Source organism: Hypomesus transpacificus, unplaced genomic scaffold (assembly GCF_021917145.1).
Source record: "Hypomesus transpacificus isolate Combined female unplaced genomic scaffold, fHypTra1 scaffold_409, whole genome shotgun sequence".
In the NCBI taxonomy this organism is placed as follows: Eukaryota; Metazoa; Chordata; class Actinopteri; order Osmeriformes; family Osmeridae; genus Hypomesus; species Hypomesus transpacificus.
This window is the reverse complement of record NW_025813927.1, coordinates 1-61139: the sequence shown is the minus strand read 5'-3', so window position 1 is coordinate 61139 and position 61139 is coordinate 1. Positions and strand designations below refer to the sequence as shown.

Genomic DNA, 61139 nt, shown 5'->3' with positions numbered 1-61139 from the left:
TAGTGATATCTGGCTAGCATGTTAGCATCTTCTCAATGTATACATTTTATATAGTATATACAGTCTATATAGCCTATAAACAGACTTAATTTAGCTAATTTAGTCATATTGACTTGTCAAAGTCTAGACTTGGCTACTTCATTCTTAAAGACTTGTTGGAATGGGACAACAAAATACTGATCTTTTTGGGCTTATTCTAATGACATTTACATTTTGTCATTTAGCAGACGCTCTTATCCAGAGCGACTTACAGTAAGTACAGGGACATTCTCCCCGAGGCAAGGAGGGTGAAGTGCCTTGCCCAAGACACAACGTCATGTGCACCGACCGGGAATCGAACTGGCAACCTTCAGATTACTAGCCCAACTCCCTTCACCGCTCAGCCACCTGACTCCCTAATGACCTCACGTGGAACTTGCTTATCGTATTTGTCTACGATATCAAAACCTCTTCATTAAATCAAAGCTCTTAATTAAAATTCTTCTGAAAATTGTGTGCGTGTGTTTGAGTTTCCTAACTTCTGGTCACATGCTCTAGCGGAAGCATCTAAAACGTATGTCAAACATTTTGGTCGCTTTGATTACAGCCTCAGACGGCAAACATGGTCCTTATCTCTGGACACACGACAATAAACAAACAGCTAGCTCGTTATCTGTTACACTTCAGTGTTTAACAGCTAGCTCCTTATCTGTTAGCCGTCAGTGCTAAACACCTACCAGTCAGTGCTAAACAGCTAGCTTCCTAACTGTTAGCCGTCAGTGCTAAACACCTACCAGTCAGTGCTATACAGCTAGCTTCCTAACTGTTAGCCGTCAGTGCTAAACACCTACCAGTCAGTGCTAAACAGCTATCTGAATCAGTATCAGAAAGGGATTTATTCGCCATGAAAGTTTGCACAGACAAGGAATTTGCTTTGGCATTAAGGTGCATACAATAAACAAATAGGAATCTTAAATTTAGATATATGGTCTAACTATACTAAGGATACATAAACTAGTAATACTAAGTGGAATACAATTAAAATAAAATATAAGTTGCCATAAGATAAAATAAAATATAAGTTGTCAATTTACAGTATAAAATACAATATAAAATACAAATATTATATCTGTTAGCCGTCAGTGCTACACACCTACCAGTCAGTGCTAAACAGCTAGCTCCTTATCTATTAGCCGTCAGTGCTAAACACCTACCAGTCAGTGCTAAACAGCTAGCTTCCTAACTGTTAGCCGTCATTGCTACACACCTACCAGTCAGTGCTAAACAGCTAGCTCCTTATCTATTAGCCGTCAGTGCTAAACACCTACCAGTCAGTGCTAAACAGCTAGCTTCCTAACTGTTAGCAGTCTGGCGGGGTGATGGTGTAAGAGGGGATTGTTGTCATTTACACGCAGCAAACGGTTTCTTTGTTCCCTTTCAGTGGAGACGATCGGTGATGGAACCAACGGATACGTTGCCATGCCAATGCGGGATTCTGACTGCAGCCTGGAGATGAATGTGCTTCGAGAGGAGGAGAGAGAGAGTTGGTACTGTGAGGATGAAGAGGAGGAGAGAAGTGGTACTGGGAGGATGAAGAGGAGGAGAGAGGTGGTTGAAGGTAGGTATGCAGGTTGTGGAGGTGGAGGTGGAGGAGGAGGTGGAGAGACATGGTGGGGTGGCTTGGGAGGAGAGAGAAAAGGGAGGAGATGAGAGAGACAAAAGGGTGGAGGAGGGAAGAGGAGAGACACTTTAGGTGGTGAAAGGTAGGAGAGAGAGGAAAAGAGGGAGGAAGAGGAGGAGGAAGAGGAGGAGAGAGATGGAGAACTTGAATCTCTGAGTTGCCAGAGAGCTCGTAATCTTGAGTCATGGACACCTCCGGCTCTCTCCTCCTGGGAGCTGATCTGCTGTCTCCAGGTTTCACACACTTATTCTTCTCCTTTACCATCTCAAACGACCTCCCCTCCTTGGACGAGCTCTCCTCTTCAGCTCCATCATCGCTCTGTTGTGACTCACGCTTTTAACCTTCAGGCTCACTTGTTTTGACGTGTTTGAGTGCGCTGGAGTGTGTTGAGCGTGGGTCACTATGGGGCCTGTGAGGGGGGGAGGCCTGTGAGGGAGGGAGGCCTGTGAGGGAGGGAGGCCTGTGAGGAGAGGGAGGCCTGTGAGGGAGGGAGGCCTGTGAGGGAGGGAGGCCTGTGAGGGAGGGAGGCCTGTGAGGGAGGCCTGTGAGGGAGGCCTGTGAGGGGAGGACTTTGTGATCTCTCTGTTGAGGGCTGCAGCTGTTTGAAGCCCTGATGACTGTCTTGTGTCAATCCCCTCCAGGGTTAGGGGGCTGACACATGCAGTAGGACACTGAGCAGGTGAAGTGCTCCTCAGGACGGGAAAGCCTCCTCCTATAGCTTCCTGCTTGGCTGGTTTGGGTGTGCTGTTCATACGCAGGCTGACAGCTGCTTAAGACTGCATGGAGCTTTACACATCCTACTGGGGTACCAAGTCCTCCTCTCTCTCTCTTTATCTCTCTCTTAACTCGCTCTCTCTCTCTTTATCTCTCTCTTAACTCGCTCTCTCTCTCTTTATCTCTCTCTTAACTCTCTCTTTATCTCTCTCTTTATCTCTGTCATCTCTCTCTCTCTTAATCTCTTTATCTTTATCTCTCTCATATCTCTCTTTATCTCTCTCTCATCTCTCTCTTTATCTCTCTCTCTCATCTCTCTCATCTCTCTCTTTATCTCTCTCTCTCTTAAACGTCTCATATTTACCAGATGTGGGTCTGAGAGAGAGAGAGGCAGACTTTAACTTGTAGGTTAAAGAAGAAAAGAGGTAAGAGAGGGAGAATGCGGGGTAGAGAGGGGGGAGAGGGAGGAGGGGGGAGAGAGAGGAGGGGGGAGGAGGGAGAGGGAGGAGGAGGGAAAAGGAGGAGGGGGGAGAGGGAGGAGGGGAGAGAGGGAGGTGGGGGGAGAGGGAGGAGGAGGGAGGAGAGGGAGGAGGGGGGAGAGGGAGGAGGAGGGACAGGGAGGAGGAGGGGAGAGAGAGGGGGAGAGGGGGGAGGAGGGAGAGACTAAACTTGTATTCATCCGTTGTGTCTCCAGAGGGCCACGCGCCTCTCGTCTCTAATCTGCACCCAGGCAGCTGCTAGACACACTGGAGGGAGCCAGCTGTCCCCTCTCTCTCTTACACACACGCAAGCACACACACACACGCACACACACGCACACACAGACCATGTAGAGAAACCTCAGTGTACAGATGCACATACACAAACATATATACACACATGCAGACATAAACACATACATAGAAATCACACACCATATCGAGAAACCTATGGAGATGCACAACCACACTCACACACGCAGAGAGAACACACACACCTTACGCTTCCCTAATCTAATTTAATAGAGACAATGGAATCGGGTCAGAGGCTTGTGTGTGTGTGTGTGGAGTGTGCCGAGGTCTGGGGTGGTCTGGGGGGGTCTGTAAAGGGGTTTCATGTCAGCCGTGTTTCTGCAACAGTTGGCAGCACGTGTCTCTGTCTCCTATTGTCTCCCCTGAGACCTGTTACACAACTTGTTACACACACACACGTTGATACATGCACTCATGCACACACACACACATGGATGCGAGCACATACACACATGTGCAAGTCTTCAAAGCAGATATATAGCAGCATAGAAGGACCTTCCAGACTACAATCTGATTGGTTAGTCTCTATCTCTGTCTGAGAGGAAATCTGACTCTCTCTCCCATTGGTTAAAACTCTGCCTCTCTCTTACTGGCTCACAGTACCCACGCTCTGATTGGCTGTGCCTCAACAAATATTTTTCTGATTGGCTCTTGCGGTCAGGTTAGTATCTGAGTGATGAAAGGTGCAGAGAGCAGAATTATGGTAAATCTGGTGTGAGCGTGTGTGTGTGTGTCTGTGTGTGTGTGTGTCGAAGGGGCGGGATGAAAGAAAGAGTGTGTGTGTTTGCTTGAGTGGTTAGGTGTGCGAGGTGTGTAAGGGAGGTCATCAGGGCCATATGGCTGCACACACACACAGACACAGACACACACACACACCTGACGGCTGCCTAGCACCTGCCACGCTTTCTATGGGTAATCAGATCAAAGACACACCCTGAGGGACGTGTGTGTGTGTGTGTGTGTGTGAGAGAGACCCTGGCAGATTCTGAACCACTGCCAGGGAAGAGAATTGACTCTTTTTGATGACACACACACACAGGCACAAGTGTCTGGTTGTCTAGCAGAAGTGGAATGGGGGCAACACACACATGTACACACACACACACACACACACACACACACACTACACACATGGACCCCAGAGGGTGCTGGGTTAGTAAGACTGTGACAAAGCCCTGGGGGGGGGGGGGGTCTGAGGAAAGTGGGCGATGAAGGAAAGACAAAGGGAGGGATGGAGGGATGGCCGCAGGAGGGGGGGGGGGGTCAGGGTTTAACATCTCCTTAATTCAATTAGGAGACAAAATCGACTTTGGTTTGTAAGGACACACTCTCCCACACACACCCCCACATGCACGTACACACATGCACACGTACACACATGCACACGCACCCACATGGGTCCTCGTAATGTAGTCCTCCCACAGTGAATCTTCAAGCCACAGGCACAAGTTCTGTTCAGAAAGACGTCAGAACTGCAACGCCATCTCCATTCAGCCCAGCCTCGCTCTGCCCACACTCTCATCACAGAGACTCTCATCACTCACTCACAAACTCACACAAGCCCTCTATTGTGGCTAATGCCTCTCATTGCTGTGTCTAACGAACACAAAACCCTTTCTAAGGCCCTACTTGCACATAAACACAAAGATCTTTGTAATTTCTAGTTACCCTATCTCTCTGTCTCTCTCACACACACACACACACACTGGCACACCCACCATACACACACACACACACACAAACCTTATATACACCATACAAATACACCATACACACACACCATACACACACACACTGACTGCTTCCCTGCTCCCAGTAAGTTGCGTCAGACAGACAGGAGTGAGTAGTTGCCGGGTAGATTTGAGGATTGCAGCAAGAACAGTAGGAGGCCTGTGATTGGCTGTTAAACTCATTGTTTGATAAACTGGTCGTCTGGCTGACGACTGAGGAACAAAGATTCCACTTCTCACACACGTGCGCACAGACACACACACACACTTCACACTGAGAAGATGTATTAGATTAGCCCTCTCTCTGGTCCTCCTCTCTGCCACTCTCTCTCTCTGAGGCACACTTCCAAGCTACGTTAGAGAGATTAGAGAGAGACAAGAGTGGAGGAGAGGGAGAGAGAGAAGATTGGAGTAGGAGAGAGAGGGAAGACAAAGGGATGAAAGAAACATATGGCTAAATGAACACACACAACCACACACACACAGTCATAGTATAATTCTTTTGCAGGTGCTTCCTGTGTGGCTAAGAAGTTGTTTGCATGAATACACACACACACTCACACGCACACTCACACACACACACACACTCACACACACGTTTACACCTGCTCGCTGCAGACCAACTGATCGATGAAAACAGGCCGTGTTTAAACAAACCACGTCTTGTTAGCGTCTCCTTAACTTCACACAAGATAAGTTGTGTTTTATTAAGTCATGTTTTATTAAGTCATGTTTTATTAAGTTGTGTTTTATTGACTGGATCCACGTCTGTCTGATTAACGTTTCATTTGTTTTGATGAAGGGTCTAGTGCTGTCAACGTAAACGCGGTCGTCATTAATCACTAAACGTCACGTTCCCGCATGTCTCTCGTTGTTTTCTGTGAAGGTAAATAATTCACAGCTTGTGTCCGGTGTGTGTTTGGTGGAGGCAAACAGAAGATAACAGAGCTCTTTAACAGCAAGCTTTACCGTAACACATGTGATCACAAGAGCGGGAAACATAACAAGCTACTGACAACAGTTACAGCTGTGTGGAGGAGAAAACAATTCTGTGGTGAATAACAACAATAACGTGTAAAAGCATGTGGTGCACACACACACACGCGTGTGTGTAGATTATAACGTGTGTGTAGATTACAACCCGTGTGTCTAGATTATAACCTGGATATTAATTGGCAGCAGTGTAGTGTTCTTTGATTTGATTGTGTTTCCCTTTGTGGATGAAAAGATTAAAACATCACCTTCTGTCAACATGCTGTTTGATTCTAAAACACACACACACACCACCAACAAGATACACAAACACACAAACATTCGTCATAATCCCCCTCTGCCCATTGGTTCACGCCACAGCCCTGTATCCAAAGCAACAGCGGAATGCCGGGTGAGGCTCCGCCCCTATCAGGAAGTGAGCGTGTTGGATGTAAACAAACGGGGCATGCACCATGCTGCAGGGACGACACCCCACCCTGGGATTAGGTGTTATGCTGGTGGGATTACGACGTGATTCATGATCTCAGGTTTATAGGCCACTGTTACTGCAAGGCCTAGGGAACATGATAACATGTTGATGAGATGTGATCATGTGACCACGCCATCGCAATGGGAACTTTAGTAACCTATGGTAACTCTGAGTCTTCTGGGAAGGTCTCAGTGGGACTTCTCAGAGAACCAGAGAAGGATAAACAGATTAGGAAAGAGAGAGGGGGGAGGGAGAGAGGGGGGAGATAGAGGAGAGAGAAAGGAGGGGGGTGAAAGCCAATAGCAGTCACGTCAAGAAGTGAAGGGGGACAGGGGGTGCAAACACACACACACATACATACATACATACACACACACACACGTACATGCAGATGCATGCACACACACATGCATGTACATGTATGCACACACATATACATACACACACACACACACATGCATGTACATGTATGCACACACTCAGAGAGAAGTCATTGACCTGTCTTCAATACCAACAATGTTTACTTTTACATGAATATTGTTTCTATATCCCTCTCCCTCCCTCTCTCCCTCTCTCCCTCTCTCCCTCTCTCTCTCTCTCTCTCTCTCTCCCTCCCTCTTTCCCTCTCTCTCCCTCCCTCCCTCTCTCACACACTTACCGAAAAAAGAAAAGCACTCAGAGTTGGCTACAGTCATGTCTCTAATCTGAACTCCACAACCCTTTAAGCCTCTGGACCAATCATAAGAGAGGAGAGGAGAGCGAGGAAACATAACAAGGTTGTTAAAGAACACAGGATTTGATAAACACCCTGGAAGCACTGATCAAAATACCCTTACACAAGGACACTCATCCAATTGTGCAAGAGCTCAGTCAGCCAATCAGATCACTGTTACCCGCAGCAACAACCCACACACCAGCGTGGAACACCACAATCCCACTCTCTGATTGGCTGGTTTCACCCCAGCCCCCAGCCTGGCCCCTCCCCCTCTCCCTGCTCTCCTACATGCGTTTTTCCACCCCTGCAGATTAAGTAACACCACCAAAACAAAAAGAGCTTATTTTTGTTTTCATTAATGGCAGAGCACCCACATAAACAGTGTGTTTGTTTTGTACCCAGGACAGAGAGAGAAAGAGAAAGAGAGGGAGAGAGAGAGAAGGAGAGAGAGAGGCCAATGTCTTCCTGTTGCTATGTTCTACTCTGTGTCAGTAGGGCAAGTGTGTTGCTATGGCAGAACCACATGTGCAAGTGAGACAGGGTCGTTGCATCAGCCCCCCCCCCCCCCCCCCCCCCCCAAAAAAAAGAAACCCTGAAAAACATGTTTCTCTTCTTCTGGGGTTCGTCTGCTGAATGCAGATTTCCCCTCCAAGGTCCTCCTATTGAATCCAGGCATGCTTGACATTCTGAAGTTGCAAATAACAATTGTGGAGGCACACGCACGCGCATGTCCACAGGGTTGTTTGTGTGTTGTTTGTGTTGTGTTTGTGTTGTCACAGTGTGTCCCCCACAGTGTGATCTGGGAACTGTTGATGTAGAACATGTGACAGAGTCCACACAGGATATCTTCCATCATGCTGCAGGGCTTCACACAGCATGCTTTGCATAATACAGATATGGTCCCTGAATTCCGGATCTTTAGGGAACTTTTAGGGGCATAGTTTAAGTTGGACTTTAACTTTTCAAACGCGGTTTTGCCATTCCTTCCTAATCAGGTGTGTGTTCGGAATGTGCGTAGGTTTGTGTGTGTGCGCGGAGCAGTGGCTGAGCGGTTAGGGAATCGGGCTATTAATCAGAAGGTTGCTTTGAATCAGTTTGATTCCTGACCATGCCCAATGACGTTGTGTCCTTGGGCAAGGCACTTCACCCTACTTGCCTCGCGGGGGAATGTCCCTGTTCTTACTGTAAGTCTCTCTGGATAAGAGCGTCTGCTAAATAACTAAATGTAAATGTAAACCAGGGGAGAGAGGGGTCTCAGGGAGTCTTCTGGTCATGTGACATGTGTTGATGTCCTGTTTCTGTTGTTGTGGAGTTTGTCTTTCTGCTGCAAAACATGGCTGAACTTCTTGTGTCTGAGTGTCTGCCTGCCTGTCTAGGTACACTGTGTAACCTGTCTCTCTCTCTCCCACGCTCTCTCTCTCCCTCTACTTCTCTCCCTCTCTCTAACTCTCCCTCCCTCCCTCTCTCTCCCTCTCTCTCTCTCTCTCCCACGCTCTCTCTCTCCCTCTACTTCTCTCCCTCTCTCTCTCATGTTGATATAGCTGTCCTAGTCTGGCCCTGTCTCCTATTCCAGTTTGTCAGAAGCGGGAAGGTAACAGCAAAACATTCCACCTTGAGCATCGAGTCTCTCCTTGTTTACCTCTGCATGTAGGTCAATGTTCTGCCTTTGTCTTTTTGTCTCCCTCTCTCTCCCTCTCTCCCTCTCTCTCCCTCTCTCTCTACCTATCTCTACCTCCCTCTCCCTCCCTCTCTCTCCCTCTCTCTCTACCTCTCTCTACCTCTCTTTACCTCTCCCTCTCTCTCTCTCCCTCTCTCTCTACCTTTTTCTCTCTCTCCCTCTCTCTCTCTCTCTCTCTCTCTCTCTCTATCTCTCTCTCTCTCCTTCTCCCTCTCCGTCACATACACTTGAGACCGTTAGGTAAGAGAGGTATATAAAACAACAGAAAAGCACTGTGATGACTGTCATGTCTCTAATCTGAACTCCACTACCCTTCCAGCCCGGAGCCAGGAGAGAACAGAGGAAAGAGAGGAAATTAGAACAAGTTTGTTCAGGCTAAAAAGAGAAGGTGGATGTGTGTGTGTCTGCCTGTCTGCCTGCCTGCCTGCCTGCCTGCCTGCCTGCCTGCCTGCCTGTCTGCCTTTCTGTCTGTCTGTCTGTCTGTCTGTCTGTCTGTCTGTCTGTCTGTCTGCCTTCCTGTGTATGGGAGGACATTCCTGGCGTGGTTTCGAGTAATGTGTTCCTGGTAGGATAGGCTCAACTATGCAGCACTGCTGGGCTCAGTATCCCCCTCCTCTCTTCCCAGCACGACTCGTAGGCATCCTGTTCTGGCCTGTTACTAAACTGGAGGATCTGACAGGAACAGCAGTGTCTGGGGAAGAAGAGGGGAGATGGTGTTCACTTCCAGGATTGGAACAATCTCCTTCTAGGGCTCTGTTGTCCTCCATTGTTATCCTGGTAGCCGGGGTTAGGGCCGGGGTTGGGATTGGGGTTGGGGCCGGGGTTGGGGTTGAGGCCAGCCTCTGAAAGCCCCTGCTATTTAAAGGACTCCCACATGTTGACACCTCAGAGTAGATTACGTAACCAGACAGGCCCCTCATCTCAACTAGAACAGCCTGCTGGCCAATCAGAACCCTAACCACACTTCCTGTGTCCAACAGCCTGCCGGCCAATCAGAACCTTAACCACACTTCCTGTGTCCAACAGCCTGCTGGCCAATCAGAACCGTAACCACACTTCCTGTGTCCAACAGCCTGCCTGCCAGATAACATTTAACATTTACTTTCAAATAATTTTCAAAACACTTTCATCCACTGCATAAAATGATTATCAAAAACGTTTGTTTGTGGCAGCTCCAAATTAGCATGTTTGTTTTTATCGACAGTTAAGGAGTGTTGAGGTCGTTTCTGCGTGGAGAACATGATTACACCTCGAACGTAATCTGGATGCATTATTCACACGTTACTTTGTAACGTTTAAATCTCAGACACGTGTCCTTGTCATGTTGGAATGTGGTTCTTTATTGGAGCGTCTGATGCAAGCTCTGAGCAACACCAAGCTGCTGCTCTGACACCAAGCTGCTGCTCTGAGCAACACCAAGCTGCTGCCCTGAGACACCAAGCTGCTGCTCTGAGCAACACCAAGCTGCTGCTCTGAGACACCAAGCTGCTGCCCTGAGACACCAAGCTGCTGCTCTGAGCAACACCAAGCTGCTGCTCTGAGACACCAAGCTGCTGCTCTGAGCAACACCAAGCTGCTGCTCTGAGACACCAAGCTGCTGCTCTGAGACACCAAGCTGCTGCTCTGAGACACCAAGCTGCTGCTCTGAGCAACACCAAGCTGCTGCTCTGAGACACCAAGCTGCTGCTCTGAGCAACACCAAGCTGCTGCTCTGAGACACCAAGCTGCTGCTCTGAGACACCAAGCTGCTGCTCTGAGACACCAAGCTGCTGCTCTGAGCAACACCAAGCTGCTGCTCTGAGACACCAAGCTGCTGCTCTGAGACACCAAGCTGCTGCTCTGAGACACCAAGCTGCTGCTCTGAGACACCAAGCTGCTGCCCTGAGACACCAAGCTGCTGCTCTGAGACACCAAGCTGCTGCTCTGAGACACCAAGCTGCTGCTCTGAGACACCAAGCTGCTGCTCTGAGACACCAAGCTGCTGCCCTGAGACACCAAGCTGCTGCTCTGAGACACCAAGCTGCTGCTCTGACAGATTCTCCACTAGGAGAGACTGCAGGCTGGAATCGTAATCAGAAATTGTAATCGGAATTAGAACTATTTGGATTCTGGTTCTGATAGGGATTGTGACTCAGCAAATCTGAGTCATTCTGTTTAGGATTTTGACTCAGCTAATCTAAGTCATTCTGTTTAGGATTGTGACTCAGCGAATCTGACTGGAAGCTCCTGTGTTGACGACACACTGTGTCCTCACTGGAGACAATATACCTGTAAAGGGAGGAGAGGAGAGCTGGCTGGGTCAGGTGTGCACACACACACACACATTTGGGTGAGAAGGGCTCAGTTGCTCACCTCCTAGATTACTGGGTGTCCATGGTTACTGCTCCAGTACTTTGTGTCCATGGTTACTGCTCCAGGCTATAATCAAGACTGTCCAGGTAACTGTGTCAGCATTGGGGAGGTTCACACACTCAGGTGTGTGTGTGTGTGTTTTGCATGTATTTGTGAGTGTTTATTCATGTATGTGTTTGCGTGTTTGTTTGTATGTATGTGTGTGCCTACATGTGTGTGTCTGTGTATACATGTATGCATGTATGGAATTGTGTGTGTGTTTGCATATATGTGTGTGCAGCCAGCTTGTCCTATTCCACAGCTACTTAGAGCAGGGTAATCCTAGCTAGCTAGCCAACACCCTGTCCTGACCCTACACACACACGCACACACTCACACACCACACACACACCACACACACACCGCACACACAAACATGCACACAGGCCTATTCACACACACACACACGTGCAGCTGGTCGTCAACCAGGCACACACTGAACTTCCCGGTAGCAACATTCCAAAGTGCATCATGATCTAGAATACAATGCACATTGGGTTGGCTTGTTTCAGTGTGCTAGGCGTAGCTGAGGATTCCCCTGCCATGGAACGGGTCCAGGATGTGAGTGGGAACACGCTGCAGCTCCTTCCTACCTCCATGTGCAGAGCAGGACAGGACAGGCCTGGAAGAGGAAACCGTCAGGTCTTGCTTTTCTCACACACGGTTGGACAGACAGACAGACAGACAGACAGACAGACAGGAGGTAGACAAGCAGACAGACAGTGACTCAGTAGTGCACTAGCCAGCCAGCCAGTCAACAAGCCTGCAAGCCAAACAGAAATCTAGACACATAGACAGACAGACAGTCAGTCAGACAAGCAGACGATGACTCAACAGTAATCAACCAGCGAGCCAGCCAGTCCAGAAACCACACAGACCCAGACAGCCAGTGAACCCCTCAACCCCAGCCTCAACCCCAGCCTCAACCCCAGACCCCTAGTCTCAACCTCAGCCCCCCAGCCCCAGTCCTATTCTCAACCCCGGCTATGAGTTCACAGTTTGTCTTCAGCCAGATGCTGTTCTCTGTCTATAGTTCCTGAGACTTCCAGCCAGCCAGGCCACAGGAAGTCAGAGCCAGTGCTCCACCACAGAGCTGGAAAAACACCTACACCCAGTTCACACACACAGACCTGGGGCTTCTGGGGGGAGGGCAGGAGAGGGCGGGGGGAGCAGGAGAGGGGGGGGGGGAGCAGGAGAGGGGGGGGATAGCAGGAGAGGGGAGGGCAGGAGAGGGGGTTAACTGCTGTGTACTGCAGCTGTGTTGAGCAACGTTTTTAAGGGAGGGAGGGACTGTTTTGACTGTAGTTTAACATGTCTCATATGTGAGGAACGCCTGTCTGGGGTAGGGGGGGGGAGATGGCTGGGGGAGGGGGAAGGGTTAGTGGAGAGACTAGTACACTTTGATGTTTACTCTCTCTTTATTCCTCTCTCTTCTTTTCTCTCTCTGCATGACCCTCTCTCTCCTGTGTTGTTGTGATGGTCTATCAGAGCTAGTCATCTGTCTGCTTCTCTCTCTGCCTCTACAGCTGTCCTCGCTTTGTTCTCTCTATCATTCTCTCTCTCTGTCTCCTCTCTCTCTCTCTCTCTTCCCTCTTTCTCTCTCTCTCTCTCTCTCTGTCTCTCTTCTCTCTGTTTCCTCTCTCTCTTTCCCTCTCCCTCTCTCTCTCTTTCTCTCTCTTCTCTCTGTCTCCTTTCTGTCTGTCTACTCTCTCTCTTTCTCTCTCTGTCTCCTCTCTCTCTCCCTCCTTCTCAGCGCGTGGTGCTGCATGGTATGTATGCAGACAACACGTGCAAGGCACGCTAGATAACCACACACACACACCCCGGCAGGAGCCAGTGTTACACACACACCCCCCGGCAGTGTCTGTTATCCCCTCTCTCTCTGTTGGCCCACATGCACCTGTAGGCATGGCGACGGGGAGAGAGGGGGGGCATGTGTTTGTTGTTGACGCAGTATTGGGTTGATATGGGTCAGGTCAGCAGAACACAGCACTGAGGGTGTCTGTCTGGCAGACTGTCTGAATCCAGCACAGCACTGAGGGTGTCTGTCTGGCAGACTGTCTGAATCCAGCACAGCACTGAGGGTGTCTGTCTGGCAGACAGTCTGAATCCAGCACAGCACTGAGGGTGTCTGTCTGGCAGACAGTCTGAATCCAGCACAGCACTGAGGGTGTCTGTCTGGCAGACTGTCTGAATCCAGCACAGCACTGAGGGTGTCTGTCTGGCAGACTGTCTGAATCCAGCACAGCACTGAGGGTGTCTGTCTGGCAGACTGTCTGAATCCAGCACAGCACTGAGGGTGTCTGTCTGGCAGACAGTCTGAATCCAGCACAGCACTGAGGGTGTCTGGCAGACAGACTGTCTGAATCCAGCACAGCACTGAGGGTGTCTGGCAGACTGTCTGAATCCAGCACAGCACTGAGGGTGTCTGTCTGGCAGACAGTCTGAATCCAGCACAGCACTGAGGGTGTCAGGCTGGCAGACAGTCTGAATCCAGCACAGCACTGAGGGTGTCTGTCTGGCAGACAGTCTGAATCCAGCACAGCACTGAGGGTGTCTGGCAGACAGACTGTCTGAATCCAGCACAGCACTGAGGGTGTCTGGCAGACTGTCTGAATCCAGCACAGCACTGAGGGTGTCTGTCTGGCAGACTGTCTGAATCCAGCACAGCACTGAGGGTGTCTGTCTGGCAGACTGTCTGAATCCAGCACAGCACTGAGGGTGTCTGTCTGGCAGACAGTCTGAATCCAGCACAGCACTGAGGGTGTCTGTCTGGCAGACAGTCTGAATCCAGCACAGCACTGAGGGTGTCTGTCTGGCAGACTGTCTGAATCCAGCACAGCACTGAGGGTGTCTGGCAGACTGTCTGAATCCAGCACAGCACTGAGGGTGTCTGTCTGGCAGACAGTCTGAATCCAGCACAGCACTGAGGGTGTCTGTCTGGCAGACTGTCTGAATCCAGCACAGCACTGAGGGTGTCTGGCAGACTGTCTTAATCCAGCACAGCACTGAGGGTGTCTGTCTGGCAGACTGTCTGAATCCAGCACAGCACTGAGGGTGTCTGTCTGGCAGACTGTCTGAATCCAGCACAGCACTGAGGGTGTCTGTCTGGCAGACTGTCTGAATCCAGCACAGCACTGAGGGTGTCTGTCTGGCAGACTGTCTGAATCCAGCACAGCACTGAGGGTGTCTGGCAGACTGTCTGAATCCAGCACAGCACTGAGGGTGTCTGGCAGACTGTCTGAATCCAGCACAGCACTGAGGGTGTCTGGCTGGCAGACTGTCTGAATCCAGCACAGCACTGAGGGTGTCTGGCTGGCAGACAGTCTGAATCCAGCACAGCACTGAGGGTGTCTGGCTGGCAGACAGTCTGAATCCAGCACAGCACTGAGGGTGTCTGGCTGGCAGACAGTCTGAATCCAGCACAGCACTGAGGGTGTCTGGCTGGCAGACAGTCTGAATCCAGCACAGCACTGAGGGTGTCTGGCTGGCAGACTGAATCCAGGCCACATCTGTACGAGCCTCGTCTCCATAGAAACTCCCAGGATGCTCCTGGGTCGTCTCTCATCTCGTTCAGGTTTGATGACCTGAGGCCCGTTTTGAGGCTCCACTATCTGAGCATCTCGATGAAAGTAATCGCCGCGGCCCACGGAACGAACTAGGGCATAGATCTGTTGGACAACACGCCGTGATACGGTTAGCCTGTTAGCCTCCGCCGTGCAATAACACTTCCAGCCAGTTAGAGACTTGTCTATGTGGGCCAGGGCTTAAATGATGCTTGGCCTTGGTCAGGAAATGGGTCAGCTTGGAGTGGTTTGGCTGCTGTTGCCGGTGTTCCTGGAGAGGGAAACGCAGATGGCCAACATTGATAGAGTACGTTCCACTTAGCTATTTGGTTAGTTGGTTAGCTGTTTGCAGCGCTTTGATTGCAAAAAAGGCACATTGCAAATAAGATGTATTATTTAGGCTACTTAGTTAGGCCTTCTACACAACATAGTCATTTAGTTCTCTGTTTAGTTAGTTTAGCCAGTCAGCAGAATGTGTATTTTTGTGTTCAGGATGAAAGCTGCTCATCTTGGCCTGAGAAGCCCAAATCTCGAGCGTGGGAAATTCCTGTCTGCCTCAGCAGTAGGGTTTTGGGGGTTTTTTTCTACGAATGCAGATTCTTCCTTCTCATCAACCTGGCAGTTTCCCTTTGCATTCTTTTATTAGAAGTCAAGGCAGCACTTTGCATGAAGGTGACATGAACTACCATGTAACTACATAGCAATACCTATAGGAACAACATTGTAGGTACAGTGGAGCTTTAAAGTTACACTTTATAAAGGTTTAACGGTGCACTTTCTTACACAAGTGAAACTTGGTGTGGGGGAGGTTAGGTTTTCCAGGGTAAGTGGACATTAAAGCTGATCTTGTTTAGTTGACACAACCTTCAACTGCCCCTTCACAACATCCACACCCCCCTCCCCCTTCACACCCCTCCTTCATACAGGGTCTCCTTCCACCCCTGAAACAAGCTAGACTACCAACACCATCTGACTTCAAAGAAGTTTCTATGTTCCTAGAATTTTTTGGGTATTGCTCTGTAGTTGCATGTTAATGTCACCTTGATAGAAAGTGGTTTCCAAAGTCATTCTATGAAAACCGAAACTTAGTTGTAGAGTGATGATCGCTTTAACACCCACTTAGATTCAAGATATTAACATCTTTAGTTCCCTGCTCACTCATGACCTTTAGAGTGACCTTTAGTCGTCTTCCCACTGCTGTGAGTCTGTGTGACTGGGAAGCCTCGACACAAGCTGCTACTTACTACTCAGAAAGGAATCTGTGCTTTTATATTCATGTTCAGTGATTACTACCAGTGTTCCATCTCCCAGTTCTGGGTAAACCCTTGGATCTCAGTTTCGCCCTCCTCCAGAAAGTAAAAGGGAGAAAATCTCGCTATGATAGCTCTTTTTTTTTAATGAAGGGCATCAAAAAAAATTATAAATAGAAGTTGTTTATGAATAATGGTTTTATTCGTGCTTGGATAGTTTGTCATGGTGGTGAATGCTGAAAAAGGTTCTTGAGGGTTCGCTATTAGGAGTGAATTACCAGTGCTTAGTGAGTGGGTGACCTTTCAGGTCCTGCTGGCTGTAAGCACCTCTGGATCTAAATCTCTCTTTCTATGAATGTTCAGCCACCATGAATTTCCTATTTTCTCTTCAAAGAAATGGCTACTGATTACCCCTGTGGGTTCTTAAAGGAAGTGTGTGTAGTGTGTGTGTGTGTCAGAGAGAGAGAGTGTGTGTCTCTGTGTGTGAGTGTGTGTGTGAGGTCAGTGGTGAGACAGAACTGGTGGTTGCAGAGCAGGTGAGGAGGGTTTCATTCCTCAGAACTCTGAACCATCAGCCTCAGCTGAACTCACACACACACAGGGGTTTTGACTGTCTTTCTTCTCCTGATATGAACACGAGTGCTCACTCTTCCCCGTGACTTACACACACACACACACACTGTCCTTTGGTGAATGTTTCCCCGCATGACGAGTTACTCAACCCAGTTCGTGTGCAAGAGCTCCAGAAAAACGACATTAGTGAAATCGAACTTTCACCACGTGCAACAGTGTACAGGGGGGTGAACAGTGTACAGGGGGGTCTTCTAGAAACTCCACTGCTTTGTGGAACCTTCCCCCTGACTAGTGTGAGGGGGGAGGGGCTCCAATCATCCTCTAACTTCCACTTAAAGGCACAAGGTTTTTCTCAGAAACGGAGAGACACCCCACCTTTCTACAAGGCCCCCCAGCCTCCACTTTCCAGCCTCCAACCCAGCCCCCGGCCCCCTCCCGGCCCCCCGGGGCTGATGGTTGTGCAGCCTGTCTCAGAGGAACTGCCTGATCACAGGCACGTGTTTGAAGTTGTTCATTGTGTTGTAACTTTTCTCTCTCTCTGCCTCTACCATACCCCCACCACCACCACCACACTCTCTATCCTCACTTCCTGCTTCTACAATGACTGTCCTATCAGATGGCTTGTCGTAAAAGGATCACCCAATCCGCTTCCACTCCTGCTGTGATCAAGATGTGATGCAAGTGATAAGAGTTGAACTGACAACACAGACATTAAGTATAGTTTGAAACATTTATTTACATGTAAAATGGTTACAGTTTAAAAGCAAAACACATTGATCATGCATGTTTTTTTTCAGCATCTCTCCAAGAAAAATCCAAGAAATATTTTTCCATTTCAAGTGGCAGGTCCAATCAAGCCTGGGGAGGTGAGGTGTCTTGGTTTGCACCCCAGCTGCCTCCCCATGGGTGGTGCAGGAAAACTTGGTTCAAAGAAAAGTCCAAAGTTTCTCTTTCATTTCAGCAGGAGTTCAGTGTCCCCCTGCTCTGATCAGTTACAAAGAAAATGCATCCATTCTAGTTTCCAAGCTCTCATCTGTCCATCCCATTCCTTCTTTCATCCCTTTCTGCAGTTGCTCCCCTGTTCCTAGCTGCACAGGGTCCAGCAGAGAGAGGGAGGGACCCTTTCTCCTGCACTACGGAGTCACATCCTGTCCACCTCCTCGCACTCCCCCCAGAACCTTCTGGTCATGAAAGCAGTCCATCCATAATCCATCTGACCCGATCCACATCCTCGGATGAACTTTGACCCCCCTCCTCAGGGTAAAGGTCCCCTAGAACCGAACGTCCATCCCAGAATCCTCTCTGGGTCCAGGGCTACAGCCGCTGCCTCACATCGAGGCGGGCATCGTTGCTTTTCACGTTCGTTTTTTTTTTCTTCAGTCGTCACGTGAAGCGTGGCGTGGGACTCGCGCAGTTCAGCGTGCGGGCAGAGTGATGGTAGGAACCCAGTCGCACAAACTGCGGCTCTCCTCGCAGAAGGCGCTGAGCTTATCAAGGGCTGGGTCTTTCCACGTCTCTGCGCTTGGACTCTGTGTGAGGAAACGTAACAGGTTAGACTCGTGGTAATTACGGGGGAAACTATGACAAGGGCACAATCAAACGCAAAACTCCTGCCCTAGTGACGTGCGCGGAGAACTGCCCCCGCGGGTGGAACACATATCTAAACAGCCTGAAGTGCGCATGCACGGGGGAGGAATGTTGACTCCCCCTTATCGGATGACTCGTGACCGGCGTCGTGAGGTCGGTTGCTCGGAACGTACCGTGACAAGAATGCAGTGGGCGTCCTTGGGTTCGCCGGTTTCGTCAGCGCCCACGAGATCGGCGAGGCGTTCAATGTCGTTGACGCGAACCACGTTGATGTCGTTATCGAAGCAGAAGGCTTGAATCAGGGTGAAGTGGATCTGCAGCGCGATGTCGCACTCGTATTCCTCGTCTGTAGCGAGCACGCAGAAAGCCACACTGTCCGGGTCACTGTAGAATAAACATTAAAAAAACCTTATTAGTTGCTATTCTGGCGCGTGCATTAATAGTGATTCATAGGTGTGTGGGTGCCTGTGCAAGTTATAGTGCACGATGAATAAGAAGAAAAGAGATTCGTAAGAATACTTACACATTCATGATTTTGGCTGACTCGTAAACCCCGACTGTCAGGTAGTCCTGGTTCTTAGCAGAGACCAGCAGCTCCTCGAGCGCTGTGCCTGCGCTCTGCACTCTGAGGTAGTCCTGGTTCTTAGCAGAGACCAGCAGGTCCTCGAGCGCTGTGCCCGCGCTCTGCACTCTGGAGAAAGAAAAGAGGCTACATCAATATTTGAACATGAACGCAGAAAACGTTGAAACTGAAAGCTAAAGTTGCACAAAACTTTGAAATATGAAGGAGAGCGTAATTACCGATCAGTCTTGTCGAGCGCGCTCTCATGTCCGCGAATCTCTTCCAGAGTCATGATTATAATCCAAGTGATCTTGAGCTTTGCTATGAATAAAATTGTACGGGTAGTCACACTGAGGGCTTGCGTTATTCTGAGCAACACACGGGGCTACAGCGTTTAAATACCGGATCAACGGAGATTCTCGGCATGGGCGGTGTTTTCCGCTCTTTCCTCTCGTGATTGGCTCAGTCCGCGTGATGACTCTGAAAGTCCCTGTTGGGTTTGAGTGGCGCTTTGAACACCCCACGTGGGGGCAGAGGATTACACGGCGTTTTCAAGAAATTTCAAGAAGGTTGTCAACATCCAACATCACCATCGTACAAACCCCCCCAGTAGGCTTGTTTTCCTTAGATTTCACAAAATATGCGAGAAGCTGGAGAATACGCCTCGCGGGGTTAGGAGGGATAACATGCTTTTATTTGTGGTGTTGCTTAATTGTTATGCACTCGTCAGACATGTTTAAGTCCGTTATAAAACACTGGGTTTATTAATACCCACAGTTTAGACTTGCCTTTCTTGGTATATCTTGCGCACAGTGGCCGTATTGTAGTGCACAAACACGCACAAATGAATTTGTCACGGTATCAAGTTTTCCCTGCCTTTTAAGGGATATGCTTGTGCCGTTGGACAAGGGAATGGGTTTTTTTTTCCCTTCGCAGAACAATGATATAGAGAACAGCTTGTTCTTGACGCACGCACGCATGTGCTCTGTTTTGAATAGAGGCCATGCATGATTGCCGGTCTTGGCGCGTGGCGATTTACTGCTGTGACAACTGCGATATCAGGATAATAGATGCGTGCCCCCACCTGCCTCTTGTCCTGTTCAGGATGGAACGCAAAGGGCAGCAAGAGGGTGGAGGGGTCATCAAGTGAAGAGATCTTTATCATCCCTATTATGACCATGCTGGGATTTCTATTAGCATATTGCACGTGCCCGTGTGTCCGGGCCTGCAGGTGTTGTTCTTCCGTCAGTCTTTTATAATTATTATTTTATAATAGCAAAGTTTTACTGCATGTGTATTGTTACTATTATTCTAGGAAAATGTTGCCATTTAAGATGTTGTCTTGTCTTGGTTTTCTAGATATGATTGAGAGAGAAAGATGCGCTTTTAGCGACGCGGCAGTCGTTTCAGAGCGCTTCAGTGACAAAAACTGAGCTGACGTCGCCACATGGTGGTGAACGGTGGAAGCAACCTTTCCCCTACATCACCAGCGCTGCAGGATGCGTCACCGTCACGCCACGGTAGGGTTACTCACGAGCTGGTCAGACGGTTACGTCTGATTAGTCCCCAAAGCTGATGAAACATCGTCACAACAGTTATATAACGGAAGGTTCATATTTCACCAAAACAATCCCCATCACCTATCTTTCTCCCCTCGCTTCATAGGGGAATTCTAAGATCGTAATTAAGTTTCTCGTTTGAATTGAATGAGTTGGAACTGTTTATTTCTGTGACCTAGAAAACTGCCACGTCAACAAGAACCCAAGAAACTCTTTAATAAAAAAAAGTCTTTATTTATGCATCATTGTATAGATGGATAAGGACGTATCTTGTACATAAGGTATAATAATTCCAGTCGATATTTACATTTCAGAAATTGCACTATAGAGTAGATATAAATCAGTGCTTCCTACAACATTAAACACATGTAATCTCACTGAGAGATTTACATTTACATTTAGTCATTTAGCAGACGCTCTTATCCAGAGCGACTTACAGTCTTACAGAGATCCCTTAGGTCCTATGGACAACACCATTTTAGATTTGAATGAATAACAATTCATATATTAACAATTCATATATTAACAATTCATATATTAACAAAACAGGTATGTGACAAAAATGCCTCACTGGTAAAACAGGTCATTACATTTCTACTGCAACACTGAAATAGGCGGGTTTGTCTGGTCACACACGCTGAGGGGCGCAATCGCAGTCCAAATAATTTCCAAATTAACAAGAATATTTCCTTTTTATTTGTAAGACAATGAAAAAAAGAGTACATTAGAAGAAAGACTATATCCTCGGTCCCCTTGTTGCAAGGGTCATTACTGGAATGATAACAAAAATAATCAACACGTTTGTAGTCTAATAAGGGCCAAATGTCCTGCAATGGCTAAAGTTCCAACGCTTCCAGGCTTCATGAACGACATTCACATTCTATACATTACAGAGTGCAGGCTGTGCAATCTCCACGACGACTGTGTGGACTATTATGGGGTACTAACATGGGACAAGTCCAGTACAAGTAAGCCATACACCCCCCCCCCCCTCCCCACCCTCCTCCCCACCCCTAGTGACAGAGAGAGCTGAATAGAGACGGTTTGATCTCACTCCTCAGCAGCCCATGTGGGGCTTGTGTGGGGCTTGTGTGGGGCCCGTGTGGGGCTTGTGTGGGGCCCGTGTGGGGCTTGTGTGGGGCTTGTGTGGGGCCCGTGTGGGGCTTGTGTGGGGCCGTGTGGGGCTTGTGTGGGGCTTGTGTGGGGCCTGTGTGGGGCTTGTGTGGGGCTTGTGTGGGGCCCGTGTGGGGCTTGTGTGGGGCTTGTGTGGGGCCCGTGTGGGACTTGTGTGGGGCTTGTGTGGGGCCCGTGTGGGGCTTGTGTGGGGCCCGTGTGGGGCTTGTGTGGGGCCCGTGTGGGGCTTGTGTGGGGCCTGTGTGGGGCTAGTGTGGGGCTTGTGTGGGGCTTGTGTGGGAGCAGCAGCTGGATCTACAGTAGTGGAGTGGAGAGAGCAGGGAGACTAGAGGACGGTAAGATTATTTCATTATCATAATTATTCATGTGAATCACGTCTGATAGGACAGCTTGTTTCCCTTTAAGCTCACTCCCTGGCTAGGACTCCGCCCCCCCCCCCCCCCCCCCCCCCCCCCGTGTTCATTATGACCACGCCCTTTCCATGACCAGGCCCATTTGTTCGATATGGCCATGCCCCTTTATCTATTATGACCGCAACACTTCATGCATTGGGACCACCCACCTTTCCCCAAACCACGCCCATTTTACACATGGCTCTACCCCTTTCCAATAAAGGGAACCCCACCCGTAACTCCTGAACAGTAAGCTCCTCCCCTCCCTCTCGCAGGCTCCTCCTACATCTCGTCTGAGCGGTGCTGTTGCAGGATGACTGACGTGGGCTTCCTGTCCAACCACCTCTCGTCTCCACCCGCCACCTCCAACACCACCTGGCCCGCCCCCTCCCGTGGCCCCGCCCCCACTCCCTCGGGGGCGTGACCCGTGCTCTGCTCCGCTTGCCCTGATTGGCCAGAGGGGTTGGGGAAGTCTGCGGAGTTGTTGCCGTTGACGCCGGTCTCCGAGTCGGGCTGCTCCACCCTCTGGTAGTCGGGGGTGTGGTCGGGGGTGTGGTTCTGACCGCCAGCAAACACTGCCTTCACGTTGTCCACCGTGGGGAGATACACAGGCTCGTCCACATGGCCTGGCTCCACACGGCCTGGCTCCACGCGGCCTGGCTCGGGGTAGGACACGTCCAGAGGCTCCTCCCCAGGGAAGGAGCGCAGCGTCCTGGACACGACTGAGAGGGGAGAGACATGGCACGGCTTGTTGACTGAACAGCAGCAGAGACGTACCCTGACTAGTCTGTGTGAGTGTGTGTGTGTGTGTGTGTGTGTGTGAGGTACTCACTGGAGGAGGGGGTGTACTGTTCCTTCCCAGGGCTCCTCCCAAACGGGTTGACGGAGGGGAAGATGATGAGGCAGAAGGACAGCAGGAACACCTGCAGGAGAGGAGCGTCACTCAGGGCTGGGCTGTGTGTGTGTGTGTGTGTACCATGATGCAGGTGCTGGTGATGGAGGGCTGTGTGCGTGTACCATGATGCAGGTGCTGGTGGTGGAGGGCTGTGTGCGTGTACCATGATGCAGGTGCTGGTGATGGAGGGCTGTGTGTGTGTACCATGATGCAGGTGCTGGTGGTGGAGGGCTGTGTGCGTGTACCATGATGCAGGTGCTGGTGATGGAGGGCTGTGTGTGTGTACCATGATGCAGGTGCTGGTGGTGGAGGGCTGTGTGCGTGTACCATGATGCAGGTGCTGGTGATGGAAGGCTGTGTGCGTGTACCATGATGAAGGTGCTGGTGGTGGAGGGCTGTGTGCGTGTACCATGATGCAGGTGCTGGTGATGGAGGGCTGTGTGCGTGTACCATGATGCAGGTGCTGGTGGTGGAGGGCTGTGTGCGTGTACCATGATGCAGGTGCTGGTGGTGGAGGGCTGTGTGCGTGTACCATGATGCAGGTGCTGGTGGTGGAGGGCTGTGTGTGTGTACCATGATGCAGGTGCTGGTGATGGAGGGCTGTGTGTGTGTACCATGATGCAGGTGCTGGTGATGGAGGGCTGTGTGCGTGTACCATGATGCAGGTGCTGGTGGTGGAGGGCTGTGTGTGTGTCCATGATGCAGGTGCTGGTGGTGGAGGGCTGTGTGTGTGTACCATGATGCAGGTGCTGGTGGTGGAGGGCTGTGTGTGTACCATGATGCAGGTGCTGGTGGTGGAGGTCTGTGTGTGTGTACCATGATGCAGGTGCTGGTGGTGGAGGTCTGTGTGCGTGTACCATGATGCAGGTGCTGGTGGTGGAGGGCTGTGTGTGTGTACCATGATGCAGGTGCTGGTGGTGGAGGGCTGTGTGTGTGTACCATGATGCAGGTGCTGGTGGTGGAGGGCTGTGTGTGTGTACCATGATGCAGGTGCTGGTGGTGGAGGGCTGTGTGTGTGTACCATGATGCAGGTGCTGGTGGTGGAGGGCTGTGTGTGTGTACCATGATGCAGGTGCTGGTGGTGGAGGGCTGTGTGTGTGTACCATGATGCAGGTGCTGGTGGTGGAGGGCTGTGTGTGTGTACCATGATGCAGGTGCTGGTGGTGGAGGGCTGTGTGTGTGTACCATGATGCAGGTGCTGGTGGTGGAGGTCTTCATGGTGGACATCTTCATCATGGACTGTAGCTTCTTCAGCTGCTCTATCAGAGTCCTGCAGGAGAGAGAGAGAGCTTTATTCTAACTGTGCACTGAACCTGACTTCTGAACAGCAGTGTTCTAGAGTTCTAACTGCAGTGTTCTAACAGCAGTGTTCTAACTGCAGTGTTCTAACTGCAGTGTTCTAACAGCAGTGTTCTAGTGTTCTAACTGCAGTGTTCTAACAGCAGTGTTCTAACAGCAGTGTTCTAACTGCAGTGGTCTAACTGCAGTGTTCTAACTGCAGTGTTCTAACTGCAGTGTTCTAACAGCAGTGTTCTAACTGCAGTGTTCTAGTGTTCTAACAGCAGTGTTCTAACTTCAGTGTTCTAACTGCAGTGTTCTAGTGTTCTAACAGCAGTGTTCTAACAGCAGTGTTCTAACAGCAGTGTTCTAACTGCAGTGTTCTAGTGTTCTAACAGCAGTGTTCTAACAGCAGTGTTCTAGTGTTCTTACATGTTCTGTTTATGGAGCAGGGTGACCTTCTTCTGCAGCTCCTGGTTGTGGGCTGTGCACATGGCAACCCTGAAGATAGAGAACACACACACACGCTCCAATTAAATATTGTGAGGATCCCTTAAATACTGTAAGGATCCCTTATGTAAGGATCCCTTATGTAAGGATCCCTTAACTCCAATTAATCTAATCTGTCCCCCCCTCACCTGTTCTCCAGTCCCCCCCCCCCCTCACCTGTTCTCCAGTCGTCGTCGTCCCCCTCACTTGTTCTCCAGTCCCCCCTCCCCCCCTCACCTGTTCTCCAGTCCGTCCTCCCCCCCTCACCTGTTCTCCAGTCGTCGTCCCCCCCTCACCTGTTCTCCAGTCCGTCCTCCCCCCCTCACCTGTTCTCCAGTCGTCGTCCCCCCCCTCACCTGTTCTCCAGTCGTCGTCCCCCCCCTCACCTGTTCTCCAGTCCGTCCTCCCCCCCTCACCTGTTCTCCAGTCCGTCCTCCCCCCCTCACCTGTTCTCCAGTCGTCGTCCCCCCCTCACCTGATCTCCAGTCGTCGTCCCCCCCTCACCTGTTCTCCAGTCCGTCCTCCCCCCCCTCACCTGTTCTCCAGTCGTCGTCGTCCCCCTCACCTGTTCTCCAGTCCCCCCTCCCCCCCTCACCTGTTCTCCAGTCCGTCCTCCCCCCCTCACCTGTTCTCCAGTCCCCCCTCCCCCCCTCACCTGTTCTCCAGTCCGTCCACATACACCTTCTTCTTCTTGCGGCTCTCCTGAGCAGACTGTTTGTTCCTGATCTTCCTCCTCACCCTCTTCAGAGTCCTCTCCTCCGCCTGGGGAAGGGGGGGAAATGCTCTCATGTTACCATGGTGAGGGGCATGTTACCATGGTGAGGGGCATCTTACCATGGTGAGTGGCGTTACCTTGGTGAGGGGCATGGTACCTTGGTGAGGGGCATGTTACCATGGTGAGGGGCATGTTACCAATGTGAAGGGCACGTTACCATGGTGAGGGGCGTGTTACCTTGGTGAGGGGCATGTTACCATGGTGAGGGGCGTTACCTTGGTGAGGGGCATGTTAACTTGGTGAGGGGCATGTTACCATGGTGAGGGGCATGTTACCATGGTGAGGGGCGTTACTTTGTTGAGGGGCATGTTACCAAGGTGAGGGGCATGTTACCTTGGTGAGGGGCATGTTACCATGGTGAGGGGCGTTACCTTGGTGAGGGGCATGTGAGCTGGGATGCTTGCTCCTTCTTTATCCAGAAGTCTCTTCTCCTCGTCAGTCAGAACGATCTCCTTAAACTGGAACTAGAAGAAACAAGGACTAGGAATCAGTGTGTTTACCATGTCCACACTGTCATAGAGCTGCAGCAACTAACCATGTCCACACTGTCATAGAGCTGCAGCAACTAACCATGTCCACACTGTCATAGAGCTGCAGCAACTAACCATGTCCACACTGTCATAGAGCTGCAGCAACTAACCATGTCCACCCTGTCATAGAGCTGCAGCTCACCATGTCCACCCTGTCATAGAGCTGCAGCTCACCATGTCCACACTGTCATAGAGCTGCAGCTAACCATGTCCACCCTGTCATAGAGCTGCAGCTCACCATGTCCACCCTGTCATAGAGCTGCAGCTCACCATGTCCACACTGTCATAGAGCTGCAGCTCACCATGTCCATGTTGTTGCTCTGAGACGAGTCCTCGATGGACAGGGTGCAGTCGGGCTCACTGGAGTCTTCCTGCTCCATCCCTTCACTGTCCAGCTCATCTGGAACACACACACACAGTAACTACATCTGGAACACACACACGCAGAAACTACATCTGGAACACACACACACAGTAACTACATCTGGAACACACACAGTAACTACATCTGGAACACACACACACAGTAACTACATCTGGAACACACACAGTAACTACATCTGGAACACACACACACACAGTAACTACATCTGGAACACACACACACACAGTAACTACATCTGGAACACACACACACAGTAACTACATCTGGAACACACACACACACAGTAACTACATCTGGAACACACACACACACATTAAATACATCTGGAACACACACACACACACTGGAACACACACACAGTAATGCAACATCTGTCTACAGGTGTGGGTGAAATCTCTCGTGCACAATAAAAACATTTGGGTGCAAACGTCAGTCTGCACAACCTAACCCAAAAAACTATGGTGGTGCAATTGTCCTTTTTTGTATATGTTTTTCCACACCCCATCACCATGACTACCGTAACCGAGCCCTCCAGCTTACCCAGGTCTATGAAGACGTCCTCGTCTGGTTTGTCTGCTCTCACGCTCAGCAGGGCGTCATCCGGCCGCTCTCCCTGCAGCACGCCTCCCTGCAGCAGGGCGTAGCTGTGCTCTGTCTGCACCGCCTGGGCCCTCTCAGCCTGGGCCTCGCCTGCTCCCCCGGCCAGCTCAGAGAGCACCGAGGTGGGCTGGGAGTAGCAGCTGGGGCTGGGCGGAGGGTCGCTGCCCTGGGGGCTGGGGCAGCCCGGTGGGGTTTTGCCAGAGCTGCTGTGGTCTGAGATGCCGCTGTCGCTGCCGTGGGGAGAGAGGGACGGACAGGAGGCGGCGTCTTCTACGTCCAGCAAGCTGGACAGGAAGTCCTCTGTGTCCAGGCCACTCAACATCTGAGAGGGAGAGAGAGAGACAGAGACAGAGAGACAGAGAGACAGAGAGAGAAGGAGGGAGAGAAAGAGAGAGAGTGAAACCTCAGAATGCTGCTCTGCTAGTTCACATTGTGTCATTGAAAGTCAGCCTGGGTGAAAGTGGATGAATCACAACCATGTCACCCTGGCTCTGAGACACAAGAAAAACAGCTGTGGAATTTCAGATTGTTGAAGTCTCATTTGAGTTAATATATTTCAATCACCGGAATGAAAATAAAATGTATTATTTAATCATTTTTATCACCCTCGTAACATTATATTTTTTAGCGATGATTGACTTATTCATACTTTGATTAATTGCAGATTAATGTTACCAATGAACCTAATACATTTTAGCGCTATGGAAGCAGTTTTTTTAGGGGTACTATTCAAATGCCACCATTGGGTTGCCCTTCAATATCGCTCTCTAGTGGCTTAAAGTGAGAATTACAGGTGCAGTTCCCACAGAAAACCACCAGATGGCGATGGTAAAGCACAGCTCTATGGAACGGGTTTTCAACAGCCAGCAGTGTCATGTGAGCAAGTGCAGTTCTGAAAGTGTTGGTTTAGATGAGTCATTGGAGGGGACATTAGTTTGGCTGAACAGTATTTATTGTTTCTACCCTGACTGGATAGGTTAATGCCAATCAGTGCAAACGGTTGTCAGGTGTGTTTCACAAATCACAACTCAGTTAGGTTTAGCTCAGTATGTTAGAGCATGAGATGTCACAGGGTCAAACTGTTTTACCTGGGTTCAAAGCATCTGGAGTCTTAACTGATGTCATATATATTTGATATCCACTCCCAAAATAATAATAATAATAATGATTGACTTTATTTGTAACGCACTTTACATTTGAAACAAATTTCAAAGTGCATAGTGGCTGTGATGTGATGTTGCCCTCTGTGATATTGCTTGTAAAAAAGAGCAAACAAATACATGTTGATTTGATATGATCCCCGCCCACTGAGGACTGTGTGAGTAATGACTTTTGATCTGCTACTCAATGTGCAAGTCTTCCAGTGAACTACCAAAGAAGAGTGACAACACCTAAACAATCCCAATGGCTCAGTGAGGACAGTGGCTGCCTTGAAACCCAAGGATTGAAGGTTTGATTCCCAGTGTCAAAATGTAAAACACAGATTGGAAGAGGCCCTTGAAAATCGCCCGGAGAAAGAGTCTGTTGTAGCCCGGATGGCTCAGTGAGGAGAGCGGCTGCCTTGAAACCGAAAGGTTGAAGGTTTGATTCTCGGAGGCAAATTTTAAAGCACGGATTGGAGGAAGCACTTGAAAAACGCCCGGAGAAAAAGTCTCTTATAGCCAGGATGGCTCAGTGAGGAGAGCGGTGGCCTTGAAACCGAAAGGTTGAAGGTTTGATTCTCGGTGGCAAATTTTAATGCGCAGGTTGGAAGAGGCACTTGAAAAACGCCCGGAGAAAGAGTCTGTTGTAGCCCGGATGGCTCAGTGAGGAGAGCGGTGGCCTTGAAACCGAAAGGTTGAAGGTTTGATTCTCGGTGGCAAATTTTAAAGCGCAGGTTGGAAGAGGCACTTGAAAAACGCCCGGAGAAAGAATCGGTTGTAGCCCGAATGGCTCAGTGAGGAGAGCGGCTGCCTTGAAACCGAAAGGTTGAAGGTTTGATTCTCGATGGCAAATTTTAAAGCGCAGGTTGGAAGAGGCACTTGAAAAACGCCCGGAGAAAGAATCGTTTGTAGCCCGAATGGCTCAGTGAGGAGAGCGGCTGCCTTGAAACCGAAAGGTTGAAGGTTTGATTCTCGATGGCAAATTTTAAAGCGCAGGTTGGAAGAGGCACTTGAAAAACGCCCGGAGAAAGAGTCTGTTGTAGCCCGGATGGCTCAGTGAGGAGAGCGGTGGCCTTGAAACCGAAAGGTTGAAGGTTTAATTCTCGGTGGCAAATTTTAAAGCGCATGTTGGAAGAGGCACTTGAAAAACGCCCGGAGAAAGAATCGGTTGTAGCCCGAATGGCTCAGTGAGGAGAGCGGGTGCCTTGAAACCGAAAGGTTGAAGGTTTGATTCTCGATGGCAAATTTTAAAGCGCAGGTTGGAAGAGGCACTTGAAAAACGCCCGGAGAAAGAGTCTGTTGTAGCCCGGATGGCTCAGTGAGGAGAGCGGCTGCCTTGAAACCGAAAGGTTGAAGGTTTGATTCTCAATGGCAAATTTTAAAGCGCAGGTTGGAAGAGGCACTTGAAAAACGCCCGGAGAAAGAGTCTGTTGTAGCCCGGATGGCTCAGTGAGGAGAGCGGCTGCCTTGAAACCGAAAGGTTGAAGGTTTGATTCCCGGTATTGAGTTTTAAAACACATATTGGAAGAGGCACTTGAAAAACGCCCGAAGAAAAAGTCTCTTATAGCCCTGATGGCTCGGTGAGGAAAGTGGCTGTCTTGAAACCGAAAGGTTGAAGGTTTGATTCCCGGTGCTAAGTTTTAAAGCACGCATTGGAGGAAGCACTTGAAAAACGCCCGGAGAAGAAGTCTGTTGTAGCCCGGATGGCTCAGTGAGGAGAGTGGCTGCCTTGAAACCGAAAGGTTCAAGGTTTGATTCTCGGTGCCAAATTTTGAAGCGCAGGTTGGAATAGGCACTTGAAAAACGCCCGGAGAAAAGGTCTGTTATCGCCGGGATTCTGTGGCATCATGGGTTAGGCGCTCGCCAACGATGAAGAGTCAGGTGAGCGTAAAGCCACTGGCGGGCTCGGAGTGCCATGTGAGTGGTACGATACCCGCTGCAGTTGACCGGAATCCCTGGAGAACCAGGGCAGGGGGGGCCGTGTCCCCCCTGGATGATTTGCAACAGTGACACCTGGGTGTTATGTGGCCCAGGTAAAAGAGCAAGTATAATTTTATTTGGAACCAAGACAGTTGGAAGGAAAGGCTTTGCATGTTTGTCAATGACCGAGGTTGAAGGTCCGTTTTCTAGACCATCTGGAAGGGGTGCCTTTTCCAGCAGTCATGTAGATGATCATTTCTTTCGGGGAAGAAAATATTGAACAGAGAGGAGTCAGATGGCTGAGCGGTGAGGGAGTCGGGCTAGTAATCAGAAGGTTGACATGACGTTGTGTCCTTGGGCAAGGCACTTACCCCTACTTGCCTCAGGGGGAATGTCCCTGTACTTACTATAAGTCGCTCTGGATACGTCGAGCGTCTGCTAAATGACTAAATGTAATGTAAATGAACAACATACCATTTCATTGAAAAATCTATATTAAGAAAAACATTGATGTTGTTCAAAGCACATTGTTGCCATTTGTAGTAGACGTATGTTTCAGACGTGTAACTAAACAAAGGTATTTTTGTTACAACCATACTCAGTCTCCCCTGCTAAAGCTTTTGTAGTGGAGAATCGTTGCACGGTTCAAGATTATATTACAGTAAGTGAAATATATCGACTGGAAGACATTGTACGATTTATTACAAATTTAGTGTCGTAATGCTTGCTCTCCAGGATTTATAATTTTAGTAACCAAATAACGGAAATTATTGTGTTCATAAACAAGGAATTTACTTTGGCCAGGTGCTGCATATGTAAACAGAATAATAATCTACACCAGAAGTACATTACTGTGTTATTGCTCCACTTACGTCTTGTTCGGAAAGCCAATCTTCCATAAGACCGTTTCCGTTGGGAAAGAACGTATCCGCCACGCCGCTATCAACATCCTGGAACAGTAATCCCAACAGCTCCGCTCCGTCCATATCCGTAAAATCGTCAGTGATGACGGACATCTAGCCTGTGTTCATGTATTAGCGGAAGCTGCATGTCATGCAAATCAATTTATAATACAATTATTAGTTTAATAATACAATTAGTTAACATCTGATCATTACAACGTTACATTGTGTTCACAGGTGAATCCGATAGTTAGGGAGCTAACGCGGATGAACACACAGTAAACACACAACGATACATATTGTTCCTTAGAGGGCGTGGTCGTCAACGATAACGAAGACAACATGGACGTTTTGATTCGATATCTATTTGATTAGTATTAAATAGTCTTACCTTTTATGTTAAGTTTGACTCGAGATAGAATACCATTCGCGTGAATCAGTGACTAGTTTCCTGAGAATGTGTGGGTTTCTCTAGCCAATGCTCTTCCTGATGAAATCACCTTCCAACAAGGCAGAAAGTGCGTCACACGTAAGACACTTCCGCTTCCGCAGCGTACGCGACATTCCATCTGGGGGATGTAGTCATTCTCATAGAAACGTAATGTCACTAAAGCGAAGGTAAGCAAAATCCTAGATCCTATACAATATTAAAGGACACTGCGAATACAACAAATAAAGACCCAAAGAGTACTTAAATATTTTAATCCATATTTATATAGGACAGAGTTCTAGGTAGAACTGACAGATTAGTGTATACAAAAATAAACTCACCCTTCTTTATATCTGAGGTAAGACACTCAGGCCCCTATATGGGCAGAGGGGCGATCTGAGAGACCAATCAACATTATTGATCGTTCTCTACACCCTGATCAGAAGTGAGAAACCCGGTCAAACTCCATTAGTTATTAGTGTATGGTGCGGGACACAGGCAGGAAATACAGAAGATACATTCATTACAAAGTACAATCATCATGTGTACTGGGGAACAAAGTTACCAAGGCATTAGAGAAAAAGTGTGATTATAATATTGTTTATGGGGAAACACCATGAGGAGGAGGGCAGAGGGGTCTATGCCTGGGGGGAGGGCAGAGGGGTCTATGCCTGGGGGGAGGGCAGAGGGGTCTATGCCTGGGGGGAGGGCAGAGGGGTCTATGCCTGGGGGGAGGGCAGAGGGGTTTATGTCTGCTACTACTGGTTTGGTGCTGGGTCATAAGTCTTGATCTATGTGTTGGGTGCTTATGAAAATGTGTTGCAAGCGACCTTAACCCTAAGAAATTAGCCACGTAATCTTCTGTAATCCAAATTTAAATCGCTCTTGCTAAGAAGGTTTTGTTGAGTGAACATTGTCCTTGAAAACATTCAAAACTACCTGGAAAAGTCTGATCAGGTCAGGTGCAAACACCAGGAACACTTTCAAGAGACTCCTGTTGTCATCGAGGTCTATGATTGGTTGTCCCCATGTGTCCCCTGCCCAGTCACAGAATCAGGCAGAGCTTGGACGTATGCCTCAGACTCCGGTATGCCCGCAGCCGGTCCTTCTTGGTCCCGCTGGCCGCGACCACGTGCGTGACCACGGGCATGCTGTCCACCGCCCGCCGCTTGTGGGCCCGGTGCAGCAGGATCCGGTACACCCCTGTGATGGAGCTCCGGCAGTCCTTGCCCTGGTTGTTGAGGATGTGCTCGGAGGTGATGCCCAGGCTAAGGAGTGCAGCCCTCACCTCCACCTCCTCCTCCTCCAGCTCTGACGGCCCGCGCTCCGCCAGGTACGACGGCTCCAGCTGGAAGGGCTCCATGGCTCGGGGGAAATCCACGGGCAGGAGCCACTTGCAGGCCATCATCTGCTCCACGCTGCAGCGGTCAGACGGCTGGGGCTGGAGGATTCCTCGGATGAGGCGCTGGCAGGCTTCCGGGACCCAGGGGGGGACGAGGTAGGCTCCGTCCAGGATGCAGCGCTTCAGCTTGGCCACCGTGTCGGCCCGGAACGGCATGGTCCCAGTCACCATGAAAAACAGCATGACCCCCAGCGCCCACACGTCCACCAGCACGCCCAGGTAGCGCTCGTCTCGGAACAGCTCCGGGGCGGCGTAGGGGGGGGAGCCACAGAACGTGTTGAGCGTCTCGTCACGCCTGCTCAGTGTGCTGAAGCCAAAGTCGCCCACCTTGACGCAGGTGCTGCAGGTATAGAACACGTTCTCTGCCTTCAGGTCCCGGTGGATGATGCTGTTGTCGTGCTGGAGGACACAACCATGAAACAAGGTGGGGGGGTAGATGAGATAAAGATTCAAGTCAAATGTCAACGTGTTGAGACACCTTGAGGCCACAAGAGGGCGAGAGAGAGCCAGATCATTGTAATCAACTCAGCCAATCCCTTCCATTCTCTATTCCATCTCCTTCTCTCTATCTTACGCTCTTCTTTAAGGGTTTATAGGAGGAGGGGAGGGCTTACCATGTGTTTGACGGCTGACAGGATCTGGGAGAAGACCATCTTGCTGTCGATGTCGGAGAGCTTTCCTTCGGAGGTGATCTTGGAGTAGAGCTCCCCTCCGCCCGCATACTCCATCACCAGGTGTAACCGTGACAACGTCTCCACCACCTTGTTGGGGGGTAGGGGTGTTCAGCCCCGCAAGAGACACAAGGGCATTGTGTGTGTGTGTGTGTCTGTGTGTGTGTGTGTGTGTGTGTGTGAGCGAGTGTGTGTGTGCTACCTCGTAGAGCCGTATGATGTTGGGGTGATGCAGTCTCTCCATGCTGGAGATCTCTCTGGACAGCAGTCTCTGGGTCTTCTGATCCAGCTTGGTCTTATCCAGGATCTTGATGGCTACCTTGTCTGGGTGAGGGAGAGCACAAACAGATTTGGTATTTTTCATTATTTTATACATATAGTGCTTTTTATAAATAGTGCTTTTATTAAGTTATCCATTCTCCTTTTTTCATTTTGATACTAACATGTGATCCATGTGCCGAGCCGATACTCATGTTTAAAAAGTACACACATCCTTCACTCAAGTCAAAATACAGATACTCATGTTTAAAAAGTACACACATCCTTCACTCAAGTCAAAATACAGATACTCATGTTTAAAAAGTACACACATCCTTCACTCAAGTCAAAATACAGATACTCATGTTTAAAAAGTACACACATCCTTCACTCAAGTCAAAATACAGATACTCATGTTTAAAAAGTACACACATCCTTCACTCAAGTCAAAATACAGATACTCATGTTTAAAAAGTACACACATCCTTCACTCAAGTCAAAATACAGATACTCATGTTTAAAAAGACGCTGGTAAAATGTTTTTTTTTTTACTTTGAGAGGGGTAGAGTACAATAGGGTTAGGTAGAGTCCTCATCAATGATGCAACATTTTTTGTAACTTATTAGAAAATATTTTTTTCAACCTGTAGAAACCTCTTTTGTAACTTTTGAAAAAAGGTTTAATATTGATCATGCCACCAAATAAAAATTAAAACAAGTAAAACGCCGGGCTTTAAAATATACTAAGTAGAAAGTACAGATATTTGTGTAAACAATTTAAGGAGTGAAAGTAAAAAATTGTAAGAAAAATACTGAAGTAAAGTACTTATTGGAGCCAAACCCCCCTTTTCCTTTCTCCCATTGGTCCTGGCCCAGTCCTCGGGGAAATGACCTTATTTGGTATGATTGATTAATTGATTAATAGGTATCTGTTGCTCCGCCCAGGGGGAGGGTGCCTATAGAACCCTGTGCCCAGTGGGAAGGTGCCTATAGAACCCTGTGCCCAGTGGGAGGGTGCCTATAGAACCCTGTGCCCAGGGGGAGGGTGCCTATAGAACCCTGTGCCCAGGGGGAGGGTGCCTATAGAACCCTGTGCCCAGGGGGAGGGTGCCTATAGAACCCTGTGGCCAGTGGGAGGGTGCCTATAGAACCCTGTGTGAGAACTTGTTTGTTGGGAACAATTGGAGTTGGTTTTTGAGTTGTTAATAGAGAGCCGGAAGAGCGATATCATTTTTCAACCACGCAAACATACATTCACCTACACAAACATGCACTTACACACACAAACACATGCCCACATCAACTTTAGATACGTCGGATGCCAAAACCTGGACTGTAAACCAACATCTACAGGTGTGTTGAGCTATCTATTACTGCTGGCACGGTGGTTATACGTCTAAGGGGTTTAAGGTTTTAGATAGCCACTACACTGCTGATACCAGAGAAGTCAACTGAAGTACAGTTACACATTGTTATTCCCCTCTGTGTGCGAGGCAGATGTGAAAAAACACCAATCCACCCTGAAGCAACTGTTCACTTGGTCCCTGCTGCTGATTGGGGATTAGCTGGCTTTAAGAAGCCATCCCTCTGATTGAGTTCTTCTGTGGAGTCGTGGCTTCTGCATAAAGCTCCCGTTTTCACCAGAACACAATATGAATCTGTGTTTCTCTGAGAACACAACATCTTGTAGCAGGGAGATAAAGAGGCTTTGCTAGTCAAGGGCAGATGCTCATCTTAATGAGACGTCCAAAGCGTTCGTCTTAACGTGAGATCATTTTGACCTGAGGTAACAGAATCCACAAGAGATCTTTTGTGGTGCGGGCTGTTTGATTGTGCATTGACATGCATTATTAAAGCTGGGATTAGTGTAAGTTTCACTGTCGCCACGGCGTTCAGAGTGCATTCACAATGCATCTGAGCCCTTTCTGTTTTTGCAAGGCCTGGCGAGAGACACACACACACACACACCACACACACACACCTTTGATGAGGCAAGCAGCATTTCCAGCTGTCGTTAGGGAAACTACAGATACCTAATCTGTTTTCACAGGGTAGACAGACAGCAGCAAATATACAGGCACAGAGGAGACACAGACAGGTATAAAGACATGTAGACAGACAGGTGGACAGAAAGGTAGACAGACAGCTCACCTTTGGTGAGGGCGTGGATGCCGAGTTTGACGTGGGAGAAGTTTCCGGAGCCGATCTCTCCTCGGACCTTGTAGAAGCCAATCCTCCGACCCACAGTCAGCTCCCGCACCACCCTGGTACACACACACACACACACACACACACACACACACACACACTTCAAACAGTGACAGGAAGCTCATCTGGTCCGATGATGACTGCTCAGAGACAGCAGTGTCCCCCAGGTACCTGTCGTCCTGGCACATGTCCAGGTTCAGTCTCTCCAGAGGGGTGAGGCGGCGCGTGGGGGCGCCCTCCTCGTCCGTGTGGATGTCCGAGCTGTCCTGTCGGCTCAATCCAGGCCCCCTCTGACCCCCCGCCGCCCCCTCCTCCTGGCCCGTCATAGGGCTCACGGCTGTCATCCTCCCCAGGTCGCCCCGGGCGACGGCACCTTAGCTCATGCTGAGAGGAGAGCGCCACCTGCAGGCCGGAGGAATGCACAGCAGAGGAACCATGTAGAGAGGGTCTGCAGCTGAATGACTACCCAGCACCCTGACATCATCATCATCATGCTGCTGTTCTCCTGGACAGTCACCACCAGGTTCATCATGATACAGGCTGAGGAAGCAGACTGCCTCCCACAGCCCTGAACCCACCCCCCTTTCTCTGTGTCCATCTGGCCCTACGAACTGGAGAGCCCAGGTTTAATTGGCTCTTTGATTCCCTGGTTTATAAATAGATCAGAGGTTGGGAGGGATTGGGGGGGGTGGAGGGGTAGACAGGGTTCTACTGAGGTCTTTCTCCCCCTCTCCCTTCTTGAAGATGATGAGATGGTCTCCCCAGGTCCTGGTCCCTGCTAAGGAGAGAACGTGTCTTACTTTCTGCTGTGCTGCTCCATCTTGTCCCAGTGGGTCACGTGGCCGAACCCTGAGGAAGCAACACAACACTCAGAGAGGCTCCACCACCCTGCCTCCCTCCCTCCCTGACTGTGTGTGTGGATGTGTCTGCACGCATGTGTGTGTGTGTAGAAAGTCTACAAGGGTAAAGGGGTGGGGGGGGGGGGTAATGTGTGATTAGGTGGAACCTTCCGGAAACAGACCTGTAACTCTCTAACGACGCCCCTGGAGACCACACACACACACGCTCGTCCTGATTACCACTGCTACTGCAGACCTGGACCACTGAAGATCACTGAGGGACCCATCCCCATAAGGTCTTTCTATCTTACACACCACACACACACACCACACACACACACACCACACACACACACACTTGGGCCAACACGCATGCACCACTGGCATACACAAGCAGAAAAACGCATCTTGAAGAACTTTCGTCACTTTCTTCATCCTAGGCCTGGTCTTTCTCCTCCACCTCATCCCTTCACCCTAGGCCTGGTCTTTCTCCACATCATCCCTTCTTCATCCTAGGCCTGGTCTTTCTCCTCCACCTCATCCCTTCTTCATCCTAGGCCCGGTCTTTCTCCACATCATCCCTTCTTCATCCTAGGCCTGGTCTTTCTCCTCCACCTCATCCCTTCATCCTAGGCCTGGTCTTTCTCCACATCATCCCTTCTTCATCCTAGGCCTGGTCTTTCTCCACCTCATCCCTTCTTCATCCTAGGCCTGGTCTTTCTCCACCTCATCCCTTCTTCATCCTAGGCCTGGTCTTTCTCTTCCACCTCATCCCTTCTTCATGCCTCCAAATGACTGAACACCCTCCCGTCTGGAACCATCCAAACTGACACTGTTTCTCACTTCAATCCTGAGGCAGCATATTGTACCACTTGTTGCCAATTGTATGGTGTATGTTTATGTTGTATGTGAGTAGGTTATGTGTGTTGTATTTGAGTGTGTGTTTGTGTTGTGAGTGTGAGTGTGTGTGTGTGTGTTCCCTCGTCTAATGCTGCCCGTTCTATTGAGCCTGGCCGTGAAATCAAAGTGACAATCTCATTAGTAGACCTCTCCACCTCCTGCCTAGCAACCTTCAAACACCTTGAAGACCCCACCCCTCTCCCCCCCCACCCCTCTCCCCCCCTTACCGCTTGAATATCTGAGCATTGATCTGGAGTAAGCTAAAAGGACCGGCCAAGACAGAATGGCACAGCACGCTATTCAGCACAGAGAGCAGCAGCTCCGCCAAATGAGCCTTTTATGTGAGAGGCGCGACACACACACTATACACACACACACACACACACTATACACACACACACACACACTCACACTATACACACACACTACACAGAGTACTCAGAACAGTAGCTTATCCCTCTCTGACAGAACAGACATGTACAGTCCAGTAGCTTATCCCTGTCTGTCTCTTAAAACACACACATAGCCACACACACACACACACACTCATACAGCTCCACAAAGCTTCCCAGTGTGTTAAGTGGGAGGTGCAGTAGAGGATTTCGAGCAGATAGTGAAAGCCTGGGAACAGAGATGGCCCTCAGGAATTCAGGAGAGAACCATTTAACGTTTCCAAAACACAACACACCCCTTCCTCTCACCCACTAGTCAACCCCACACACACACACACACACACACGTGCTAACAAACTAATCTGTATGTGTTACCAAGTAGTTGCTTGTAAGTAAAGATCTCACCCACCCTTCTTAACAAGTACACACACCGTGTTGTGGGTGAATCCTCTCTAATCTGAACAGGATCATATGTGAACCCATCCAGAGGATTGCGTTTAAACACCGGGTCTTCCCCACAGACCTGATTACACCAATCACATCCAACACCTTCTCTTGGATCGGCTCTTTGGGCAACACAGGGAAATGCTTAACAATCAGCAAGAGAGGGAGAGAAAAAGACATTAAAGGAGAGAGAGAGAGAAAGAGAGAGAGAGAGACAGAGAGAGAGAGAGAGAGAGAGAGACAGAGAGAGAGAGAGAGAGACAGAGTGAGAGAGAGAGAGAGAGAGAGAGAGAGAGAGAGAGAGAGAGAGAGAACCTGCAGTGTTGTTTGGTGTGTATCTCTGGGGTCATGGGATGGAAGTTACCATGACGCTGTTTGCAGGAAGGAAGGAGTTTCACCTGCAGCACTATCACCACGGAGACCAACCGCATACACCTGCACACGCACACACACAGCCATGTTCACTGCAACTTCACTCTCCACAGTTATGCTTCTAGAACTCAATACATTCGACATTTCGTTCATTCAGCAGCAGACCCTTGTAACCACACACACACACACACAGTAGCGTATAGGCGTCCCGTACACTCATGACTGCCCAGCACCGATCACAGTGGCAAAACAGATCACTCTTCCATTGGAGAGAAGCTTCCTGCACCGTGTTGGCCCTCGCCGTTCCCGGTTCTAACCGAACACGTACCGAACCAGGCGAGAAGCGAGCAGTTGGCCCGTTGCTTTCTGCGACCCGTTAAGAGAACCATTTCCGTTGCATTGTGTCCCGGTAATCTATTCTCGCACTTCAAAGAGCTCTTTATCAAGGAGAGAAAAACGGAGCGATACGTTTAATGTGACCCGACTGATGGGGCATCAAAGACAGGGGAAAACCCGTTATTATTCAAGCATACGCAGAAACATGATACTCGACTATATAGGAGCGAAGCCGTTTTACGTAATAGTCAAAGATATAGGCCTACATAGGACATCGTGACAATTGTCGAGTTGGCAGACATTCTATCCATTGAATAGTCTCGTTTGGTATAAGGTCTCAGTGCTGTTTGCTGGGGTCATGGATTCCCAAGGTGGACTGAAAGTTGATATTTGGTCGGACTATCGTTCAATGACAGTACAACCAGGGTTGTGTTTAATATTGTAGGTTTGTCACGGTTCTAGCTAGTCACGCGAAGGACTGTTGACTAATGCTTTCCTGTACTTTGATTTTACAGTTGAACAATTTACACAGGGTCTACACGCGTGTTTGTATTGCCTCATTGATGGACTGGTGACACCTATCTTCACGAAGCAACAGGTCCAGGGTAACTTGTGGTCACATCACGTGTCTTTAGAGACCAGTTCAATCAACGGGAAGATATCCTTCTGGTTCTGTACTGGAGTGAATGTCTCAAGCAGCAACACATATGCGTTACAGGCGGACCAACCCCACACGGGGACGGAACCATACGGGTTGTCATTGTCAGCTTGGAGTTCGCAAGCGGGAAGCAAACAGCTTAACTTGTCTGTTGTTATTGAGAGAATACAGCAAAGCATCCACAAGCTCAGTTAGCGCTAGCTTCGCTGGTAAAGCTTCTCTGGTTAGCTAGCGGAGCGTGTTGATTAGCTTGCAGGATTGACTCTACAGTAGATTCTTGTACAGCAGAATATTGAGCAGTTGACGCTACTTTATGGTACTGCCTCTTACCTTAATATACAGCCCGAGGACAGTGGACAGACATGTTTTAACCGTGGACCGAATACACCTTCTCGAACGCCTTTCCGACCGGGCAGCGTCCTTACTGTTGATCCCCGGTCTTGAACGGCGTCTTGTACAGCGTCGGCTCTGCTGCAGGTAGCAGGGAATCCTTTTGATTGACAGCTGCTGCTGCCAATGATCAACCAGACACGGGGTGGGACTCGTTCTCGATTGAACCAATGAAGTGTGGGCCACGCTCGAGAGAGTTGGCATCACCGGAGCTCTCCAGGGTCCTGCTAACTTAGGTTAGCGCAACAATATGCCAATATTTACGTAATATACGACTACAATATACATAACAAACCACAAAGATGTTAACAAAGCTATCTGTACACGTTAACTGTACTATATCCAACTGACATAATATCGCTACAATATCATACCAAGATTCTTTTCTCCAATTAAGCTATATTGAATAGACGGTCCACACAACATCGTTAAAACTTTATTGATGAAACTTTGTAGGCCCTACTCCCTATACTTTTTACAAAAAAGTCAAAAAGTACAAATTGCTACAATTGGGAAGGAGATGACACAATTCACACATTTTATTTATCATTTATTGACCATTTACTGGAAATAAAATCCTCCATTGCATTCCTACTGTTTGTTAAGAACAGCCATCGAAAGTTAAGGTGTATTCATAATCATCCAGCACCTTCACAAAATCAGAACAGGGACTTTCTGTGCAACCAGTTGGCCATTTTTCCACTGTTGTCTTCGAATCCAATATGAATCTGTATCTGTAGTCGACAGATGAAGCAGGGTCAAGCACAGCAATTCACAGCTCAGTGCTTAGAGCATTGCACAGTTACACACATGCAGTCACACACACTCACTTGTAACGCTCATCCACAGGTATCTTGAGTTTGTCAGACACCAGGGTGAGGTACACCTCTCCAGGCTTCAGGTCCACACCATCACACGTGGTCTTCTTGATGAACTCCACCTCAAGGTCTTTAGCTACATTCTCCTTCTCCTCTGCCAGGACCAATAGACAGGCAGACAGACAGACAGGTTGACCAACAGACAGACAGGCAGACAGACAGGCAGTCATGCAGCTAGGCAGACAGACAGGCAGACAGACAGGCAGACAGACAGGCAGATAGACAGACAGGCAGATAGATAGACAGACAGGCAGATAGACAGGCAGATAGACAGACAGACAAGCAGACAGGCAGACAGGCAGACAGACAGGCAGACAGGCAGGCAGACAGGCAGGCAGGCAGGCAGGCAGGCAGGCAGGCAGGCAGGCAGGCAGGCAGGCAGGCAGGCAGGCAGGCAGGCAGGCAGGCAGGCAGGCAAGCAGACAGGGTCCATCCTTACCCCTGATCATGGGCTCCAACACCGTTGCAACATAAATGATAAAGTCTCCTTCTGTGGCAGTGGACTTTATCTGCACCTTGAGGGCTGTTGGCACACACACACACACACAATACACACACACACACAATACACAATACACACACACACAATACACACACACACACAATACACAGGCTTGTTGGAAATATCTGACAATACTGATTGTAGAAGTGCTGTGTTTATGATGTGTGTATGGAGTGTGTGTGTGGTGAGTGTAGGAAGTGTGTATGAAGTGTGTATGGAGTGTGTATGGAGTGTGTATGGAGTGTGTGTGTGGTGTGTATGAAGTGTGTATGGAGTGTGTGTGTGGTGTTGCTACCGTATTTGATGGCAGGTTGGCAGGTCTCCTTCAGGCGCTGTTCCACAGTGACCGCTCTGCTCACGTCATTCCTGAAGGAGCTGCACTCCACTGCAGGACACACACAGGTGCCTCCTTCAGCCATACGCTCCAGACATGCTCCCACACTGCACCAGCAGTGCTCCAGACATGCTCCCACACTGCACCAGCAGTGCTCCAGACATGCTCCCACACTGCACCAGCAGTGCTCCAGACATGCTTCCGCACTGCACCAGTAGTGCTCCAGACATGCTCCCGCACTGCACCAGCAGTGCTCCAGACATGCTCCCACACTGCACCAGCAGTGCTCCAGACATGCTCCCACACTGCACCAGCTGTGCTCCAGACATGCTTCTACACTGCACCAGCAATGCTCCAGACATGCTCCCACACTGCACCAGCAGTGCTCCAGACATGCTCCCACACTGCACCAGCAGTGCTCCAGACATGCTTCCGCACTGCACCAGCAGTGCTCCAGACATGCTTCTGCACTGCACCAGCAGTGCTCCAGACATGCTTCTGCACTGCACCAGCAGTGCTCCAGACATGCTTCCACACTGCACCAGCAGTGCAGTGCACCGTGATGGGACTCTACCTACCTGACAGGCAGCGACACTGCTCTCCCACACAGAGGCGCTGCAGCTTGGTCTCCACCAGAGGAGAGAACATCCTGGAACACACTGCCTCTGGGGGGCAGTAGAGAGGCATGTTACACCCCACCTCCTCATCCCTCCTTCCTCCTACCTCATCCTCTCTTTCTCTCCCTCCTCATCCCTCCTACCTCATCCTCTCTATCTCTCCCTCCTCCACTTCCTCCTACCTTATCCTCTCTTTCTCTCCCTCCTCATCCCTCCTACCTCATCCTCTCTATCTCTCCCTCCTCCACTTCCTCCTACCTCATCCTCTCTATCTCTCCCTCCTCCACTTCCTCCTACCTCATCCTCTCTATCTCTCCCTCCTCCACTTCCTCCTACCTCATCCTCTCTATCTCTCCCTCCTCCACTTCCTCCTACCTCATCCTCTCTTTCTCTCCCTCCTAATCTCCACTTCCTCCTAGCTCATCCATTCCTTTCTCTCCCTCCTCATCTCCACTTCCTCCTACCTCATCCTCTCTTTCTCTCCCTCCTCATCTCCACTTCCTCCTACCTCATCCTCTCTTTCTCTCCCTCCTAATCTCTCTCCCTCAACCCTCTCTTTTTCCTCCCTCCCATCCCTCCTTCCTCCCTCACCCCTTAGTCCCTCCCTCCTTCATTCTCTCTTCTCCCCCTCCCTCCACCAGGCAGGCAGTGATTCAGTAGGTGTGGAGGCGAGGCAGGGGGAGGCAGGGGGTGAGGCAGGGGGGAGGCATGGAGTGAGGCAGGGGTGAGGCATGGCGTGAGGCAGGGAAGGGAGGCCTACTTCTTGCCCGTATCTCGTAGACTCTGAAGAAGCAGTCTGAGGCCATGCCCATCTGGAAGCTCTGCTGGAACCTGAATCCTACGCAGGTGAAATCAGTGGAAGGCACCTACACGGGACACACACACACACAGACAGACACACACACACACATAGACAGACACACACAGAGACAAACGCACACACACATTCATTGAATTCATACTTAATACCATGTTGGATAGTTGTTACTTTTTGTGTCTGGTAAATACAAAACGTTCTCTGACTCTAACCACCAAAACACAGTTAGAACTGTGCTCTTCTGATCATTGATCTGCTGTCGCTTCCACACGCCATTATCATTAGTTGCTTTGGATAAAAACCTTGAATGAAATGTTTTCAAATGTAGTATAAATAAATAAGATAACATAGATGGCGGGAATGAGTAACTCACAGAAGAGAGCTGGATGGTGAGCAGGTCTCCACTGATCTGGTAATCGTCCATCACCGCCTCCAGACTGTTCTGGAGCTGAGGAGAGGATGAGGAGGGTCAGGGTGGGGTAGGGGGGGGTAGTGTGGGGCAGGAGGGGTAGTGTGGGGCAGGGGGGGTAGTGTGGGGCAGGAGGGGTGGGTAGTGTGGGCCAGGAGGGGGGGGTAGTGTGGGGCAGGGCGGGGGGTAGTGTGGCGCAGGGGGGGTAATGTGGGGCAGGAGGGAATGGTGTGGGGCAGGGGGGGGTAGTGTGGCGCAGAGGGGGTAGTGTGGGGTAGGAGGGGGGCTAGTGTGGGGCAGGAGGGGGGGGGGGTAATGTGGGGCAGGGGGGGTAGTGTGGGGCAGGAGGGGTAGTGTGGGGCAGGGGGGGTAGTTTGGGGTAGGAGGGGTAGTTACATAGTCCAGATCCTCGGTAGAGGGCTCTACTCCCGTGGGTAGCTGGATCTCCATCACAGTTTGAAGAGACTCCTCTGACTCGGGTTTGTACCTTTAAACACACACACAGGCAGACACACAGACACACAGACACACACACATCTCATGGTATCTTGATCAACAGGTAGATACATAATAAATTCAGTATTTCCACTGAAGGCTGCTCACTTAGCACAGGCGACGATGCGAGGGCTTTCCCTCATGTAATCTGAAGACAGATGTGCACAGTTACTACTCCAGTCACTACAGAAATAATAATAATAATAATGTAATCTGAAGACAGATGTGCACAGTTACTACTCCAGTCACTAAAGGAAGAATAGAGACCAGGATGGTCTTACCGTGGGAGTCTGGATCAGGTGCTGTCACACTTATGGACAAGTCAAAGTTGCAGTTCTCACTTTTGTCTGTCAGTTTGTAATACACGGTCCTCAACTGGGATCAGAGGAGAGGAGGGGAGAAGAGGGGAGCTGGTATTGTGGCTGAATACGACATCAAGTTTACTGATGGACATTATTACTGAAACTGATTTGACTCCAATCCTGGCTGTGTCATGTACAGAGGAGGGTATAGCTCAGTGGTTAGAGACTGCTAATGAAGAGGTTACAGGTTCAAGACCCCCTGTACTGTCCACTGCGTAGGAAAAAAAGCATCTGCTAAGATGCAGATGCAGATGATGTAGCTAGGAAAACCAGCTTACTTTGACCTTAGAGAACCCAGTACCGCCTCCAATGGAAACTTTAACATCTTTTTCCTCCGTCAACTGGCAAAAGCACACAGACACAAGACAGTGTTTTCTTTAAAGGAGCGTTTGAAAACATGGTTTGGTGCGTGGGGATGGATGCTACGGGTCCTAGTCTCACCTGGATGGGCCGGGCTACTGGTATCTTCTGTGTGAGCGTGACCTGGGGTAGGTCTCTCCCCTGTCTGTAGGAAACATCCACCTTCATGTCCAGCCTGCTGCTCTCTGCCTGTAGAGTGTACTGGGTCAGAGCCCCCAGTGCCATCATCATGTCCTGGGGGAGGAGAGGAGGAGGGATGAGTGGAGGAAGAGGAGGAGGAGGGAGGAGGGAGGAGGGAGGAGGGAGGAGGGGGGAGGGGGGAGGAGAGAGGAGGGGAGGAGAGAGGAGGGGAGGAGGAGGAGAGAGGAGGGGAGGAGGAGGAGGAGAGGAGGAGGGGAGGAGAGAGGAGGGGAGGAGGAGGAGGAGAGAGGAGGGGAGGAGGAGGAGGAGAGAGGAGGAGGAGGAGGAGAGAGGAGGGGAGGAGGAGGAGAGGAGGGGAGGAGGAGGAAGGAAGGGAGGGAGGGAGGGAGGGAGGGAGGGAGGGAGGGAGGGAGGGAGGGAGGGAGGGAGGGAGGGAGGAGGAGGAGAGGTAAAGAAGTATAAGATAAAGATTCTGATGTAGCGTGTGTGTGTGTGTGTGTGTGTGTGTGTGTGTGTGTGTGTGCACGCATGGGCCAGTGAGACCCACCTGTGCAGACTGGAAGCCTCCATAGTACTGTTCCTCTGTCAGCCACCTGACTACCGGCAGGGCGTAGCTCATCTTGTTCTTCAGCAGGGAGCTCAGCAGGGCGTAGCTGGTGATCTCCACCGTCTGGGGAGGAAGCTGCTCACCCACCACCTTCACACTCTCCTGCCAGTACCTCACATCAGCTGGGTTCCCTGCATCACGCACATATTCATACAATTACTATGGCAGAATATTTCTCTCTTTGTTTTTTGCCTCTTGTGAGCAACACAGGTTCTGTCTGAACAAAGGAAACAAGACAGACAGACAGACAGGAGGACAGACAGAAGGACAGACAGGACAGAAAGGAGGACAGACAGGAGGACAGACAGACAGACAGGAGGACAGGGAGGACAGACAGACAGACAGACAGGAGGACAGACAGACATCAGGTCATCAGGACCTTTCTCCCTGGCGGACTTCTCCAGATCCTGGTACAGGATGTTTGCTACTGGGTTCCTTAGATCCTGCAGCAGGAGGGCGTAGGTGGCCACCGCTCTCACATAGACGCTCTTGACCCCTTTTGCATTCTGGGAAACATAGTCTGCAGCACGCTTCAGACTATCAGAAAAGTCCTGAAAGGGGTGAAAGGTTGTGACAATGTTGTGACATCGTTTCACCGGCCAGTGAAGGCCTGTTCAACACACACCAACAATGTTCAACAAACAGCAAACATTCTGCTGTTGGCTGTTGGGTTTGGACTGTTTGGAAACATGACTTGTGTCTGAAGAGAAGACCTCAAACTGTTTCAACCTTCAGGTGCAGCTTCCTGTTGTTCAATTCCGTGACCGTCTTCATCCCGATCATGACAAAGGAGGTAATGAGGATCCGGAACTCAGCACTGCCCTGTTTCACATCCTGCATGGAGGGGGCCCCAGCACACACACACACACCATACACACATCATACACACACACACACACACACACATCATACACACACACATCATACCTAAGTAACGTAAATAATGTACAGCCTTCTTAGCGAGACGTATGGATCTGTGTGTGTGTGTGTGCGTGTGGTGTGTATGTGTGTGTGTGTGCTTCCCAGATGCAGGGGGTCACCTACAGTAAACTTGGTGTCAACAGAGTCCTCCACGAATGAGCCGTCCACAGCTTGTGCTTTGTCCACCAGCCAGAACAGGGTTGTGGACATGGAGTCATAGTCCTCTGAGCCGAAGTCTACGTAGCTTGCCACCTGGCCCATGGTCTTCATCACCTGAGATGTCACCCTGCAAGACAGGCAGACAGACAGGCAGGGGGGAAGACAGACAGACAGGTAAGGAAGCGGGCAGAGACAGACAGACAGACAGACAGACAGACAGACAGACAGACAGACAGACAGACAGACAGACAGACAGACAGACAGACAGACAGAGAGACTGACAGGGTAACTCACAAAGTGCTGGATCCCTTGTGCTTCCACATGCTGTAGCTCCCGTCTCGATTCCTGAAAGACTTGACGCTCATGATGCCTTTAGGAGGCAGGAGGCACAAGGGAGGAGAAAGGAGGCAGGTCAGTATTTTCACTTTCTGATTTTAGATAAACATCTGAGAGATAAAGAGAGACAGAGAGAGAGAGACAGAGAGAGAGAGAGAGAGAGAGAGAGAGAGAGAGAGAGAGAGAGAGAGACAGACAGACAGAGAGACCGAGAGAGAGACAGAGAGAGAGACAGACAGACAGAGAGACCGAGAGAGAGACAGAGAGACAGAGAGAGAGAGAGAGAGAGAGAGAGAGAGAGACAGATATAGAGAGAGAGAGAGAGACCGAGAGAGAGAGACCGAGAGAGAGAGAACCAGGAGTGAAACAGAGGCCAAACTAAAAGCTTGTCTCCCCCACCCTCCTTCATCTTCATCTTGATGTTCCCTGGGCTGATGGGTTCACGGGGGTCCATGTTCCCCCAGCGACCCAGCTTCTCCAGGAAGTGGAACACGTAGTAGTATGGTGTGACCCTGAGCACATCCATCAGCCCAGACCCCCACGGGACGTTCAGCAGCTCCTCCAGTCCCTCGGGCTTCGCCACGATGGCCAGTATCTCCCCCAGTACCTCTCCTGCAAGGCCGACCACAGGGGTTACAGCAGGGTTCTCCTGCCCTGTTCCTAGACAGCTACCTGCCTGTAGGGTTCTCATGCCCTGTTCCTAGACAGCTACCTGCATATAGGGTTCTCCTCCAACATGAATCGAGCACACCTGATTCTAATAATCAGCTGGCTGATCAACTAATTAGTGTTGTGGTTGAAGCATAAACCAACAGGCAGATAGCTCTCTAGGTACAGGGTTGGAGACCCCTGGGTTAGAGGTTTAAATCCGGTCCCCCCTGTGTGTGTGTGTGTGTGTGTGATAAATCAGTACCTGTCATAAAGTACCTGATATGATCAGCTGTCTGTCCACCAAGGTGTAGGGGACCACCTGCTGAGGGACCCAGTACTTCATCTGGACTGACCAGATGGAACTCCCTAAAGACACAACACACAGCACACAACAACACAACCACAAACAACAGCAACAGGATTACAGGAGATGCAAAAACCCCTGTCAGAGATGTTTATGTAGCCAGTAAGATCTCAAAAGCATCAAATCCCCCTCAGTGTAAAGGTATTGAGGCAGTTTCCCTGCGATTGCTGCTGAAGCTGTGGAACCCTCGGTGCTTCTCAACACTTTAATAATAACGCTTTGATCCCACTTGACCAGGGGTCGTGTTAGCGCTCCAACACCTACCGTAAAGGCCTTTGGGGTCTAGGTTCTTTACTTCCAACTTCTCCATCAAGACTCCTTCAGGCTGGGGGATCGTAACAAAAACAATCATAATATTTCACAAGTTATCATTTTAATAATATTTCTCAGAAGGATCCAATCTCTGCCATGATCACCTTTCCACACAATCATTGAGTGAAGGGGAAAAACACACAAATAAATGATATATATTAAATAAAAACATAATAATTTGGTCCTGGTGCTGGACTGAGAGCAGACCTTGACATAGAGAGTCTTCTGTACTGTGTCCAGGACACCCTGGGAGGTCTTCAAGGTGAAGGTGAGCTGATGTCTTCCGCTTTCAAACGCCAGCAGGGTGAAGGTGACTGGATGGACAGAGTCTTGCTTCAGGGTGGACATGGTGCACTTGGTGGTCCAGAGGCCGTCCTCGTCCTCTCTGTGGCCCTGGTAGAGACACACGCCTGGGCCTGCCGTCAGAGTCACGCAGAACTGACCGAGACAGCAAGCAGAGACACAAGACAGGGTGAAGGGGCCTGCTCTCCTCTGCTTCCCTCTCTGTTTTTGTCTCTCTCTCGCCCCGTCTCTCTCCCTCTCTCCCTCTCTCCCTCTCTCCCTCTCTCCCTCTCTCCCTCTCTCCCTCTCTGTCTCTCTCTGTCTCTCTCTGTCTCTCTCTGTCTCTCTCTGTCTCTCTCTGTGTCTCTCTCTCTGTCTCTCTCTCTGTCTCTCTCTCTGTCTCTCTCTCTGTCTCTCTCTCCCTCTCTCCCCCTCTCTCTCTGTCTCTCTCTCTCTGGGCTGGGTCTAGTCTCAGGGGTCAGGGGTCATGGGTGCTGACCTGCAGGTCGCTCATCAGCTGGTTGTAGACGGAGCCACTGAGCTGGATCTGTTCCCCCCGCACCATGGAGTAGGGCAGGGGCACATCCAGACTCACCGGCTGGGTGACCGAGATCTGTGTGGGCTCTGCCACACAGAGACCTGGGGACAGGGGGCAGGGAGAGGGGGCAGGGGGAGAAGGGGCAGGGGGAGGGGGCAGGGGGAGAGGGGGCAGGGGAGGGGGCAGGGGGCAGGGGGAGGGGACAGGGGGAGAGGGGGCAGGGGAGGGGGCAGGGGACAGGGGGAGAGGGGGCAGGGGGCAGGGGAGGGGGTTTGGGGTAGTTTGATGGGAAGAGGGAGAACACTACACTTTAGGAAAAAAGTCACAGTGTTGAAGCCCTGTAGGGTTGCAGTACCACAACCTGCTACTAGGTGGCGACTGTGATCTATTTTCTGGTGAACAGCCTTGAGTTCAGACCTATCTTTAAGACACAGCTGAACCACAGACCACCTCACTGAGACCAGGAGGGGAGGAGGAGACAGGGAGTGGACAGGATATGACATAACATTAAGTGAGGATATGACATCATTGTACCGTTGGCAAACATGGCCACTGCTGAGATCTCCCATGTGGTCAGAGAGTCTGGCAGCTTGACAGGTAGAGTCAGCTCCCCTGCCCTGGGGAGGGAGGGAGGGAGGGAGATACCGACAAGTCAGGTAGGTCCATGGTGTGTATGTATGTGTGTCTTTGTGTGTGTTTGTGTGTGTTTCGTCCTTACCTAGCGACATGGACCTCAAACAGCCAACTCTCTGGGAAAAAGCTTCTCACATACTTGGGAGTGTCTTCAAACACTGTGTCGAACTCTACACACACACACACACATGCACACACAGCTGGAGTTATCAGCCATAGCAGGACATTGCTATTTTCTGGAAATTGAAACTGTAAAACTGCTTTTAAGTGAAGCAAGACCCCCACACAGCCCCCACAGTGACTAAGTCACAGCAGCCCGTTGAAGCCACAGAAACTCACCGCTCCTCGCATTCCACAGCTCCGTGTCTGGTTGGTGTTTAGCAAACTCACAGCACTCCACAAAGACCTCCCTGGCCCTCTGCACAGACAGATGTTTGTACACACTGTGGCCCTCCTTGGGGAGGACCTTGACGCGGTCGGAACATTGGACGTAAACCGGGCTGTGTTTCAGGCCTGCCCAGCAGAAGGCAGTGTACGCCAGGTACAGCTTAGCTGTGGAGATCACGCCCGGCAGAGGCAAGAGGCAGGTAAACACCACGGTACAGGGTCACGTGACTCGTAGACATTTGCTGTTTGTTGTCAGCGTGTTGTGGTACGGTACGGATGGCCGACAGTGGACCTACATTTGTCTCTCTTCTCCTCGAAGGTAAGCGACCGCTTGGCTCGGACCAGCTCCTGACAGACATCCTCTGAAGATAAGAGGGGACAGACAGGTCACGTGGGGGTCAAGAGGGGACAGACAGGTCAGGTGGGGGTCAAGAGGGGACAGACAGGTCGGGTGGGGGTCAAGAGGGGACAGACAAATTCCATAAAAAAATATATCTATATCATGACCTGTATTTGATGAGAGGCCAGGAGTGGTACTGCACGTACCGTGTGATACTGCTGTGAGAGGCCAGGAGTGGAACTGCACGTACCGTGTGATACTGCTGTGAGAGGCCAGGAGTGGTACTGCACGTACCGTGTGATGGGATGGCTTTAGCGTTAGCGTTGGTCATGAAGGTGAGACCAGCCAGACGGAAGACGTCTGCGATGTCTTTACCCCCGCCTCCTCCACAGCCTGGGTCACTCTTCTCAATGTGGCGGAGCACCTAAACACAGGGGTCAGGAGCAATCTCAGAGGCTCTTGGTTAAACTCTAGATGTATCTCAACCTTCATGAGATTCGCTGAACAGGGTTCACCATCACCGAAGCTATCGTTAATGCCACGTTTGATTTATCTAGCGGGCAGCAGAAAGCTAGCTTTGACAGTTTGAGTCCCTCTGATGCGATACAGCGTCATCCGAATCTAATGCACATCACATCAGTTTGATTTCTGTGTGCAGCGCAGACGGGCGGGGTTAGCGGGCCTCACCTTGGCCATGGGGTTGACCCGGGTGGAGCGGAGGGCCTGTAGGGCCGTGTCCGTGGCCGACAGCGCCACCAGGGCCTCGGTCCCCGTCCTCACCTGCAGCCTGACGCTGGAGCCGGGCCGTGCTGCGTCCCTGGCCACGTAGGACAGGTCAGCCTGGGAAACACACACACACCAGGAACCTGGCAGCTTAGGTGGAACACCTCATCCAATCAGGAGAGGCTTTTAACCAAACACACAAACATGGACGGTGGGTCAGTGGCCAGTTCCAGGTCACCAAGCTAGACACAACTCTAGGCCACGGTCCTGTTAGGGTTATGACCACAAGCTAGACACAGCCCCACGGTCCTGTTAGGGTTATGACCACAAGCTAGACGCTAGGTGCTAAGCTAAGCTAACCTTGAGGTCGTTCATGCAGCTAGCCTTAACCCCCAGCCACACAGAGTCTGCCACCAGCTCTGTGGCTCCCTCGCCGTGCAGGATGTAGTAGACCAGCAGGCGGATGGAGGGCACCATCCGAGGGGTCACCTGGAACCTCAGGGTCTGGAACGAGCCCCCGGAGTGCGGCTGCGTGTGGGATGCCTCCACACGGCCGTTAGAAATCACCTGGAACCCCGAGAGAGGGAGGACACCTCATGGTTTGTGTGATGGGTGTTTGTTACATATTATAGGTTTGCTTGATTTGTATCCAAAGCCACGGACAAACAGTGCATGTAGACAGCATTATAACCTATATACACTGAGAGCACTATAAACACTGTATCAAACATGGTGAGCTGAGGTGTTTTACTCACCAGGAAGCTGGTGCTCTTGATGTTCAGGAAGGGGGCAACACTGAACACCACATTGATGTTGGCCTCTGTCCCGACCTCCAGGGTGTTCAGGTTGGGGGGGACACTAATGTAGAGGTAGCGTTTCTTGGGAGAGTTGTACACCTTGGCGTCCAGAACAAACTCAGCCTGGCTCTGAAGGGGCAGGTAACGGTCGTCCGTCTTGAACTGAAATCAAAAGTCAGTTCCTATGATGACGAGAGATGTCGTCTCCCCTGTGCAGTTTATTTATTTGTTTTCGGCAATATGGTAGTTTTTGGGGGTTGGTAGGTGTGATTTCAATGTGCTTATGAAAACATATCTCAATTAAGTTTACATCTTCAATAATTATATATTAATGACATTAAGATCTACATGTAAACCCAGGTAAATGTTTGAAATCTTTGGAATTCAAAACAAAATGTAATATATCAATATCTGCAGAGGCCAGCGACGGCTAATCCTGAGGTCTCTGGGTAGGAGCGAGGCCTGTCCAGCAGATGGGAGACCAGGAGAGATGGGAGACCAGGAGAGATGGGAGACCAGGAGAGATGGGAGACCAGGAGAAATGGGAGACCAGGAGAAATGGGAGATCAGGAGAAATGGGAGACCAGGAGAGATGGGAGACCAGGAGAGATGAGAGACCAGGAGAGTACTCACGTTGATCTTGGCGGTGAGGGTGTTGGCCGGCCAGTTACATATGAAGTACGCCACGCCATCAGAGCCCGTCTTCCTGTCCTGCTGGGCGCAGTCCAGCCTCTCTGTGTCCATGGAGACAAGGGTTGCCATGGCTTCCAGCAGTTTGACAGGTAACCGGGTCACCGGCTCACCCAGAGGATCCAGCACCAGCATCTACACCAGAATCACACCAGAACCACACCAGATCACTAGGACATATCTATGCCAACCCTACCCTCCAGGTCTGTCTACTGAACATCCTTCTCCTTCATGACATGTGTGCAGGTCATGTCCCACACCCAGAACAGCTCATGTGTCCCACACCCAGAACAGCTCATGTGTCCATTCCACTTTAAGAAAGGTTCAGCTCAGCTACGCCCCGTTACTGAAGCCCGATGATGCTGATGATGTCCTACCCTGATTGTGTACGGCAGCAGGGGTTTGATGAAGAGCGGTGTGGCCAGCAGCTTCATGGTGTATGGAGACTTCACAAACTTCACGGTTGTCAACTCAGCTTCCTGGGAGAGACCACCTGAGGCGGGGGGAGGCGGGTGTGTTGTCATGTTCCAGTTTAGAGGCAGACGTCAGAGCTGGTGCTGTGTGGGGTCGGTGACTTACCGGTTCTTTCCATCATGCTGACTGCAACATAGAAGTGTTTTCCAAACATCTGCTCCAGGGTCAGCGGATGCTCCTGGCGAGCCAAGACACTTTTCACGTCGAGTGTCGCTTCCTGCGTCCCGTCGATCTGCAACTGAGAGGCAGAAACTTTGTTTAGACACCGCCCTCAAAGGCAGACGTGACTGAGCCTGGGGAGAGACGTGACTGAGCCTGAGGAGAGACGTGACTGAGGGTGAGGAGAGACGTGACTGAGGGTGAGGAGAGACGTGACTGAGCCTGAGGAGAGACGTGACTGAGCGTGGGGAGAGACGTGACTGAGGGTGAGGAGAGACGTGACTGAGCGTGAGGAGAGACGTGACTGAGCCTGAGGAGAGACGTGACTGAGGGTGAGGAGAGACGTGACTGAGGGTGAGACGTGACTGAGGGTGAGGAGAGACGTGACTGAGGGTGAGACGTGACTGAGCCTGGGGAGAGACGTGACTAAGGGTGAGGAGAGACGTGACTGAGGGTGAGGAGAGACGTGACTGAGGGTGAGGAGAGACGTGACTGAGCGTGAAGAGAGACGTGACTGAGCCTGAGGAGAGACGTGACTGAGGTTGAGGAGAGACGTGACTGAGCGTGGGGAGAGACGTGACTGAGCGTGGGGAGAGACGTGACTGAGCCTGAGGAGAGACGTGACTGAGGGTGAGGAGAGACGTGACTGAGCGTGGGGAGAGACGTGACTGAGCCTGAGGAGAGACGTGACTGAGGGTGAGGAGAGACGTGACTGAGCTTGGGGAGAGACGTGACTGAGGGTGAGGAGAGACGTGACTGAGGGTGAGGAGAGACGTGACTGAGCGTGAGGAGAGACGTGACTGAGCCTGAGGAGAGACGTGACTGAGCCTGAGGAGAGACGTGACTGAGCGTGAGGAGAGACGTGACTGAGCCTGAGGAGAGACGTGACTGAGCCTGAGGAGAGACGTGACTGAGGGTGAGGAGAGACTTGACTGAGGGTGAGGAGAGACGTGACTGAGCCTGAGGAGAGACGTGACTGAGCGTGGGGAGAGACGTGACTGAGCCTGGGGAGAGACGTGACTGAGCCTGAGGAGAGACGTGACTGAGGGTGAGGAGAGACGTGACTGAGCGTGGGGAGAGACGTGACTGAGCCTGAGGAGAGACGTGACTGAGCCTGAGGAGAGACGTGACTGAGCCTGAGGAGAGACGTGACTGAGGGTGAGGAGAGACGTGACTGAGCCTGAGGAGAGACGTGACTGAGCGTGAGGAGAGACGTGACTGAGCGTGGGGAGAGACGTGACTGAGCCTGAGGAGAGACGTGACTGAGCGTGAGGAGAGACGTGACTGAGCGTGGGGAGAGACGTGACTGAGCCTGAGGAGAGACGTGACTGAGCCTGAGGAGAGACGTGACTGAGGGTGAGGAGAGACGTGACTGAGCATGGGGAGAGACGTGACTGAGCCTGAGGAGAGACGTGACTGAGGGTGAGGAGAGACGTGACTGAGGGTGAGGAGACGTGACTGAAGGTGAGGAGAGACGTGACTGAGCGTGAGGAGAGACTTGACTGAGGGTGAGGAGAGACGTGACTGAGCCTGAGGAGAGACGTGACTGAGCCTGAGGAGAGACGTGACTGAGGGTGAGGAGAGACGTGACTGAGCGTGGGGAGAGACGTGACTGAGCGTGAGGAGAGACGTGACTGAGCCTGAGGAGAGACGTGACTGAGGGTGAGGAGAGACGTGACTGAGCCTGAGGAGAGACGTGACTGAGGGTGAGGAGAGACGTGACTGAGGGTGAGACGTGACTGAGCCTGAGGAGAGACGTGACTAAGGGTGAGGAGAGACGTGACTGAGGGTGAGGAGAGACGTGACTGAGGGTGAGGAGAGACGTGACTGAGGGTGAGGAGAGACGTGACTGAGCCTGAGGAGAGACGTGACTAAGGGTGAGGAGAGACGTGACTGAGCGTGAGGAGAGACGTGACTGAGCCTGAGGAGAGACGTGACTGAGGGTGAGGAGAGACGTGACTGAGCGTGGGGAGAGACGTGACTGAGCGTGGGGAGAGACGTGACTGAGCCTGAGGAGAGACGTGACTGAGGGTGAGGAGAGACGTGACTGAGCGTGGGGAGAGACGTGACTGAGGGTGAGGAGAGACGTGACTGAGGGTGAGGAGAGACGTGACTGAGCGTGAGGAGAGACTTGACTGAGGGTGAGGAGAGACGTGACTGAGCCTGAGGAGAGACGTGACTAAGGGTGAGGAGAGACGTGACTGAGCGTGAGGAGAGACGTGACTGAGCCTGAGGAGAGACGTGACTGAGGGTGAGGAGAGACGTGACTGAGCGTGGGGAGAGACGTGACTGAGCGTGGGGAGAGACGTGACTGAGCCTGAGGAGAGACGTGACTGAGGGTGAGGAGAGACGTGACTGAGCGTGGGGAGAGACGTGACTGAGGGTGAGGAGAGACGTGACTGAGGGTGAGGAGAGACGTGACTGAGCGTGAGGAGAGACTTGACTGAGGGTGAGGAGAGACGTGACTGAGCCTGAGGAGAGACGTGACTGAGCCTGAGGAGAGACGTGACTGAGCCTGAGGAGAGACGTGACTGAGCGTGGGGAGAGACGTGACTGAGCCTGGGGAGAGACGTGACTGAGGGTGAGGAGAGACGTGACTGAGGGTGAGGAGAGACGTGACTGAGCGTGGGGAGAGACGTGACTGAGCCTGAGGAGAGACGTGACTGAGCCTGAGGAGAGACGTGACTGAGGGTGAGGAGAGACGTGACTGAGCCTAAGGAGAGACGTGACTGAGCGTGAGGAGAGACGTGACTGAGCGTGGGGAGAGACGTGACTGAGCCTGAGGAGAGACGTGACTGAGCGTGAGGAGAGACGTGACTGAGCGTGGGGAGAGACGTGACTGAGCCTGAGGAGAGACGTGACTGAGCCTGAGGAGAGACGTGACTGAGGGTGAGGAGAGACGTGACTGAGCATGGGGAGAGACGTGACTGAGCCTGAGGAGAGACGTGACTGAGGGTGAGGAGAGACGTGACTGAGCGTGGGGAGAGACGTGACTGAGGGCGAGGAGACGTGACTGAGGGTGAGGAGAGACGTGACTGAGGGTGAGGAGAGACGTGACTGAGCCTGAGGAGAGACGTGACTGAGCCTGAGGAGAGACGTGACTGAGGGTGAGGAGAGACGTGACTGAGCGTGGGGAGAGACGTGACTGAGCGTGAGGAGAGACGTGACTGAGCCTGAGGAGAGACGTGACTGAGGGTGAGGAGAGACGTGACTGAGGGTGAGGAGAGACGTGACTGAGCCTGAGGAGAGACGTGACTGAGCGTGGGGAGAGACGTGACTGAGCGTGGGGAGAGACGTGACTGAGCCTGAGGAGAGACGTGACTGAGCCTGAGGAGAGACGTGACTGAGGGTGAGGAGAGACGTGACTGAGCCTGAGGAGAGACGTGACTGAGCGTGAGGAGAGACGTGACTGAGCGTGGGGAGAGACGTGACTGAGCCTGAGGAGAGACGTGACTGAGGGTGAGGAGAGACGTGACTGAGCCTGAGGAGAGACGTGACTGAGCGTGGGGAGAGACGTGACTGAGCCTGAGGAGAGACGTGACTGAGCCTGAGGAGAGACGTGACTGAGCGTGAGGAGAGACGTGACTGAGCGTGGGGAGAGACGTGACTGAGCCTGAGGAGAGACGTGACTGAGCGTGGGGAGAGACGTGACTGAGCGTGAGGAGAGACGTGACTGAGCCTGAGGAGAGACGTGACTGAGCGTGGGGAGAGACGTGACTGAGCCTGAGGAGAGACGTGACTGAGGTTGAGGAGAGACGTGACTGAGGGTGAGGAGAGACGTGACTGAGCCTGAGGAGAGACGTGACTGAGCGTGGGGAGAGACGTGACTGAGGGTGAGGAGACGTGACTGAGGGTGAGGAGAGACGTGACTGAGCGTGAGGAGAGACTTGACTGAGGGTGAGGAGAGACGTGACTGAGCCTGAGGAGAGACGTGACTGAGCCTGAGGAGAGACGTGACTGAGGGTGAGGAGAGACGTGACTGAGCGTGGGGAGAGACGTGACTGAGCGTGAGGAGAGACGTGACTGAGCCTGAGGAGAGACGTGACTGAGGGTGAGGAGAGACGTGACTGAGGGTGAGGAGAGACGTGACTGAGCCTGAGGAGAGACGTGACTGAGCGTGGGGAGAGACGTGACTGAGCCTGGGGAGAGACGTGACTGAGGGTGAGGAGAGACGTGACTGAGGGTGAGGAGAGACGTGACTGAGCGTGGGGAGAGACGTGACTGAGCCTGAGGAGAGACGTGACTGAGCCTGAGGAGAGACGTGACTGAGGGTGAGGAGAGACGTGACTGAGCCTGAGGAGAGACGTGACTGAGCGTGAGGAGAGACGTGACTGAGCGTGGGGAGAGACGTGACTGAGCCTGAGGAGAGACGTGACTGAGGGTGAGGAGAGACGTGACTGAGCCTGAGGAGAGACGTGACTGAGCGTGGGGAGAGACGTGACTGAGCCTGAGGAGAGACGTGACTGAGCCTGAGGAGAGACGTGACTGAGCGTGAGGAGAGACGTGACTGAGCGTGGGGAGAGACGTGACTGAGCCTGAGGAGAGACGTGACTGAGCGTGGGGAGAGACGTGACTGAGCGTGAGGAGAGACGTGACTGAGCCTGAGGAGAGACGTGACTGAGCGTGGGGAGAGACGTGACTGAGCCTGAGGAGAGACGTGACTGAGGGTGAGGAGAGACGTGACTGAGGGTGAGGAAAGACGTGACTGAGCCTGAGGAGAGACGTGACTGAGGGTGAGGAGAGACGTGACTGAGGGTGAGGAGAGACGTGACTGAGCGTGTCTCACCTCGGTTCTTTTGATAGACCCGGACAGGACTACTGGAGAGTTTTTGCCGTCCACGAAACCAAACCTTATGTACACTATCGCCTCGGAAACAGGAGCTCCGTGGACGTACCTGTAACGCAGCACAGGTCACACACACACACACACGGTACACACACACACGGTAAACACACACACACACATATATACATTGTAAACACACACACGGTAAACACACACATGGTAAACACATACACACATACATGCTAAACACACACATACACACACACACACATGCTAAACACACACACACACACATGCTAAACACACACACACACACATGGTAAACACACACATTCTTCTGTCCTCTAACCCACCTGCCTATGACCTTGATTTTGAATTGTTCAGCGTTCCCGTAGCTCAGGTAGTTTGAGTGTGGCAGGATCTGGATGGCGATGCTGGGTAGAACTGAGACCAGGGGAGAGGACAATCAGACTGAGCAGGACCCTGGTCTGAGACCAGGGGAAAGGACAATCAGACTGAGCAGGACCCTGGTCTGAGACCAGGGGAAAGGACAATCAGACTGAGCAGGACCCTGGTCTGAGACCAGGGGAAAGGACAATCAGACTGAGCAGGACCCCTGGCTCTGCTCTGTTCTGAAGCCTGAGGATAGAAACTATGACCCCCATGTTAATTGTAGCAGGGGCGTAGGTTTCATTATATGTTATACACTGTGTGTATCACTAATTCAATCATGAAAATTATACAACCACTGTCCCTAACACCTTTTACTAACAACATGATATTTAACAGCTGCATCCTCAGTTATTCAATTAGCCTGGCCCCGCCCACGTTAGAAAACAGACCGAGCCCCCCAGGCCGTTGGCATGACGCCGGGCTACTCACCGTATTCCTTGATGTGGAACTGAGCTCTGACCGAGGTGACCAGAGGTGGGCCGTACGAGGCCTCCACAGACCACAAGCCAAACCTGCCATTCCATGTCAACGTCACATAAGTTCAAGTTCAAGTCTTTTATTTGTCAGGTACACAGAACAACACAAGGTTACACTGGGCACTGAAATTCTTAAGACAAGACAACGCAAGCACCTGGCATAACATAACATAAGTACACGGAACGCAATTTACATCAATGCTGAGCTTAAATAAGTGAAACTTCCTAAATATACAGATAGCAATAAATAATCGACTATACTAACCCCAACACTAAAACTTCCTAAATTACAGATAACAATAAATAGTACACTATACTAACCCTAAATGCACACACAGACACCACTGCAGTCAGCGTGTGGATTGGGATTCTCGGTTCAGAATCACCTTCGCCTTAATGAGGATGTGACATGGACACAGTGCCTTGCACTGTAAAAACCCCTGCTAAATCACACATTTTACCTTGATAACAATTAATACATTCATTTAACAATTAATTAATAATAAATAAACATTGTTTTGACATTGGTTGAACTTGGCCCCAAACCCAACCCAGGTTACCCTAACAGTCATAACCCTCTCAACACTTCTCTCCCCTCATGGCTTAGAACGTCTCTGCGGAACACTCCTTCTACTTCTCTGGGAGAATGAAGCTGTGTCGCCTCAATGTTCCTGGAAACATTTAATGTAGGAAAAAACACATAATATCTACATGGTGTTGATTACCTGTCCTGTTTCACATCTGGTTCTGTCTGTCTGTCTGTATCTCTCTCTCTCTCTCTCTCTCTCACTCTCTCTCACTCTCTCTCACTCTATCCTTCTCTCTCCTGCATCAGTTGGCTCCTTAGCTGGCAAGAGTGCAAGCAGACTAGGTAAGAGTGCAAGCTAACATTATCAGATCATCTCTGAGTTAGCTAGAGTGCAAGCTAACATTATCAGATCATCTCTGAGTTAGCTGGAGTGCAAGCTAACATTATCAGATCATCTCTGAGTTAGCTAGCTACTCCCAAGTGACGAAATTAGACAGAACTGGCCATTTTTTTTAAAATCCCCACTGGTCCAAGACCGAGTAAAAATGCGGTCGATTCTGAAACGAGGCCAACACTTTCAAAAAGTGAAATCCAGAGCGGTGTGAGTACTACAACACAAGTGTGGACTTCCTCTCAGGGTGAAGCTTACTTGGGTTTGAGGGGTATTTTGAAAGGGTCCTGCAGAGACGGAATGCCCTGACTGTTCTGCAACTCCACCGTCTCCACGATCTCCTCATCTGGATCCTGCAGAGAGACAGCTCTGTTCTAGCCTGTTCTGTGTTCTGCGTTCTCGAAGGGGAGAACTATGAGAGGTCACTCACCCTGAAGGTCACGAACACATTACGCTTGGCTGTGGTGAGATCCTCATTCAGGGAGAAGGCCCGGACCTTCACTGTACACACACACACACACACACACACAAACACAGACATAAAGTGACTACGGCATGGTTATACATCACTGGCATTATAATGCATACAAACATGAGCAATCTCTCCCTCCTCTCCCTCTCCCTCCCCCCCCCTCCCCCTCCCCCCCCTCCCCCCCCTCCCCCTCCCCCTCCCTCCCTCCCCCCCCCTCCCCATTCCCCTCCCCCCCCCCCCCTCCCCATTCCCCTCCCTCCCTCTCTCTCCCCCCTCTCCTCTCTCCCCCCCTCTCTCCACCTGACTGTTGAGGGGTGTACAGCGGTTTGTCTGTCTGTATAAACAGGAAGCCACTCTTCCTAGAGATGGGGATCTCCACAGAGTTGCTGAACTCAGCGCTCTGCGCCCAGAGCACCACGTGTGTGGCATCCTTCAGCAGCCCTCGGACCTGCAGAGGCACCAGGAGGGTGTTCATCACCATTTCAGACAGTCAAACAAGATATACTTACACTAAGTGACAGTAAATAAATACATTTAAAGGCTATTCCAAACAAACAATAAAAAAATACAAAATAAAGAAACATGGAATGAATAATGTTCTAACTTCCAGTACAGGTACAGTCTCTCAAATATCAAATGTCTCAAATCAGGTATTTCCTTCTTCTAAAGTACAATTATTCTTTTTTTTTTTTAAACCTGCTGTTTCACATTTCACAACTTCAGAGTCCAGTAAGGCCGAACGTTGCCAGGACAACACTACCTGGT

At 50.8% G+C, this 61139-nt stretch overlaps 4 protein-coding genes across 5 annotated transcripts; all 4 read right to left on the bottom strand.

Moving 5' to 3' along the window:
- Nucleotides 1-17246: 17246 nt before the first annotated feature.
- Nucleotides 17247-19060, bottom strand: gadd45ga (growth arrest and DNA-damage-inducible, gamma a). Its single transcript, XM_047016558.1, has 4 exons — nucleotides 18919-19060; nucleotides 18641-18808; nucleotides 18291-18501; nucleotides 17247-18059 (listed from the first exon to the last, which is right to left on the bottom strand). The coding sequence occupies exons 1-4, from the start codon at nucleotides 18969-18971 to the stop codon at nucleotides 17946-17948; spliced, it is 546 nt and encodes a 181-aa protein (XP_046872514.1). The 5' UTR covers nucleotides 18972-19060; the 3' UTR covers nucleotides 17247-17945.
- Nucleotides 19061-21963: 2903 nt separating this feature from the next.
- creb3l3l (cAMP responsive element binding protein 3-like 3 like) lies at nucleotides 21964-31215 on the bottom strand. Of its 2 annotated transcripts, none has more exons than XM_047016555.1 (10): nucleotides 31072-31214; nucleotides 30651-30822; nucleotides 26657-27038; nucleotides 26034-26131; nucleotides 25573-25665; nucleotides 25082-25188; nucleotides 24370-24438; nucleotides 23845-23929; nucleotides 22597-22687; nucleotides 21964-22486 (listed from the first exon to the last, which is right to left on the bottom strand). In XM_047016555.1, the coding sequence occupies exons 2-10, from the start codon at nucleotides 30792-30794 to the stop codon at nucleotides 22047-22049; spliced, it is 1509 nt and encodes a 502-aa protein (XP_046872511.1). In that variant the 5' UTR covers nucleotides 30795-30822; nucleotides 31072-31214; the 3' UTR covers nucleotides 21964-22046. The 2 variants fall into 2 exon arrangements, with proteins under 2 accessions (XP_046872511.1, XP_046872512.1); XM_047016556.1 differs by having other exon boundaries at nucleotides 22251-22486; nucleotides 23804-23929; nucleotides 31072-31215.
- A 745-nt stretch (nucleotides 31216-31960) lies between these two features.
- On the bottom strand, nucleotides 31961-35965 carry nim1ka (NIM1 serine/threonine protein kinase a; the record flags this gene model as incomplete). The annotated part of the gene is made up of 5 exons (XM_047016557.1): nucleotides 31961-32911; nucleotides 33127-33273; nucleotides 33386-33507; nucleotides 35592-35704; nucleotides 35820-35965. Coding segments are annotated over 5 exons (1284 nt in total), but the record flags the coding sequence as incomplete, so codon positions are not given.
- Nucleotides 35966-40399: 4434 nt separating this feature from the next.
- On the bottom strand, nucleotides 40400-60855 carry c5 (complement component 5). The gene is made up of 39 exons (XM_047016554.1): nucleotides 60675-60855; nucleotides 60333-60403; nucleotides 60161-60255; nucleotides 58936-59018; nucleotides 58407-58497; nucleotides 58054-58162; nucleotides 53214-53346; nucleotides 53012-53127; nucleotides 52578-52769; nucleotides 51903-52106; nucleotides 51508-51714; nucleotides 51112-51264; nucleotides 50719-50848; nucleotides 50381-50446; nucleotides 50037-50249; nucleotides 49783-49867; nucleotides 49599-49681; nucleotides 49026-49165; nucleotides 48452-48682; nucleotides 48197-48257; nucleotides 47845-47934; nucleotides 47317-47529; nucleotides 46876-46951; nucleotides 46546-46708; nucleotides 46231-46335; nucleotides 45881-46052; nucleotides 45442-45632; nucleotides 44835-44987; nucleotides 44672-44734; nucleotides 44313-44406; nucleotides 44140-44179; nucleotides 43933-44023; nucleotides 43501-43575; nucleotides 43071-43176; nucleotides 42272-42358; nucleotides 41655-41744; nucleotides 41297-41380; nucleotides 40810-40951; nucleotides 40400-40713 (listed from the first exon to the last, which is right to left on the bottom strand). Exons 1-39 carry the CDS (start codon nucleotides 60853-60855, stop codon nucleotides 40581-40583), a joined length of 4812 nt encoding a protein of 1603 aa, XP_046872510.1. The 3' UTR covers nucleotides 40400-40580.
- Between the last annotated feature and the right edge of the window lie 284 nt (nucleotides 60856-61139).

Bases quoted from the DNA above. Each gene is read 5' to 3' on its own strand.
- creb3l3l (XM_047016555.1), bottom strand. From the start codon at position 30,794: ATGTCCGTCATCACTGACGATTTTACGGATATGGACGGAGCGGAGCTG. The intron at 23,930-24,369 runs GTAAGAACACTA...TCTCTCCTGCAG, and splicing joins CTGCTCCATAAACAGAACAT to GACTCTGATAGAGCAGCTGA. The intron at 22,688-23,844 runs GTACACACACAC...CCTCTCCTGCAG, and splicing joins CCACCAGCACCTGCATCATG to GTGTTCCTGCTGTCCTTCTG.
- c5 (XM_047016554.1), bottom strand. From the start codon at position 60,855: ATGGTGATGAACACCCTCCTGGTGCCTCTGCAGGTCCGAGGGCTGCTG. The intron at 58,163-58,406 runs GTGGGTTAGAGG...GCTGCGTTACAG, and splicing joins AAAATCAAGGTCATAGGCAG to GTACGTCCACGGAGCTCCTG. The intron at 46,952-47,316 runs GTGGGGGAGACA...TGCCTCCTAAAG, and splicing joins CAAGATGAAGATGAAGGAGG to GCATCATGAGCGTCAAGTCT.
- gadd45ga (XM_047016558.1), bottom strand. From the start codon at position 18,971: ATGACTCTGGAAGAGATTCGCGGACATGAGAGCGCGCTCGACAAGACT. The intron at 18,809-18,918 runs GTAATTACGCTC...TTCTTTCTCCAG, and splicing joins GCGCTCGACAAGACTGATCG to AGTGCAGAGCGCGGGCACAG. The intron at 18,502-18,640 runs GTAAGTATTCTT...TTTATTCTACAG, and splicing joins TCAGCCAAAATCATGAATGT to TGACCCGGACAGTGTGGCTT.